This window comes from Arachis stenosperma, chromosome 6, assembly GCF_014773155.1.
Source record: "Arachis stenosperma cultivar V10309 chromosome 6, arast.V10309.gnm1.PFL2, whole genome shotgun sequence".
NCBI lineage: Eukaryota > Viridiplantae > Streptophyta > Magnoliopsida > Fabales > Fabaceae > Arachis > Arachis stenosperma.
The window spans coordinates 127,916,568-127,986,805 of record NC_080382.1 but is presented as its reverse complement, the minus strand read 5'-3'; the positions used below and the strand labels follow the sequence as shown (position 1 = coordinate 127,986,805).

At 38.0% G+C, this 70,238-nt stretch overlaps 9 protein-coding genes and 1 non-coding gene across 10 annotated transcripts; 6 read left to right on the top strand and 4 right to left on the bottom strand.

Moving 5' to 3' along the window:
• The first annotated feature begins 23 nt into the window (after window positions 1–23).
• LOC130933096 (putative receptor protein kinase ZmPK1) lies at window positions 24–3,793 on the top strand. Its single transcript, XM_057862607.1, has 2 exons — window positions 24–571; window positions 1,370–3,793. The coding sequence occupies exons 1-2, from the start codon at window positions 244–246 to the stop codon at window positions 3,418–3,420; spliced, it is 2,379 nt and encodes a 792-aa protein (XP_057718590.1). The 5' UTR covers window positions 24–243; the 3' UTR covers window positions 3,421–3,793.
• Window positions 3,794–5,581: 1,788 nt separating this feature from the next.
• LOC130934589 (uncharacterized) lies at window positions 5,582–9,649 on the top strand. Its single transcript, XM_057864147.1, has 11 exons — window positions 5,582–5,806; window positions 6,012–6,150; window positions 6,283–6,419; window positions 7,081–7,282; window positions 7,383–7,621; window positions 7,782–7,893; window positions 7,989–8,148; window positions 8,255–8,400; window positions 8,606–8,778; window positions 8,912–9,253; window positions 9,515–9,649. Exons 1-11 carry the CDS (start codon window positions 5,582–5,584, stop codon window positions 9,647–9,649), a joined length of 2,010 nt encoding a protein of 669 aa, XP_057720130.1.
• A 1,901-nt stretch (window positions 9,650–11,550) lies between these two features.
• On the bottom strand, window positions 11,551–12,504 carry LOC130934588 (putative fasciclin-like arabinogalactan protein 20). Its single transcript, XM_057864146.1, has one exon. It carries the CDS (start codon window positions 12,502–12,504, stop codon window positions 11,551–11,553), a length of 954 nt encoding a protein of 317 aa, XP_057720129.1.
• A 3,694-nt stretch (window positions 12,505–16,198) lies between these two features.
• On the bottom strand, window positions 16,199–21,568 carry LOC130934586 (uncharacterized). The gene is made up of 2 exons (XM_057864145.1): window positions 19,020–21,568; window positions 16,199–18,914 (listed from the first exon to the last, which is right to left on the bottom strand). The coding sequence occupies exons 1-2, from the start codon at window positions 21,566–21,568 to the stop codon at window positions 16,199–16,201; spliced, it is 5,265 nt and encodes a 1,754-aa protein (XP_057720128.1).
• Window positions 21,569–38,441: 16,873 nt separating this feature from the next.
• Window positions 38,442–40,945, bottom strand: LOC130934585 (uncharacterized). Its single transcript, XM_057864144.1, has 2 exons — window positions 40,333–40,945; window positions 38,442–40,252 (listed from the first exon to the last, which is right to left on the bottom strand). Exons 1-2 carry the CDS (start codon window positions 40,943–40,945, stop codon window positions 38,442–38,444), a joined length of 2,424 nt encoding a protein of 807 aa, XP_057720127.1.
• Window positions 40,946–43,002: 2,057 nt separating this feature from the next.
• LOC130934584 (putative fasciclin-like arabinogalactan protein 20) lies at window positions 43,003–43,770 on the bottom strand. Its single transcript, XM_057864143.1, has one exon. The coding sequence runs from the start codon at window positions 43,768–43,770 to the stop codon at window positions 43,003–43,005; it is 768 nt and encodes a 255-aa protein (XP_057720126.1).
• Window positions 43,771–44,320: 550 nt separating this feature from the next.
• Window positions 44,321–45,557, top strand: LOC130935661 (ribonucleoside-diphosphate reductase small chain). The gene has a single exon (XM_057865510.1). The coding sequence runs from the start codon at window positions 44,471–44,473 to the stop codon at window positions 45,458–45,460; it is 990 nt and encodes a 329-aa protein (XP_057721493.1). The 5' UTR covers window positions 44,321–44,470; the 3' UTR covers window positions 45,461–45,557.
• A 215-nt stretch (window positions 45,558–45,772) lies between these two features.
• LOC130935662 (uncharacterized) lies at window positions 45,773–49,045 on the top strand. Its single transcript, XM_057865511.1, has 7 exons — window positions 45,773–46,088; window positions 46,203–46,246; window positions 46,649–46,706; window positions 47,303–47,396; window positions 47,966–48,050; window positions 48,130–48,195; window positions 48,716–49,045. The coding sequence occupies exons 1-7, from the start codon at window positions 45,998–46,000 to the stop codon at window positions 48,827–48,829; spliced, it is 552 nt and encodes a 183-aa protein (XP_057721494.1). The 5' UTR covers window positions 45,773–45,997; the 3' UTR covers window positions 48,830–49,045.
• An 8,932-nt stretch (window positions 49,046–57,977) lies between these two features.
• On the top strand, window positions 57,978–58,058 carry TRNAL-AAG (transfer RNA leucine (anticodon AAG)). Its single transcript has one exon. It is a non-coding gene; the product is annotated as a tRNA-Leu (tRNA).
• A 3,364-nt stretch (window positions 58,059–61,422) lies between these two features.
• On the top strand, window positions 61,423–64,566 carry LOC130936549 (fe(2+) transport protein 1-like). Its single transcript, XM_057866640.1, has 3 exons — window positions 61,423–62,095; window positions 62,437–62,586; window positions 63,976–64,566. The coding sequence occupies exons 1-3, from the start codon at window positions 61,430–61,432 to the stop codon at window positions 64,279–64,281; spliced, it is 1,122 nt and encodes a 373-aa protein (XP_057722623.1). The 5' UTR covers window positions 61,423–61,429; the 3' UTR covers window positions 64,282–64,566.
• The last annotated feature ends 5,672 nt before the right edge of the window (window positions 64,567–70,238 follow it).

Below are 70,238 nucleotides of genomic sequence, written 5' to 3'. Positions count from 1 at the left end.
TACATGGCAACTCAGTAGTTGACTTGTTGGAAGGGACAGTGCGAAACCAGCTTGGTTGTGAATGCGGCAACAGAAGACACTAAGCCACTACATAACCAGTAACCAACAAAGAACGAAACAATAATCGACTACGCAAACATACATTATTTTTTTTATTTTTTTTTTTCTTCCTTCTTGCATATTCAGAGACACTAAGCCACTACTACGACATAACGAAATCAATTATTTGCCAATATTTCTTCCATGGCTTTGTCAAAGCTACCGTTTCTTCTGATCTTGTTTTGTTCATTTGATCTCTCGTCTTCTGCATTTACATCACTTGCCAGGGGCTATTCTCTCTCTGCAGAGAAACCTGCACAAGACATCATTGTGTCGCAAAACGGCATCTTCTCCGCCGGGTTTTTCGAAGTCGGCGACAACGCTTACTGCTTCGCCGTGTGGTACACCGAAAAGACTAATTCCCAAAATATCCCTACCGTCGTTTGGACTGCGAATCGTGACCAACCGGTGAACGGAAAGTACTCCAAGCTTTCCCTCTCGCACGCCGGTAATCTTGAATTAGTGGATGCAGGTAAGCATCTTTATCAAACTCTCACTTAATTCATGCATTAAATAATCTTTCTTTGGTCAAACTTAAGTTTAAGTGATCTCTATTCTACTAATGAGTTTGGTAGCTTACATCTATCTTTTTGTTCTAGTTATGATTGTTTTATATTATGCTGTTGATCTAAAATAATATACATCAAGAATAAATTATGATATAGAATTTATATATATATATATATATTCAATCATGCTCCAAATATACAAAAATCGGCCACTACACATAGAAATAAATAAGAAATTAGTATCCTGGGAAATATTTTTATCATTATACTACTATAACTAAGTTTGATTATTCGTGTATTATAAATTGATTATTCTATTACAACATGTTTGATTATTCCAATAACCGATTATTTTGTTGAAAAATACGTGAAACAAATTAACAAATATATATTTATACATAAATTTATGGTAATTGATTTTTAGTGCATACATATTAGTTCGATATACAACGGTTCAGATTTTATGATATTTCTTTCATTAATGTTGTTGTATGATTAGAACTCATAAATATTTATCATATAATATTCATTTAATTATTTAAAATTATGAATGAGGTGGTCAAGAGATTTATTTAAACATAAACAAATTTACCTTAAACACGATACATGACAAACGCAATGGTCTCGATGTTAATCGACCCACCTAGTAAGTTACTAAGATATACATTATTTTGAAAAATGTAAACTTGTATGAGTTTATGATTCGAGTGTTCCATGACTTAATTAAATTTTCTAAATTCCCGAGTATAATAACCTTGCAGGTCGGATCCAAACTTGGTCTTCAAGAACAGAATCACATGAACATGTAGAATTGTACCTCAATGATGATGGAAATCTGGTTTTACATGAGTTGCAAGGAACTGTTCTATGGCAAAGTTTTGACTCTCCAACTGACACACTCCTTCCTGGCCAGCTTCTTACCAGACAAACACTACTAGTATCTGGAAGAAGCGAAAGCAACCGATCTTCCGGTTTCTATAACTTGTTATTTGACAGTGACAATGTTCTTAGTCTTCTTTACAACGGCCCTGATGTTTCAAGCTCTTATTGGCCAGTTCCTTGGCTTGTAAGTTGGCAAGCTGGTAGGTTTACTTATAATAGCAGCAGAGTTGCAGTGCTGAATTCTCTTGGAGAGTTCAGTTCGTCGGATAATTATACCATTAGAACATCTGACTATGGTTTGGCTCTACAAAGAAGACTAACATTAGATTCTGATGGAAATCTTCGTGTGTATAGTCGAGATCTGTCACAACGAAAATGGTATGTTTCTTGGCAAGCCATTGCTGATAGCTGCAACATTCATGGAATTTGTGGACCTAATTCTGTATGTAGTTTTGATCAAAAGAATGGAAGGAAATGTTCTTGTCTTCCATGGTATAGAGTGAAGAATCAAAATGATTGGTCTTATGGGTGTGAACCTGCGTTTACCCTTACTTGCAACAAAAGTGAGTCTACCTTCTTGGAGTTACAGAATGTTGAGCTTTATGGTTATGACAATAATTTTGTCAAAAATCATACCTACAGTTACTGTGAGACTTTATGCATAGAAGACTGCAATTGCAAAGGTTTCCAATACTCATTTGATGAGGGAAGTGGCCAATTCTTGTGCTATACCAAAATACAATTGCGCAATGGAGAACATTCACCGCAGTTAACAGGAGTAACCTACTTGAGAGTTCCAAGAGCTAAGAGTTTTTCCAGCAGTAGAGAATCTGTTAAGAAAGATGATCACATTTGTGATGTACAAATTTATAGAGAGTATATTAAAAAACATGTAAATCGCTTCTCATACTTATTCTTGTGGTTTGCTATTGCGCTTGGAGCTTTTGAAATGGTTTGCATTCTTGTAGTTTGGTGTTTCTTGATGAGGACCAACCCAAAATCTGGTATAGATCAGCATGGCTACCAGCTTGTGAAATTGGGATTTAGGAAATTTAGTTACTCAGAGCTGAAAGAAGCAACAAAAGGGTTCAGCCAAGAGATTGGAAGGGGCGCAGGAGGAATTGTATACAGAGGACTATTGTCGGATCAAAGGCTTGTCGCGATAAAAAAACTCAACGAAGCTAAAGAAGGAGAAGATGGATTCCTTGCTGAAGTAAGCACCATTGGGAGGCTCAACCACATGAACTTGATTGAAATGTGGGGATATTGTGCAGAGGGAAAACATAGGCTTCTGGTGTATGAGTACATGGAAAATGGTTCTTTGGCAGATTGCCTCTCATTGAATAATACACTTGACTGGAGCAAGATGTATAACATTGCGCTCGGAACAGCGAGAGGTCTAGCATATTTACATGAAGAATGCTTGGAATGGATTCTGCATTGTGATATAAAGCCGCAAAACATACTTCTTGATTCAAACTATGAACCAAAGGTATCAGATTTTGGCTTGTCTAAGCTGCTAAATAGAGATAACCTCAAGGATTCTAAATTCTCAATGATCAGAGGAACCAGAGGATATATGGCACCTGAGTGGATTTTTAACTTACCAATCACATCTAAAGTCGACGTGTATAGCTATGGAGTTGTTCTGTTGGAGATGATAACTGGAAGAACTGCAACAGCAGATATCCAAGCAGTTAATGGAGTAGACACATACAATGGGAGGCTCAAAACATCTGTGAGAGAGAAAAGGCGAGTGGCATCATGGGCGGAGAAAATCGTTGATCCACCCATTGGGACAGATTCTGATGTGAATAAGATGAAGGTCTTAGTTGCAGTGGCTTTGAAATGTGTAGAGGAAGACAAAGATGCACGACCAACTATGAGCCAAGTGGTTGAGATGCTTCAGTGCCATGACACAGATCCTTAGTGTTGAAGCTATACTCACCAAAACCTGCTAGTCTGGTTCTTTTGAGCTTGATTTTTCACTTTCTTTTTTGCATCAAGAGTATTGTATATAAAATTAGTAACTGAAAATAAATTTTCAAATTGTTTTTTTTTCCCTGAACTCTAGTGTCAGTGTTCCTTCCAGTTCCAAAATATATCCTCTTTGGAGTGGGAAAAGGCATGCACATTGTGAATTTTGCAACTTAGATTCTAGGTATCTAGCTCTTCACCTTCGTCAATCTATATAGAGTTATAGACTACTTCAATCCAGTGCTTGAGTTGCACTTGTTTCTTTCTTAGGCTACAGGGGAAGGGAGTTGCATTTGAAAAAGTTGAACAATGTAGCAAGATTTCAGATAAGCAGCTAAGGTTATGTTTTAGAAAACAATGCAAGATATTTAACCTTCAAAATAACAAAGAGCTAAAAGGTCATAAAGAGTATCTTAACTTACCCTTTTGCTTGTTAATTAACTTGCAATCGAACCATCAAGAAGGGAACACTGTTACTTTGGTGACGTTTTTCTTGGCATGGTCTAACCTTGCTGCATTATCATTGATCAACAATGGCCAGATCAATAGCATTTCCATATTCCAATGTCAAAGGCTCAAAGCAACATATGAAATACTAGGACTATATAATGAATTAGTGAATGACCTAACAAAAAATTCATTTCTTCTTTCATTTTAATCTTCTTAATCAAGATTTTATTTAAAAATCATTATAATATCAAAGCTCAAACTTATTACTGAGAATTAATGAATTTTTTACAATAACAAATCTCTAAATTTAATAAATGAATCTATTTTATTAATCTTTTAATTAAATACATACATATAAAAATATTAAAATTATTTGACACATGATGATAAATTAGATTAAGTTAAATGCATATTTCTCTTAAATATTATGTAGCTGTCAAATATAATTATCAAAATAAGTTCTTTACATAGCATTTCACTTTAGGAAAAAACCAAAAGTTGGATGGCAATAAATTACAAGTGTACTGTAATATATGCCTGAGTAATTCTGCTATTGGGAGTTTGGGACCACATATTCGAATATCTTGTTGAGTGACTTTGAAATTGTTTATTCGAGTTTGCCATTTCCCATAAAAAGCAGCACTATTTTCTGATTTCCATAATGAGAAATGATTTTCCTGGTCTTTTTTTTATATATTTTTTAATATTTATGTGATATAAAGCAGCCTCTTTGAAAATTATATTCTACAGAATCCTTAGTTCAAGGCTGAAAGGCTTCAACTTAATTTAGTATAACTAAAATTCGTGGACTTCAATTACCTCATGCAGGTCCCTATGTTACATTGTAATATCTACTCTTTGTATAGTAACTATTTTCTATAATTTTATTTTTGATTTTATTAGGTGTATTTTGCGGTGGTTATAAAACTTTGATAATTTAAAAAGTGTAGTTGAAATTAAAATTATATTTTTAATTATTTGACAATAGTTTTAATTTGATCATATTTATTATTTTTTATATTTTCATATTAACAAGTATTATCAAATAATAAAAAAGTATAATTTTTAGGTGGTATAGCCACCGGCATTATTTATTATGTCCTACTGTTTGAAAGGAAAACACTTCATCTCATTTTATGTAGAAAGACACTTCATATCATTTTAACCACATACATTGTTGATTTGCTTCTTTCTATGTACCAGAATATCAAGAAAAGAATTAAGGAGATATAAGTATATGATATAGGTTTGGGTACAATTAGCAATGAAGCAATCAAGTGCCATAGTGTTGTTCAATTAATTAATATAGTCCAATGTAGATGAAATATTTTTATAGCTAGCTGGAAGAAAAAGAACAAGAAAGTCTTCCAAGTTTGAATGTTGTTGGAGAAATTAATAATGAGGTATGTGAGGTACTACTGAGGTATTTAAAACAGCAGTTATGATGCTGTCAGTAATAGTTGGAAGGTAGTTGTCTTTAGCTTTTACTGTATTTTCTTCCATTTATATAGCCTTTGAGGAACGTTTGTACACATAAATGTATATGTAGTACTACTCCAACCCTCACTCATATTCATATTTTTCTTCCTTTTGCTGCTGCTTTTTCTCTTGTTTTATTTGGTTTTTCATCCCTCAACTTTTGCATTCAATGTGATTGTAGTACAATGGCAACTCTCAAGTTTCTTCCAGTGTGGGCTAGTGTTAGTGTTACATTCATGGTTGTGGTGGTAGCAGCAATGTTTACCTCAGCTGAATCAACAATCTATGTTTACTTCAGTCGTGTTCCTCTACCGCGGTCCAGGTCTTCTAATGCTGTTTTTCAGTTCCTAGTAGAAACTTTGGATGGTTACAATGCGTGTAAGAGATATAACTGTTCATTTCAATGTGAGGTATGCATTTATCTTCTTCAACTTCCTTACCTCTTTTCTTTTGGGTTGAATTGTAAAGTATATTTTACTAAGATAAACAGGATAAGTAAGTCTCTGAAGAATTTTGTAAAAGACTTAAAAGTCGTTAAGAAAAAAATACCAAACAAATTCTTGAGAAAGATTCTTGACATGAATTCATTGTTGGCGCGGTGTTTTGCTTGAACAGCTTGATGGCAAAGCGTACCCTTGCCATGGTCATGGCATTGTGTTGAAGAACCTGACACAAAACCAGGAGCATTACTTTCTTCTCAATGTCACTACAAACAAAGGAGAAAGAAACTCATCAGTTTACTCATGGTTCATAGGTAAGCGAAACATACATTGCTATCATCATTTGAAATTCTAAGTAAAAATGGCACTTTCCTAATCCTATTTTGAACTTAACTAAAATCAATTAATTGCGGGCTAGCTGATGGAATTTTCTTTTCACATAATAGATACAATACCTCCAACTGCAGCCATTACTAGTGAAGAGACATACACAAGTGGAAAAAGGGTAGCAATTGATATTACATTCAGTGAAGTATGCACTGGATTAGGTGGATTCAAATGTCAGAACTCAACAAACTGTGATGTAAGTTGGTTTCTAGTGACAAACAATGCATTGTCCTAAAAATAACATTATCTAATTTTTCTAAAGGGACATGTATTTTGAACAGGAGGCAGTAATAATTTGTTGTTTTAAATGGAAAAAAAAAAGTTAACTACAAATTTGATACTCAAAAGATTCAGCCGTGAAGAAAAAAGGTTTTTGAAAGATGTTACGACAAAACAGTTATTGAATGATTTGAAAATGCGAAATAACAAATAATTATTATACTTTTTTGTAAGCGACCAAAAAAATTGTGTTTAGCAAATGACTTATTCATTTGATATAAATTTTTGTTGCAATATTTGAATAAATATTTAGAAGGTGCACAAAAAATCGAAGCAAAAACTTTTTGAAAAAATTCACATAAAATTACCAAATTTTAAGAATGAAAATATCTTATTTTTCTAATAATAATTGCAAAAATTTATATCAAAATCTGATCTCTAAAGTCTTTTTTAGAATACATATATAATATTTAATATCTAGTTCTTTTTGTAGCATTTTTAAACCTTTTGGAGGCTTATTTGTCATTAGCATCTTTCATTCTTTTTGTCAGCGACATAAACTTTCGGGTACTATTTTAGTGGTTTACTCAAAAAATAAGTTGAAAAAGTTTATGACATTTCTATATTTATTGTGTAAGGTTCTGGTAGCTGGTCCTGCCCAGGTTGTTGCATCTTCGTTCCAAATTATCAAACCAGGTTTTAAGTATAGTCTTGACTTGATTCTCTCCTCGAAAATTGTGTACGGGCATGCCGTGATCTCGATGGTGGAGAATACTTGTGCTGACCAGGCTGGAAACAAGTTCATGAGAACTAATGGTTCTACTTTGATTATTCACTTTGGTAAGGTTCTATTTGCAATTCAAAACTTCAAATGTTAACCTTTTCTTTCCTAACAAGCAATGTTATGGTCTCACATTATACATTTAAACCTATGTCTTAGATAGAAGACCAGTAATGGTGGATTTTTGGACTTCTGTTCCATCATATGAGTTGAAAATTAACAGTATCCCAAGAACTGTCATTGCAACATGCAAACCAGAGGACATGATAATTTTCTTGGACTTCAGCATTCCTATAAGAAATTCAACAGAGCAAATTCTAAGTGCGCTACACGTTAACTCCAGTATCTTAACCCCTTTCCATGATAGAAGTAACGAGGCACGCCGATTTTCTTTCATGGTAAGCAAAGATATTGTTTATCTGATATACTTCAGTTTTCTTACCATATACATTGGTATAAGTCATTTGCTGAAGAAGTTAGAAAATCAACAGAATTCTCGCAATTATATTCCAATATATTGCTGATGAAAGAAGTAATGCAATTTTTTTTTTTTGGTAGCTCAATAACATCTCAAGAACTGAGATTATCACAATTGAATTACAAGCTACATCAATACTTGGAAGAACAGGCATCCCTGTCTCTCCTGTTGCTCCGATTACATTCCTTTTCGGTATGCTACAATATGTTCTTACAACACTAAAAGCAGATATCTCTTAGAAGCTTTTGGTGTAAGCAAACTCTTATTATTACTGTCTGTTTTGGTAGATTCCATGAGACCTAGTGTGATACTAAGGACCAGCTCCCTCAGTAGACCAAGGGATTCTGACATCAACATCATTGCCGAGTTCACAAAGCCGGTATTTGGCTTCGACGCCTCTATGATAGAAGTCTTGGGAGGAAGATTGACAAGGCAGGTTCAGAGAGAGTAACAATAAGCATATCAATCATAACAAGAAGCCTATGAAGTAATCATAAATCTTGCCATTAAGGAGTTTAAGTAATGCTCAAATTCTTCATTTTCTTTCTTGTAGGTTACAGGATCTATCCAGAGCTTTGTACTCATTGACAGTCCATGCAGAATCAGAGAATGAAGTGTCAGTTACCATTCCTGCAGGGAAGGTAACTGATATTTCAGGAAATGAAAATTTGGCATCCAACCAACTTGTATTCAAGCATTGTATGGATACCTCTTTTCCTTCGTTACATGTTTTTAACTAATAATGAAATCATTCATAGACAAACTTCCACTTGTTATTAAAACTCAAATTCCCATGTTTATCTTTCTAACCAACGAAACTTAGGTTGAACGTGTCCTATTTTATATGGATAACAAGGTTAGGAGTATTTTGCATCTATGGTTCTAATTCTCATCATATGCTCAGATTCTGCCCCTGCAATATGCATTGCATTGTACTCATTTGTGAGTGCTGGAACAATAGCAACATCACTGATAGCTGCAATGGTTTTGCTTTCCTCTGCTAATCTAGAAGCAATAAGCATACTTGCTTTGGGAGGTGCAAACTGTCCTACTTCCAATCCATCAATGAATCTAAATGTAAGTAAGAAATTGATAACAATATCAAATTATAATTTAAATACAAACATTTTTCATTTCTCACAAGTCACAACAACTTATATATATCATTTCTATCTCTTCAAAGTTACCTTAGAAAACATTTTCTTCCCAGGGAATGGTTGGACACCTTCAAGTCTTTGCGCTTACAAGTTGGTTTTCAGCTGATCAACCTGTCAAATACTTGGAGACAACAAGAGGTCTACGGTGGCTCATACCTCATCACAAGCTTCCTTGGACAGATTCCGACACTTCGTCTTCAATATCAGAAAAAGAGAACCTTTCAGGGAGAACTAATGGCCTGTCAGAACATAATTCTCACAACAGAGATCATCAACTTCCAACTAAAATTACCACCAGATCGGGTTGGCTTCATAATCACCAGCATAACATAAGTAGGGAAAATATAGTTTATGGTCTACCTCTCAGTTCCATTGAATATTTCAGTTATTTCTTGGTGAGTTTGACGTCGTGTTTTTGAAAGCTCTACATTCATAGACATTTGTATCAGCTAATCCTTTTTCCTTGTAGAGAGGAGAACCAATGTCTGCTAGCATGGTCGTCAAAGGAATGGAGAATTACAAAGGGTAGCTATACACACTCAGCCACTTAAACAGGAAACACTATTATTTTCTCTAATAAAACTGAGAAGGGGGGATTTAGAAAAATAAACATAGTTTCATATTTTTCATAATGACATAGTTTCTTCTATTGACAGGTGGCAGGACATGGAGATGAACTTATTCTGGCTTGGCATAGGAGGAGGGTGTTTAATTTTAGCTCATGTTTTCATAATTTTATTCCTCCGGCGGAGGACAGGGAAGCCACCTCGGGGCAGTTTTTCAGTTCCTAGATTTGAGCTATTTATTTTGATTCTCTTGCTACCTTGTCTTTCTCAGTCGTCTGCTTTCCTAATAAAAGGTAAGACTAGCTTCTGCAATGACTAATTTCATCCACCTGAAATCTAACAAATTGGATATTTAAGATGAATGCCAGTGCAAAGTTTGAAAAGCTTTCAAAACTACAATTTTATGCAGGTGGTTCAACAAGGGGAATTATAACAGGGGTGTTGTTGCTGGCAATCCCTGCAGCATTCATCTTATCAGTATCCCTATTTATTATTATTGTAATCAACTCAGGAAAATTTGCCCAGTACAAAGAATTCAACCAAGTACCTAATCAAGAAGTGTGGTACAAGAAGTTATGGTTCCTTTTTGTCGGGAAGCCAACCACGGGAAAGTGGTTTTACAGGGATGGATTACCATCTTCTTTCCTCTCAGGCTTTGGAATTCTCTTCGATAATTGCAAGGGTTCTCCAGTATTAGTCCTAGGCGATCAGCATGAACTAAATACCATGACCAAGTGGACCGAAAGCAGCCAAAGCGGTAATGAAAGAATTAAGGGGGTCAACTCAGAAGATAGCAATGAGGAAAACAAAAATTCCATTTTCAGAAGGGTATTAGGATGCATGCAACAATACTATATCATCCTTGACTTATTAAGAAGAGTTGGTATGGGAATGATATCTGTAGCTTATCCACCAGAAGAAACAAGTAAAAGCCTTTTTGCTCTGGTAATTACATTAGTACAGTTTATTTACTTATTTACCATAAAGCCATATATCAGCAGGAGTGTCCATGTTGTGGAAAGTGTTTCTCTCTTGTGTGAAGCAGGTGTGTTTGGTATATTTGTCATTCAAAGTGGTTCAAAATCAACTGAAGCCAGAACTTTGGAACTAATTATGATAGTTCTTCTGTTACTAACCTTCATTGCACAGCTTATCAATCAATGGTATGCTATGGTAAATACCTTATTAAGACTCTCAAAGCCTCAGACTAACTCTTTAAGGCATGGATTAAAGCTTGCAGCCAAGGGATTAATTCTGCCTTTCCTCCCGAAGAAGCATTGGCCGAGTGTTGTATCGACATTCTCCCAAACAGAAACAGAGCAGCTTTCAGTTAATCCTGCGAGCTCAGGGACAGAACTTGGAAGAAGAAAAAGAGCAGGCTATATGGATCCAGTCAGTGCCATGACTGCTACTGTAGTTCCTGTGCAAAGTCCTCATACACCTAGCCCCAATGTGATTGAAAGACAAGATCCCAGAAACTCAAAAGCAGCCACAAATGCTCACATAGAAGTGGAAGGTATATGGCTAACAGGACACAAAGCTGGAATCAATGATGAGCTGAAGATGTTAAGGGAGCTTGCAAAAGCTGGCTTCTCTAGGGACGACAGGGTGGATGAAGCAAGTACCAGTTACACTTTAGATGCGCAACCTCCATCGGATGAACACTATTTGGGTATTCCAAAGCCAAGATACTAATGCTTAAGGGTGTTGGAAGTGTATTTGCAGCTTACTGTACTTACTCAAAAATCATTGTATAGCTTCTAATGGTGTTAAACTCTTAGTGACAACTTACTGCTAATGCTTCTCAGATGACCGTGCCATGTGCATTTTCTAGAATTAATATGTAAAATGTTAGAACAGATTGAAACATTCTCAAACCATTTCAAAATGCATTTACAATTGCATTGCTTTTAAGCTATTCAACAAAAAGAGTTCATACACTATCTGTTTGTCTTTGAAAGAATTGTTAATGCTCTGTGCAATTTGCATACACAATTGAATATAGGTCTACACAAACATACAATTCCAATAGAAAACTACATAAGAGTCAAGTATTCACGGACCATTGAATATACCAAAATCTAACCCTAAAATTCAATATTCAGAAGAAATGGATACACCTTCAGTCAGCACGTAGCACTGTGGCACTGTTCCACTCTATTGCTATCAAGTAAGCCATGAATTCCATGAACGACGACGAGATCGCTGCGAAACATGTCCGGAACCGCCACCAGAACACCGTTGAGGAACCGCATCCTCGGAGAAACCGTCACATTGATCTCAAACCCGTCGGAGAACGTCGGCAGCAGAGACTCGTTAGGGAGACGAATCAGATCGCGCCATGTAATCAGCTTCGGCACGACGTGCTTGCGGAAAATCGTAGAGTAATCGCCGATATTCCTCACGCCGTTAACGGCGAACGCCTCATCTAACGGCGCGAAGATCGTGAACTTCCTCTCATCACCAAACTCCGTCGAAAGCTGAGCATCAAGAAACGTGGCCATAACGGAGCAGCCGTGAGATTTCAAGACTTCGGTGACGGCGGCAAACGTTTCGGCGTTAGTACGGGCGGGTTCGGATTCTAATTCTTGGAGCGAAGATGAGTTGAAGAAGTCGTCGATTGCGAGCAAGAGTAATGAACCGTCGTCGAAGATTGGTGTCTTGGAAACGACGACGTCGTTTAGGGAAAGTTTGTTGGAGGAGGAAGAGGTAATGCTGAGATAGGAATTTGGGAGCAGAGTGGGTAAGGGCGTGTTTGGTTGGAGAGATGAGAGGTTTTGGAGTGGGAGCCTCTCGGGGAGGATGTGGTATTTGAGGAGTGAGAGTGGGAGCGGGCCGGAGCGGATGAAGGCGGCGTTTGGGGGGACGAAGACGGTGGCGTTGTTGGCGGAAGGGAGGGGGATGGAAGGGGACGCGAGGCGGAGGGTGAGGGCCATGGAAAGGAAGCCGGCGTCGGTTAGAGTTTGCACCGCCAGGGTAAGGAGGGCCTCGGTGGAGGATGCGGCAGAGGGGAACAGGAGGCTGACGACGGTGACGAGGAAGAGAGGACTGCGTAGCGTGAAAAGATTAATCTTTTCCATCGGTTGGATTGAAGAAGGAGAATCGTGTGTTCTTGGATTTCTTGCTAAGAGACGAGTGGCTTTGGAGGGGTTGTATACTTGTATGAACTTTGAAGGAGGAAGAGATGATCGACGTGGAGTAGAAATTCGGGCGGGAAATAAAAATGAGGGAAGAACAAAAAGATTCTTCTATATCTATATAATAAAACAAAATGCATGAATATTGAGAAGTATACCCAAAAAAAAATTTTAGTTCACGTCATTTTTTAGTGAATTTTGTTTTAGTTTTAGCAATTTAAAGAATAAGAAAATAAAAAAAAATTTTCAAAGTTGAATTTTTTTTTTATTACACATTGATAATGTTTGAGAGATAAAATATTATATTTTTAGAGGCGGGGTGATATTTAAAAAAAAAAGTAATACTACATGTACAGAATGCTTCTGATACGGGTTGAGAGGAGGATCGGGAACCTGCGGGTCGGATCGGATGTCGGACGGCCCTGATGGAGCGGAGGGGAGGTACCTGCAAAGACACTCCGACGCTCAAGTCAGAATAGATCTAAGAGGTATAAGGTGTGTGGGATGATTCCATACCTGGAGGGATCTGGGTCCTCTATTTATAGGTGATGGTGATAATCTTATCTTATCTTATTTGCTTAAGATAAGGGAGATGTTTGAATTCGAAAGTTAGTTAGAAGATCTAGAGGGCCGATTTGGGGCCTTCTAGAAAGACGAGATGGGTTGACCCGGTAAGCCGGGTTCGGGTCTTGGTCGTGGGTCCGGGGTCCGTGGGCCGGATCCGTAACAGTTGCCCCCGTAGCGAGAGAGCGAGTAAGGTCGGTTTGTCGCTAAGAGTTCGAAGCGTTTTTCTGCGTCTTTGGTACTGGTCGAGTATTCGTTTGGCGACAAGGTCGGCTTCTTGATTTCGTTTGGTGAGAGATTCGTCTTGACCGTACTTTGGTCTCGACGTGACCTTTCCGTGTCTGCTGCGCCTGTTGCGTCTTTTGAGGCGTAATTGATTAGTTTGCTTTTCCGAGGGGGCATTTATTGTGGTGGGGGTTTTCTCTTTTTTGCCCCCGAGAGTTTTCATTGCGTGGAGGGTTAGGTGCGTCCTTTCGTCTTTTCGAAACCGTTTCGTTTTTTGTTTTTATTTCCCTCGTCCGTTTTTCTCTTTTGAGAGAGAACTTCTTCATTTCCTGAGAGAAAACTGCTTTTTGCTTTCCTGGTGCTGCTTCTGCTTCTCCTCATTTCCCTGCATTTCTTTCGAGTTTTCTTCTACTATTACCAGGTTGGTATCTTCTTTTTGCTACTTCGTTTGTTTGTGCCTTTTTCTGTTTTTGCCATGTTTTGTTCTGCCTACTTCCCTTTGTTTTTGTTTGCTGTGTTTGGTGTGTTGAGTTTGGGGAAGGGGCTGAGCACCGCCATTTTCTGTTTTACTTGTAGTGGTGTCTTAGGTTTTTTTTTTCGCAATTGTGTCGAGTTGGTGGGCTGATGGTGGTGCTCTTCCCTGTTTTAGGTATGCAGCGTCGGAGAAATGAGGGTGTGGGTGCCCCCATTCCCCCTTCCAGGGGCGTTCCCAATCGCTATGGTTGGGTGACCAGCGATGTGTGGGGCGTTCCATCGCGGTTGACGGAGGGTGATCTCCAACGGCTCCGCGATCAGGGAGCGATCTGCGGTGGCGGTGAAGAGGAGGGGCGATATATACTCGAGCTCCCTGATGCGGATGAGCGCGTCTGCTATCTAAACCTCCGTTCTCCCACCGTGCCGGACTGGATGTGGGTCTACGAATCCATGTTTACTCGGCTCGGGGTGCGGTTCCCCTTCTCTCCGTTTGTTCAAGGTCTACTTAGTCGGTGTTCCGTGGCGCCGTCTCAACTTCATCCGAACAGTTGGGCAGCTGTTCGGTGTTTTGAGTTGGTGTGCCAGTATCTTGATCTCCCGGTTTCGGTTCCTGTTTTCCTTTTCCTTTTCTTGTGCACGCTTCCGACTAAAGAGGGGAAGCATAAGAAAGGGTATATGTCTTTCCGGGCTCAGCCTCACCGTCGGATTTTCGGGTTGTTTGAGGACTCCTTTCATGGGTTTAAGTGGGAGTATTTTAAGGTGCGTCCCGTTGAGGGGCACCGTCCGTTTTGGCTTACCTTGGAAGGCGAGCGCCGGTTTCCGACTTACTGGAATTTTGGTGCCGGGCCGTCGGTTCTGACTAAAGTTCTTTATGACGATTTGTCTCGGGAGGATAAGGATGTCGCCAGCGTTTTATGGCATTTGTTTGGCGAGAGTCCGTTGAATCCTCGGGACGTTATGGGGGATCCCGAGGCTTGTCGGACATATATTGGTGTGTATATATATATATTTTGACTTTTCTTTGTTTTTCCTTGCAGTTGAGATGGCGGGCGGGCTAACTACCTTGGCGAGGTTGAAGGCTGCTTTGGTTCGGGAGGAAGGGTCTTCGTCTCCTTCGACCCCTGTCTCCAACCCGGCCGTGGATTCGCAGGCTATTCCTCAGGAGGTAGTTCCTTCGGGGGGACCTGCTGGTGTTGAGGCTCCTCCTGGCTCGCCTGAGGTAGTCGTGGTGTCGGCTGCTGAGGCTTCTCGGAAGAGGAGTAGAACCGAGGAGCCGGGTAGTGAGACTTTTGAGGAGGAGGGCTTGGTTCCTAGCGTGATGGACCGTCGTTTTGACGCTACGAGCTTTATTGATCAGCATTTAATGCCCGGGACAGAGTCGTTTTTTGATGGTTGTGACATTGCTGGCCAGGCTCAGTCGGTTTACCGTGCCCTTCTCCGGTCTGCTGTGGTTGTTAGGAAGGCGGAGCCTGTGATGGCCCAAGTGGGTTTGTTGGAGAAGAAGCTTCGGCAGGCCCAGGCCGATGTGACCAAGTTAAAGGAGGAGCTTGGGACAGCCAAGGTTGCAAAGGAGAAGGCGGAGAAGTCGTCGGAGGATGCCGGGGCGGAGATTCTCCGACTTGCCGGCCTTGAGACTTCGCTTCTTTCTCAATTGGCTGAGGAGCGGAAGAAATCTTCAGATGCGAGTTCTCAAGCTGCCCTGCTCCTCGTTGAGTCGGAAACCTTGAAGGCTGAGGTTGAGGCTTTGAAGAAGGAGAAATCGGCTTTGTTGGCTGATGCCGGGGATGCCATTGCTGCTACCGAGGAGACGATGAAAGCGCAGTTTCTTGTGTTGGCCCCTGGTGTGGATGTGTCTGTGACGGGAGCTTTCAAGACCGTTCGTGATGGTCGGATTGTAGATATTTGAGTAGTTTCTTTTTCGTACTTTATTTTTGAACATGTTAAGTTTCTGAATGTTTTTATTTGGCCAAGGGCCGTGACTTTTTGGGGATCGTTCAATAGTATTTTCGGCCGTCCGGGCCTTTTGTATGATCCGCTTGTGGTGTTTATTTGGCCGTTCGGGCTTTTCTTGCATTTTTGTTTGTTTTTGTTGTAACCGTTTGTTTGGTCGGTTTTTTGGGTACCCGTGTGTTCGGCCTGGAGGGTGATCAGTCCTCCAGCGATGGCCGTGTCTTCGTTTGGTGTTTTAAGAAACAGTAGTGACTTGTAATGGGGATGAAGGGAAAATAACTTGTAAAGAATTTTATTTGAATAGTTGGGCCTCGTTAAAACCCTTCGTGAGGGAAAGAGTACCCGAGGTTCTAAAAGACAATGAACAATAAAAAATAAAGGGAAATAAAGGGTGATTTAAAGGAAAAAATAAAGAGTGACTTATTTAAGTATAGTATCTTCGTAGGTTGGCCGCGTTCCAAGTTCTTGGTATTTCGCTGCCGTCTAGTCGTTCGAGTTTATACGCTCCTTTTCCTATTACGGCCTTGACCCTGTATGGTCCTTCCCAGTTGGGTGCGAGCTTTCCTTCTCCTGGGGTCGGGAGGCCGATGTTGTTTCGTCGTAGGACGAGGTCGTTGTCCGCGAATTCTCGTCGGATGACGCCGTGATTATACCTTAGGCTGATCCTTTGTTTGAGTGCTAATTCTTTGACGTGGGCTATGCTTCTTGCCTCGTCTATGAGGTCTCGTTCTGCTTCTTCGTCGTTACCTCCAACCGTTTTTCTGGGGCTGGGGTCTCCGATTTCTACTGGGATGACAGCTTCTACGCCGTATGTGAGTCGGAAGGGCGTTTCTCCCGTGCTTGTTTGGGGTGTTGTTCGGTATGACCATAGGACTGATCCCAACTCGTCTGCCCACAATCCCTTGGCTTCGTCAAGTCGTTTCTTAAGTCCTTTGACGATAATTTTGTTGGCGGATTCCACCTGTCCGTTTGTTTGGGGATGTTCTACCGAGCTGAAGCGATGGGATACGTGCAATCCTTCTAAGAGTTCTCTGAATTTTTTGTCTGTGAATTGGGTTCCGTTGTCGGAGATGATGACTTCGGGAATTCCGAACCGAGTAATGATCTGTCGCCAGACGAATTTCCGGCATTGGGTTGCCGTGATGGAGGCCAGGGGTTCGGCTTCAATCCATTTGGTGTAGTAGTCTATGGCGACGATGAGATATCTAAGTTGGCCGGGTGCCGTGGGGAAGGGCCCGACGAGGTCGATTCCCCAACTGCCGAATGGCCGTTCAGCCGATATAACGCTGAGTTGGTGTGGGGCGGCTTGGTGGATATTGGCATGCTTTTGGCATTTGTCGCAGCTTTTTGTGAGTTGTATGGAATCTCGAATGATTGTGGGCCAGAAGTAGCCGGCCCTGATGATTTTTTGGGCTAGCGTTTTTCCTCCGATGTGGTGACCGCAGCAGCCTTCGTGGATTTCGCGGAGTATATATTCCGTGTCCTCGGATTCTACACATTTGAGTAGGGGTTGCGAGAATCCGCGTTTGTATAGCTGTCCTGCTATGATGGTGTAGTTAGCGGCTTCTCTTTTTATCTTCCTCTCTTCTTTCGGGTCTGGTGGTAGGATTCCGTCGCGGAGATATTGCAAGATCGGGTATGTCCAAGATTCCCGATTTGAGGATGTTAGGTGTGCGTTGATTTCCGTTGATACGGAAGGCGACTTAACGACCTCCTGGATTAGCGATCTGTTGCCGTGTCCTGACTTCGTGCTGGCTAGTTTGGAAAGTAGATCCGCCCTGGCGTTTCGTTCCCTGGGGACGTGATGTATGGAGACGTTTTCGAATCCTTCTTTTGTTTCACTTACTTTTTTAAGGTATTGTTGGAGCAGGGGGTCCCGGGTTTGGTAGCTCCCGTTGATTTGGGAGCATACCACCTGGGAATCGGTGTTAACCTCGAGTATCTTGGCGCCGACTTCCCGAGCTAGGTTTAGGCCTGCCAAAAGGGCTTCGTATTCTGCTTGGTTGTTTGATACTGGAAAGTCGTATCTTATTGATTGTTCAATTGTGATCCCATTTTGGTTTTCGAGTATGATTCCGGCGCCTCCGTGAGTGGAGTTTGATGAGCCATCGACGTGCAGTTTCCATGGTTCGGGTGTCAGCTTCGTCGGAGTCATTTCGGCGATGAAGTCGGCCAAGGCTTGTGCTTTGATGGCGTTTCGGGGCTCGAACCTGATCTGGAATTGGGATAGCTCGATGGACCATGCTAGCATTCTTCCTGCTAGGTCGGGTTTTTGTAATACTTGTTTGACCGTTTGGTCGGTTCGGACCGTTATGGGGTGGGCCTGGAAGTATTGTCGTAGTCGTCGGGATGCCGAGAGGAGTGCGAAAGCCAGTTTTTCTAGTCGTGAATAACGGGCTTCCGTGTCTTGTAGCACCTTGCTTATGAAGTATATGGGTTTTTGTTCCTTTTTCTCGTTTTCTCGGACGAGTGCTGCTGCGATTGTTTCTTCCGTTATGGAGAGGTACAAGTATAGTGTTTCCCCTGTTTGAGGTTTTGCAAGGATTGGAGGTTCTGTTAGGACCTTTTTGAAGTGTTGGAAAGCTTCTTCGCATTCTTTCTCCCATTTGAACGGAATCCCTTTTTTCATAAGTTTGAAAAAAGGAATTGCCTTTTGTGCCGAGGCTCCGAGGAACCGGGATAGTGCGGTTAGTCGGCCGGTGAGCTTTTGGATATCTTTGAGGTTCTTGGGACTTGTCATCTCCAGGACGGCACGGCATTTTTCCGGGTTTGCCTCAACTCCGCGTTGTGTGATCATGAATCCGAGGAATTTTCCTGCTTCCATTCCGAAAGCGCACTTTGTTGGGTTGAGTCGCATTTGGTGCTTTCGCAAGGTGTTCATTATGACCTTTAGATCGTCGGTTAGTTGCTCCCCGGATTCCGTTTTGGCGAGCATATCATCGATGTAGACTTCTATTTTGTTCCCGGTTAGGTTGCGAAATATCTTGTTTACGAGTCGCTGATAGGTGGCTCCGGCGTTTTTCAGGCCGAAGGGCATTACTTTATAGCAGTAGGTTCCGTCTGGGGTGATGAATGCTATTTTTTCTTCGTCTGGTCGGTGCATCGGGATCTGGTTGTAGCCGGAGTATGCGTCCATGAAGCTGAGGTACCGGTGTCCGGATGCTGCATCTACTAGTCCGTCGATGTTTGGTAGGGGGAAGGCGTCTTTTGGACATGCTTTGTTGAGATCTGTGTAATCAACGCACATTCGCCACTTCCCGTTAGTCTTTTTAACTAGTACGACGTTGGCTAGCCAGGTCGTGTAAGGGAGTTCTCGGATGAAGTTGGCTTCGAGCAGGGCCTTTACTTGTTTTTGGACCTCGGCGGCTCGGTCTGGTGACATTTTCCGTCTTCTTTGCGCCACGGGTTTGGCTAGGGGGTCTACTGCCAGATGGTGAGACATTAGATCGGGACTTATTCCCGGCATGTCGGCTGGTGTGAATGCGAATAGGTCTCTGTTTTGTTTCAAAAGTTGAGAGAGTTCTTCTTTAAGGTCGTGTGGGAGGTTTCTGTTGATGAACGTGTATTCATCTTTGGTTGGCCCTATTTGTAGTTTTTCCATGTCCCCTTCTGGTTCCGGTCTAGGTTGGCCGTCAAGCCGTGCGTCTAGGTCGGCAAGGAATATTCCGGCCGCGTCCCGGGATTTTTTCCTTAGAGCTAAGCTATTGTTGTCGCATTCGGCTGCAACTTCTCGGTCTCCGTGAATGGTTCCGATGGTGCCGTCATCGGCTTTGAATTTCATGAGGAGGTATTTGGTGAAGATGACTGCCGAGAAGTCGTTAATTGTTTTTCTCCCGAGAATGACGTTATAGGCTGTGGAGTCTTTTAGGACGACGAATTCGGATAGGATCGTCTTTCTCTGATTGCTTGTTCCTATGGTGATGGGGAGGGTGACCGAGCCGTCTGGTTTGAGGAAGTTATCTCCGAGGCCCGTGACGCCGTGGCGATGCGTTTGGAGGTTGTCGTTGCGGAGCCCGAGTTTGTCGAAGGCTCCTCGGAAGAGGATATTGGAGTCGGCACCCGTGTCCACGAGTATTCTTCTTACTAGTCCTGTTCCGATTCGGGCTGATATGACGAAGGGGGCATCTCCTGCCGAGGTGCCGTGCTGGCAGTCCTCGGGTAAGAAGGTTATCGTGCTGTTGGCAATGGTTACTGGGTCGTGGTTTTTGACGGCCATTATCTTGAGGTCTTTTTTCATTGTTAGTTTTGATTTATTTGGTACGTCTTTGCCCGTGATGACGTTCACTATGATGGTCGGATCTTCTTCGGTGTTTTCCCTGGGTGGTTTTTGGGTTCTTGGGTTGCGTCCTTCTCTTTCTGGTGATTTGTCTCTGTCGGCGCGCCTTGGTTCTCTGATGATTTTGACGAACTCGGGGAGTTTGCCGTCTCGTATAGCTTGCTCAAGAGCGTCTTTGAGATCGTAACAATCTTGTGTTTTGTGGCCGTATCCGCGGTGATAGTCGCAGTAGAGGGTTTTGTTTCCTCCTGTCCTTTCCTTGAGTGGTCGGGCTCTGGGGATGATGCCTCGGTCTGCTATTTGGTGGTATACCTCAGTAATTGATGTTGTTAGGGGAGTGTAGTTGGAAAATTTTCCTATTCTTGGTGGTCTGTGGGTTGGTTTAAGGTGGTCTCGTTGGTTCTCTTTGGGTGGTGCGTTATGACGGGGAGTCGGGTTGCCGTGTTGGGTGGCGGCGTGCTGCCGTTTGTTGGCGGCGACGACCTGGCTGACTTCCTCGTCGTTGATGTAATCTTTGGCGACGTTCTGGATTTCGTGCATGGTCCACACTGGTTTGGTGGTGAGATGTTTGCGAAAGTCTTCATTCATGAGTCCGTTAGTTAGGCAGAGGCTGGCAACGGAGTCCGTGAGTCCGTCGACCGTTAGGCATTCGTCGTTGAAGCGGTCGAGGTATTTTCTTGTGGATTCTTCTTGCCTTTGTATGACCCCTAACAGGCTGATAGGGTGTTTGGCTTTGGTGATTCGGGTTGTGAACTGGGCCATGAATTTTCTTGTGATGTCGTGGAAGCTAGTTATGGATCCGTTTGGGAGGGCGTTGAACCATTTGATCGCTGGCCCGGCCAGGGTTACTGGGAAGGCTCTGCATCGGACTGCGTCGGATGCTCCTTCTAAGTTCATTCTGGCCTCGAAGGCCGTTAGGTGCTCTTGAGGGTCTTTGGTTCCGTCGTACTTCATGTCGGTGGGTTTGTCGAAACCTTTGGGGAGTTTTGCTCTTAAGATTCCTTCCGTGAAGGGCGTAGCTCCCATTATAGTATGGTCGCTTCTCGTGCGTTTGGTGCTTTGGTATCTCCGGTCTTCGTCTGAATCATGCTGACGGTTTACATCCTGAGAATCGCTGCGATGGTGTTTCTTGTCGTATCGTCGTTCGGGCGACTTTTCGCGTCGGCGGTTGCGTGAGGTGCTGCGACCATCTCTCCTATTGTGCTGCCGGATTGGCAACCTTCCGTGGTGGGATCTTGACCTGGAAGTTGCCTGGCTTCCATGCTCGTTATTGTGTTTTTCCCGGTCGCTTAGCTTGCCTTCAAGTTCTTGGACTCGGAGACAGAGATCCTGGATGATTTGTGCCGCTTTGTCCCTGGCTTTCTCGGGATGTTGTGGGTCCGTCGTGACGTCCTCGTTTGCGTGGTGGACGGTGCTTGCTATTTTTGCTTGGTTTGTGGCTTCATGGTGTTCTGAGATCGGACGTCGCGGTTGGGAGTCGTCCTGGCTTGATGGGTTATCCTCCAGGATGCCCTCCATCCGGTCTGATTGTTGCAGGGTCCCCACAGACGGCGCCAATGTACAGAATGCTTCTGATACGGGTTGAGAGGAGGATCGGGAACCTGCGGGTCGGATCGGATGTCGGACGGCCCTGATGGAGCGGAGGGGAGGTACCTGCAAAGACACTCCGACGCTCAAGTCAGAATAGATCTAAGAGGTATAAGGTGTGTGGGATGATTCCATACCTGGAGGGATCTGGGTCCTCTATTTATAGGTGATGGTGATAATCTTATCTTATCTTATTTGCTTAAGATAAGGGAGATGTTTGAATTCGAAAGTTAGTTAGAAGATCTAGAGGGCCGATTTGGGGCCTTCTAGAAAGACGAGATGGGTTGACCCGGTAAGCCGGGTTCGGGTCTTGGTCGTGGGTCCGGGGTCCGTGGGCCGGATCCGTAACACTACACATTTAGGTTTTTTAATGAATTAAGTCTAACTAAATTAAATAATAAGATTTAAAATAATGTTAGTCATAATTAATTGTTGTTATGTTAGATCAACTTGGTTAGACTTGATTAACAAAAAAATTTTCAATGTATATTATTATTTTAAAAATGGATTTTTCCTTTGGAAGTGCTCACTCTTGTACATAGTCAAACTATGTAGAAAAAACATAAAGAAAGAGCAAGAATGAGAAATGTTAGGTAAATCATTAATTTTTTTATATATAAAATATAATTTGTTGAATGTGCAATGAGAGTAACTAAGAGTGTGAGCAGTTCAGAGAGAGCAAGATGAGAATGAAAAAGATGTGACTTAATTGAAATGGAAAAACTCAAAAAGACATCCAGGCATTGTATGCCCTATATACAATTATAGATACAAGTTATTAATTCTAACAATATTTAACTAATTCTGTCATGCTTACATGTTAATTGTGCACACTAACTCATCATATCACATACTACTCTAACCATCTTGTAATAAATATTCCTTCTATTAGTTATAAATAATTGCACAACTAGCTAATGTTAGTTCATTTAACCCTAAGCTTATACATCAGGTAACACCTTTTCTCAAGTTAGGAGTACAAATGTTTAGTAGTCCTAGCTTGCCCAAAAGTTTGGAGAATGTCCTTGGAGCAAAGAGTTTTATCAGCATGTGTGCTACTTGCTCATATGTTGAAATGGAAAGCAAATGTATGAGACGCTCAAGCACCTTATCCCTCACCACATGGTAATCAAGTTCGATATGTTTCGTTCGCTCATGAAAAACTTAATTATGAGCTATGTGAATGGCTACCTAGCTGTCACAATACAGACTTATGGTTTCCAAGTCCCATTCCTAAATCTCTCAAGATCTTTTTCATCTAAATTGCTTCTCGAGTGACTGATGCTAAAGCTCGATATTCAGCCTCAGCAGAAGATGATACCACAGTCGTCTACTTGTTGCTATGCCATGAAACAATTGAACACCCAATGTAGAAGCAATAGGCTGATATGGATCTACATGAGTCTGGGCATGCTGCCCAATTAAAGTCGCTGAACCCTAAGACAAGCAAATCAGAGTAAACCCTTTTGCAACCAATCGCGCCTTATATCGCTCAATGACACCATAAGGGTTATGTTTGAGCTTAAAAATTCACTTACACCCGATTGCTTTCTTGCCAGGAGGAAGAGGTGTAATATCCCAAGTCTGTAAGTGCTGCAGTGCATCAAGTTCTTCTTTGATTGCTGATGATTTGATTTTTGACGGTTTAGAATTTTACAAATGAAATCTCGTTGCAAGTATAGTTTCTAAATCAACACTAATCCTTTCATACAAAAATTTGTTTGTCATAAGTACAAACCCCTAAAATCTATAAACCGAAGTATTGGAACCTCGGGTCGTTCTCCCTAGGAATTGTAATGAAGTGTCTTGTTATTGCTTATGAGTTATTTTTGGGGTTTTAATAAGAAACATGGAAGATAAATGGCAAAAAGGAAACTAATGGCTAAAAAGGTCTTGGCAAGGGTTGGTGGTCAAGAATCTCTATCCTAATTACTAACCACAATATGAGAATTGGCAAGGATTAATCTCATTAAGTCATCCTCTAACTAGTAAAGAAAAGTCAAATGAGCTATATCAATCCTAGTCCATAAGTCCTAACTCTCCACTAATTCAATTAGTGAGAACTAGAGTCAATGGCTTCCAATCATCAATTACTTTGACATTAGTAACTCAAGAGTTCCTAAGTTACCTTTCCAAGCTAAGAACATAAAACTCTACTCTAAAATCCAACCAAGCATTTTCTCAAACACTTGGAAGGCATAAAAGGAAAGCATAGTAAATCAACAACAAGAACAACATCTAACAACTATTATTGCAAAGAATTAATAACAACAATCAAAAGAAACACAATTATTATGAGTTGCCTCTAATTGAATTGAAAGAAAATGGAAGGAACAAAAGTAGATCTACAACAAAATACAAGAACAACATAAAAGAGATTACAACAAAAGAATGGAAGAAGCATGAATGTAACTACAAGGAATTGAAAAGATAGAAGTAGAAGAGGAGTGAATGAAAACCTAGATCTAAGAACTAAACCTAATCCTAATCCTAATCCGAGAGAGAAGTGAGAGCTTCTCTCTCTAAAACTAACTCTAAACTAATCCTAGTGAGTGTGAATGAGTGAAAGTGAGTGAATCCCCTTTGCTCTTCAATCCTTGGCTTTAAATAGCATTTCTGGCGCCAAAGTTGGTTGAGATTGGGCCCCACAACCCTTCTGAATTCGCTGGCCACGTTTTCATTAAAAATCATAAACCAGCATCGACGCGTACGCACACAGCACGCGTACGCGTCCATGGGGTGATTCGCAATGCGCGCGCGCGTCCATGGGCGAGTTCAACTTCTTTGACTTTTCATGATTTCTCCACTTTGCATGCTTTTCTCTTCACTCCTTTGATCCATTATTAGCCTTTTCAATCTGAAATCACTAACAAATACATCAAGGCATCTAGTGGAATCAAAAGGAGATTAAAATCATCAAGTTAAAGGCCTAAAAAGCATGTTTTCACATCTAAGCACAAATAAGGAGACAATCACAAAATCATGCTAATTCATTGAATAAATGTGGGTAAAAGGTATTAAAATCTCCTAAAATCAATACAAGATAAACCCTACAAATGGGGTTTATCAACCTCCCCACACTTAAACCAAGCATGTCCTCATGCTTAAACCAAGAATGAAGTAAGGGTATGGAATTTATTCAATGGAAACTAACTAAATGCAATCTACCTATATGCAACTATCTACATGAATGCAATTGCTTGGTCAAAATAAATCAATTCCTCAAGAATACATATATAAGCACAAGGGACAATGGTATTAACAACCATGCCAAACCACAATTGAATTGAGCTATTAAATATTTTTACAAACTTGCATGAAAAGTGACACTTATAGGTGGAAACATGTAATTGAGCAATCGAACCCTCACCGGTAGTGTTTGCACTCTATTCGCTCAAGTGTTTAGGGTTGATTCACTCAATTCTCATCTATTTCATACTTTCTAAGATTTGTTTTTCTTCTAACAATCAATATACATTTCATGCATGCATACACATATCATGAGGTCTTTTCATTGGTTGTAATGGGGCTAGGATTAAGGTAGGATGCATATTTGGTCAAGTGAGCTTAAAATTTGAATCTTTGATAAGCTTAAACTTTCCACCTAGCCTATGACACCCTATACAATTAAGCTCTAACCTAACTACCTATTTTTCACTTTTTCACATATTCATGTATCCCTTTTCATTTCACAACACTTATGCATCTATTTTTATTGAGCTACACTTTGCTTTGGGGCATTTTGTCCCCTTTTTATTTCTTTCTTTTTCTTTGTTTCTTTCTTTTTCTATTTTTTTCTTTTCTTTTCCATATTGCTTTTCTTTTTCTTTTCTTTTTTTCTCATTTTTTATTTCTATATACAAGAGCATCAATGCATAGGATTTTACATTTGATCAATACATGAGTATGTACCCAATTCTCAATATTTTCAATAACAATAAAAAACTACTCTTTTATTCACCCAATGTCCCAAAATTCTCACACTTGAATGATACACACACTTTAGCCTAAGATAATTAAAGATCCAAATAAGGACATTTATTATTTTTCGCTTTAAGGATTGTAATGTGCTAAAATGAGAACAAGTGGGTTAAGTGTAGGCTCAAAGTTGGCTAACAAAGGAATATAAAAGGTAGGGCCATTTGGGTAGGTGAGCTAATGAAACGATGGCCTCAATCATATAAATGCATGAATACACAAAATAATGGACATAAAGAATCAAACAAATCAAAGATCACAGTCATAGAAAGAGAATAATACACACAAGAAGGAAAAATAAGTGGTTATAAGATGTAACCACACCATTAGGCTCAAATCTCACTTGCTTGTGTTCTTAGCTCAAAAACATGATCCACAAGATATATAATTCAAGCAAGTTCTATGAAAAGTTTTTCACTCAAATCAATTGAGATGCCCTATAGATAATTTTCTCGAAAAACTTCATTATTTTGACTAAACTTATTGTGTATATGTATGCAAAAATAAGAAAATGAAACAAAAATCCTAAGAGACCTAAAAAAATATGAAATAGAAAAGTGTTGGGATTAGAAATTTGTCACCCAATATCGCCGACCGGTCGAACGACCTCCCCACATTTAAAAGTTTGCACCGTCCTTGGTGTACTCAAAGATGAGCAAGGGGTACGGCGAATCTCCGAATTGCTACCTTCAGCTGGTAGGTCAACCGGTGCTGCGTGTTCTTTCTCTTGCTTCCATTATTGCTTGTGGTGCATCCAACATGAAAAACAAAAGTATACACCATAAGATGAGAAAATACAAAGGAAAGGAAGCATACATTGTTGGAATGAAGTAATAATCATTAGAATTGAATGAGTGAATTAGTGTGACATTAAGAAATATTAGGTGTGTGAATTCTAAATTAGGCGCATTTTAGAACACACATTAGCATAAAAGGACGATGTCACAAAAGAAGCATGCACTTCACTTATCCTAGTGTGCTTGAGATGCTCTAAGTGAACTTGTAAGGTAAAACAAGCATTAAAGAAGCATGAAAGCATTCAAGCTAAAGCATATGGATGCATATGATTATGAAATACAATGCATTAATGTAAATGCACAACATCCATCAAGAAATTGCCTAATCACAGAATAAGGCTCAAATCACATAGTGGCCAAATCATGTAATTCAAGAAGAGTTACAAGCTCGAAGGCAATTCTCATCACTTGGTATTCTTAAAAGGTAAGCATGAAGAACTCAAAACTAAGTAGCAAAATATAACCTCAACAATAGAATCCAACAAAGATTATAAACATAGTGATGTTAAGAAAACATCCCTTTTTAATACTCAGCAGCAATTAATGGTAAACAAGAATAATAATCCAACACTTACAATGAAAAAGAGAAAACTAAATAAAAATTAAGCTAACTAACTAATCAACTAACTAACTAACTAATTAGTTAACTAACTAACTAAAATAGATGGTCATCAATGGTGTTTGGAGGTGTTGGATGAGGGGTAGGGGAAGGGAGGAAGAAAGAAGAAGAAAAGAAATGGAAAGAGGAGAAGAAAAGAAGTGTTTGAAATAAGGGCGTCTGCGCGTACGCACGCATGGCGCGCGCGCGCGGATGGTGGTGCAATGGATACGACGCGTACGTGCACTGTGTGCGTCCGCGTCGATGGATTATTCCGAGAGTGGCGCGTACGCGGCATGTGCGCGTACGCGCGCGTGGGTTTATGCCAAAGGCACAACGTTGGCGCAGCATGGGCCTAACTCTCTGGAAAATGTACCAGGAGTGCAGATGGGCAATATCGGTGCGCGCGCGTACGGTGCGCTTGCGCGTCGATCCGCAAGTTGCCAAAAGGACGCGTACGCGCCATGTGTGCGTACGCACGAATTGGTTTGTGCCTTGGGCCCAATTTTTGCATAGTGTAGGCCTAACTCTCGGGGTTTTGGTTGGAAGGTGGAACTTCTGCATCCATGCGTGCGTGCCATATACGCGTGCGCGTGGATGGTCGAGAATGCTGGAAGTGCGCGTACGCGCCATGTACGCGTATGCGTGGATGATGCTCTGTTTTTCAAAATTTTTCTACGTTTTTGCACCAATCCAAGCATTCCAAACCTCCAAACAGCTACCAAAACACCTTAAAACCTTATTTAACACTCTAGACTACCAAATAAGCTCAACCAACTAATCTAAACATGAAATTAAACTAATTCTACCAATATTTATAAAAGAAAAAATGAAATGATATTACCATGGTGGGGTGTCTTCCACCTAGCACTTTTGTTTATTGTCCTTAAGTTGGACTTATGGGGAGCTCCTCTCAAGGTGACTTGTGCTTGTATTCATCTTGGAACTTCCACCAATGCTTGGTTCTCCATTGTGCCCCAAGATTCCATATTTGTTGCACCAAGTGTTGATGGAGTTCTTCACAAGCTTGGGGCTCCCAAAATTGATTCTCCTTATGCGATCCGGGATCCCACACTTTATTTTGACACCCATCTTGAAGTTGATCATTATTAGTCCATCCAGGTGGCATGATTTTAGAATTCTCATGTAAGCGATCAAACATCCCCCTAGACCCAAGTGATCTAGCTCTATACCAACCCTTGCTTTTAAGCTTTGAACATGTCACCACAACCATCTCCCTCTTGCTCTTAAGACCACATATATTTCTAAGTTGACCATCCGTCTTAAGCAAACCATATTCAAGGGGAATAACAAAGCTTAAGTATAAGGAATTTACCCACATGAATGAAAGAATGGATGGTGGTGGCTTGGGGAGAGATATCTCCAATGTCCTTGCAAGCTCTACTCCATTGTTTGCTTCTTTGTCAATCTCCACCTCTTCATAAACTTCTTCATTTTCAATCCTTTGTTCATCAACTTCATCCAACTCTTCTCCATCACTCAAGTCATAAATGGGAGGTTGAGAGAAATCTACCTCCACATCACTTTCAAATTCATTGGGAGAAGATTCTTCAAATTCAAAGGATTCTTCACCAAGAAGATTGGATGCATGATCTTTATCGCCAAGGGAACTTAATTCTTGCTTCATTCTCTCCAAGTCTTCATTCAAAATTTGTTTTGGAGGTTGTGCACTCTCCTCCTCAACATCAAATTCAATCTTCTCGGAGGTATGTTCTATGGTTCTAGTTTCCCATGGAGGTTCCGTATCTCCTAGGTCTTCAACCACTTCTTCCTTTTCTTCAATAGTCATAGGCTTCTCCAATTGTTCTAAAACAAAGTAGCATTCCTCCTTCTCCACCGGAGTTTCCAATCTCTCCTTCATGCTATGCTTTTCAATTAATTCTCCACATGTGACCATGGGAGTTCTTTGAGTACTCAAGCATTGGGAGACTAATAGGCTTACTACCTTGGTTAAGGTAGCTACAAATTCTAGTGTCTCCCTTTGTATTTCTCCTTGCCCTTGAAGTATAAGGCTAAGGATTTCATCCGTAGAGGATTGGAGTGGATAAGAGGGTTCATTGTCTTGGAGAAAGGGTTCATTATAGGAAGGTGGTTCTTCTTGGTAAGGATATGGTGGTGATGTGTATTGAGGTGGTTCTTGGGAGTATTGATATTGGAATGGTGGTTCCATGTATGGTTCATGTGGTTCAAAAGGTGGTTGGTAGGATGGATATGGATCAAGGTCATATTGAGGTGTTTGGTGGAAAGAGGCTTGTGAGTATGGTTGAGGTTCATGTTGAGGGTATGGCTCATAGGCATATGGTGGTGGTTCTTGAAAGTCACAAGTGGATTCACCATAGCCATTAGATTGGTATGCATCATAGAATGGCTCTTCTTCATAGTGCATTGGTGGAGGTTGTTGCCATGAAGATTGATCATATGCATATGGCTCCTCCCACCCTTGAGTGTCCCATCCTTGATACACATTCTCATTGAAGTTCTCATCACCTACAACATAGTTGTAATCACACTCATAGTCAAAATGAGAATTCATAATGGAAAGAGAAAACAAAAATCAAAAGATAATGAAAAACAAGAGAAATAAAATTCTACAACTAGCAAATAAAGCAAAAAGCAAGATATTCACACTATTCACATATATACAATAACCAATAACATAACACCATTGCAATTCCCTGGCAACGGCGCCATTTTGATGATTTGATTTTTGACGGTTTAGAATTTTACAAATGAAATCTCGTTGCAAGTATAGTTTCTAAACCAACACTAATCCTTTCATACAAAAATTTGTTTGTCACAAGTACAAACCCCTAAAATCTATAAACTGAAGTATTGGAACCTCGGGTCGTTCTCCCTATGAATTGTAATAAAGTGTCTTGTTATTGGTTATGAGTTATTTTTGGGGTTTTAATAAGAAATATGGAAGATAAATGGCAAAAAGTAAACTAATGGCTAAAAAGGTCTTGGCAAGGGTTGGTGGTCAAGAATCTCTATCCTAATTACTAACCACAATATGAGAATTGGCAAGGATTAATCTCATTAAGTCATCCTCTAACTAGTAAAGAAAAGTCAAATGAGCTATATCAATCCTAGTCCATAAGTCCTAACTCTCCACTAATTCAATTAGTGAGAATTAGAGTCAATGGCTTCCAATCATCAATTACTTGGACATTAGTAACTCAAGAGTTCCTAAGTTACCTTTCCAAGACAAGAACATAAAACTCTACTCTAAAATCCAACCAAGCATTTTCTTAAACACTTGGAAGGTATAAAAGAAAAGCATAGTAAATCAACAACAAGAACAACATCTAACAACTATTATTACAAAGAATTAATAACAACAGTCAAAAGAAACACAATTATTATGAGTTACCTCTAATTGAATTGAAAGAAAATGGAAGGAAGAAAAGTAGATCTACAACAAAATACAAGAACAACATAAAAGAGATTACAACAAAAGAATGGAAGAAGCATGAATGTAACTACAAGGAATTGAGAAGATAGAAGTAGAAGAGGAGTGAATGAAAACCTAGATCTAAGAACTAAACCTAATCCTAATCCTAATCTGAGAGAGAAGTGAGAGCTTCTCTCTCTAAAACTAACTCTAAACTAATCCTAGTGAGTGTGAATGAGTGAAAGTGAGTGAATCCCCTTTGCTCTTCAATCCTTGGCTTTAAATAGCATTTCTGGCACCAAAGTTGGTTGAGATTGGGCCCCACAATTCTTCTGAATTTGCTGGCCATGTTTTCATTAAAAATCATAAACCAGCACCGATGCGTACGTACACAGCACGCGTACGCGTCCATGGGGTGATTCGCAATGCGCGCGTAAGCGCCAGATGCGCGCGCGCGTCCATGGGCGAGTTCAACTTCTTTAACTCTTCATGATTTCTCCACTTTGCATGCTTTCCTCTTCACTCCTTTGATCCATTCTTAGCCTTTTCAATCTGAAATCACTAACAAATACATCAAGGCATCTAGTGGAATCAAAGGGAGATTAAAATCATCAAGTTAAAGGCCTAAAAAGCATGTTTTCACATCTAAGCACAAATAAGGAGACAATCACAAAATCATGCTAATTCATTGAATAAATGTGGATAAAAGGTATTAAAATCTCCTAAAATCAATACAAGATAAACCCTATAAATGGGGTTTATCAATTGCACTCCTTCAACAAGAATGAACTATGACTTCCTCATAGGTATTTTGTTCTTTGTCAATGGAGATGGGTAGGAAAAAAGCTTTATGAGATGTTGGAAGTGCATTATATGATAAAAATTGTGAAATGAGATATTTGCTTGGTAGGGATGTAGAGACATTCATACAATGATAATCTTTTAAATGACTTGGTAATTTTCGTTCCCTAGTTGATCTTTTTAATGGGATTAATGACCATGCAAGATCAGTGCCATGAAGAGTATGTATTGATGCATGAAGAGTGGACTCTTTAGTTGAGTCATGGAATGCAAGATTCTCTGACTCCATGTTTGAGTCATTTGGCGTGTAAGATGCACGTGTGTGGTGTATTGTGTGAGGCCATATCAAGGTGGGATGTGGAAAGTGAAGTTGGAGCATGAAAAGTGGTAGTGAATGTATCATATATGAAGGGATCATGTGTCTGTGCACGTGATGACATGGTTTCAGTGTTAAATGGGGAAACATTTTCTTTGAAAGTAAAACAATTCTCAAAGAACTTTACATCTCTTGACACAAATATTTCATTGGATTGAGTATCCAAGAGCACAAAACCTTTGGTACCTTTCCTTAATCCTAAGTGTGTGGATTTTCTTGTCCATGGATCTCTTTTTTTCTTCCAATAGATATGGTGCTAGCAAGTTCAACACCCGAAAACTATTAAATGTGAAATGGAAGGCAAAGACTGATGCAACACTTGATAAGGTGATTATTTTTTAAAAAACTAGATGGCAATTGATTTATTAAATGTACTTCATATGTAGTGACATAGTGCCAGTAGCATTTGGGAACATTTGATTCAAATAAAAGTGCTCTAGCTACTATAAGAATGTATTAGTATTTTCTCTCAACAACACCATGTTATTTAGGGGTTTTCACACATGTTCTTTGATGAATTATGCCATTTGATGTGTAATAAGTGGGCATGAGAAACTCTAGCCTATTATCACTTCTTATCTTTTTTACATTGTAATGAAATTGAGTTTTATCAAATGTAACAAAAGTCTTTAACAAATTTGAAGCCTCTGATTTTGTTTTCATGAAATTAAGCCAAGTGTGTCTTGATTTATCTTCCATAATAATTAAAAAATATTTATTACCTCCTCTAGAATGAATAGACAATGGACCCCATATGTCAACATGAATGAGCTCTAAGCAATGAGATGCAGTTTTGTTGTTGGTTGCAAATAGCAACTTTCTTTGTTTTGCTAATTGACAAGTATTGCATGGTAAAGATTCAGTGTTGTTACAAGTAATAAAATTGTAAGTAGATTGTATGAGTTTTAAACTATTCAATGAGGGATGTCCTAGTCTATAATGCCAAATATTCCTATCTTTACTGTTTTGGATAGTCATGATGCATGCTTCTGATTTAGTATGTAGTGGATGTTCTTTATTTAGTGTATAAAGGCCTCCAACAACCTCACTTGTGCCACTCATCTTTGAGGAGCTACAATCCTGTATCTCACAAAGTGTTTCAGAAAATTTCATGGTACAATATACTATGGCAATAAGTTTGAACACTAAAATTAGTTTAAAGTTGAAAGAAAGGATGAACAATGCATTTTTCAAATACAATTTGTCAGGAAATACTATAGTACAAATTATGCAACTTGTAGTGTAACAGCCATTTGGCAATTTTACAATTATTGGTGCTATTTTATGATAAGTTTTAAGATCATCTAAGGTGTATGATAAATGGTTTGTAACACCAGTATCAATCACCCATGATTTGCACTTTATATTTGAAATATTTAAGGCTTGAACACTTGTTTTGAAGTGTAAAACATGCACCAAATTACCTTGATGAGGTGGTGACTGCTATGAAGTCACTATTTGGTTGGCACTATGAATATTTCTCACCTCATGCTTGTTAAAAAGTGCTAACAAAACCTCTCTTTGTTCTGCAATAAATCTAGAGTTAGAATTTTTAGACTCTCCCAACTGAATGCTGAGTTTCTCATTTGCATCCTCAACGCCTATTGCAGCCATAGCTTTACAGCAGCTTCTCTACCATTTCTTTGTCTCAAATGTGGTGAAAGGCCATGCTTTTTATAGCATGTCTCAATGATGTGTCACAACTTTCCTGTTGTCTGCCTCTACCACATCTCCCCTAGCTTGTTGTCTACCTCCTTTGTCCCTTTCTTTCCCTCTACCTTGACTAAAGTCTATAGTTTTCAAAGAAGTTGAAGAGTATGTTATAAGTCTGTTGTCTGAGATAAGTTCCAAGCTGTGATTTTATCTCTCATGTTGTGTGAGCAACGAGAAAACTGCATTGATGTCTAGGAGAGGGTCCAAAAGCATCATTTGAGATCGCACGACTGAGTATTGGTCATTTAAACCTCTAAGGAGTCTTATGACTTGGTCCTCAACTCTATGCTGTCGGATCGTGCCTAAGCTGCACAAACATTATTTTCCACAATCACAAGCAAAATCATTCTGAAATTCTCAATATCTTCCCAAAGTGATTTCAACTTTGTGAAATAGGTCGTGACATCCACGTCCTATTGCATGATTCCATAAAGTTCCTTATGTAATTCAGCCACTCTAAATTTGTCACCATGATAGAACTAGTATTAATCACCTAAGATTTTCACTTTCACACAGATAGCGTCAGAAGCACCATTAAAAAACATCATCGCTTGAAATTTAGTAATGTGGATGTGTGGATCTCTGAGTCCTTCGTATGGTTTGAGAATGATAGATGACGTAATGTTCTTTGGCATATGAAACTGCATAATGTCCATTGAAAAATGATTAGATATTATCTTCTTTTCTTTTGGAGGAGTTGTGGCTTCTGGGCAAACTTCCAACACAGGTTCATCATTTCGGTTTGTATTATTGGGATCCCCTTTGTCTTTCTTTTCATTTCGGTGCTAGTTTAATAGGTCGGTGATTTTTTGGAGCTCCGCCTGGAGTTCCGCATTTTGTGCCAGCAACTTGGATTGCGTCATTTATGGGACTGCGTTATTAACCATTATTAAAGTCCCCGCGAATATAGTTTTTAATAAATGATTATTATGGTGGGTTAGTACTTGGTCCCACGGTGAGCGGTAAATGTTCTGTTCGTGATGGTCATGCCAAGATATAGCGATTCCTTGGAGCAGCGAGTTGCCTTCGTTCAACGAGCTATAGGTTGGCTTGTGTTGAACACCTCAAGTGGGAATACCTGCAAAAGATACTCCAATATTTAAGTCAGAATGAAATCTTAATAATAAAGAGAACTAGTGAAATAAGTGATTTTTAGGATAACAAAGATGGAGTGATGTTGATAAACCTTTTTATCCGTTGGTAAATTAATAGCTGAGATTGAATGTTAATATATATGGGAATACACAACCGCTTGAAGTGATTTAGTGAGTGTGCTTTTTAGTGTTTTCGTAACCGAATTTTTTGCATTATTGGCCAAAGTATGATGGACGTATCAGTAAGTATTGTGCATGTTCGTTTTTATTTCTGCCCTTAGCGTGTGTTTGTTTAAGGGGAAAATGAGAGAAAAGAAATGAGAGGAAAAGAAATTGGAAGGAAAATAACTATTTTTTTTGTTTAGTTGAATGAAAAAGTCATAAAGAAATAATGAATAATGTAAAAAAATAACATAAACTTAGATTAGCCGGAAATTATTATTCTTATGGAAAAGGTGTTGGTGTATTGGGAGAATATTGGGGGATGGGAGGATTTACCGGGTGGTGGAAATGGTGGTCAACACGCAGGGGCGTGGTGACCCAGCCACGATTCAACGTGTCTCACCACGCAGGGGCGAGATGACGGGGCCGGAATGCATCGTGGCACACCACGCGGGGGCGAGCTGACGTGGCCGACATGCAGTGACTGGCACCACGCAGGGGCATGGTGGAGCTGGCGTGGCAGAGTCCCGATGCACCACGGGGGGGCGTGCTGAAGCTGCTGGCATGCAGGGGACATGTCTCACCCCGGTAAACAGCATGCAGGGCTTGAAGCTCTATATAAACGAAGCTAGCGTTACAAATATATAGATAGAGAGTGTTAGTGTTAGTGAGAGTGGGAAGGAGAGCTTACTGTTGCTCCATATAAACAGGTGAGAAGTGTTCTTCCAAGGAGGGCTGTTTTGTTGCTCACCGTTCACCGCCGGTGGAAAAAAAAGGAAGGAAAAAAATATTATTTTATTTTTATTTTAAAGAATGGTTCGTGATTATAAAGCTCCAGAGGAACATATTATAAATTATTTGGATCATCCAATCTATGTAAGTTGCTAAATTATAAGCTCGGAAGGGTTGTGTATTTTTATTTCTATTTTTTATGTTATTTAGTTTGTTTTTGTTAATTTTAAATTATTCTGCTGTTATAAAAATATTAAAAAATTTAATTTGCTGTTATTTAATTTAATTTTAAATATAAACTTTTTTTGTGTATAATTAATTAATTGTTATACAATAGTTTTTTATAATACGACAAAGTAAAAATTTTTTAAAAAAATATATTTTTTTACGATAAAAATATAAAAATAATACTATAGTAAAATAAATAAATAATATAAATGTTGACCAAATTCAAAAGTTTAATACATTGTTAAAGTAATAAATAAATAAATATCAGAAAAAAAAATATATAGCTTGTTTGTTATTATTGAAATAAATAAATATGTAAATATTATTATTAATATTTGTTTATTATTAATACGTGCATATTTATAGGTAATATAACAAATATAATTTTATTGATGCAGCCCAACAGAAATTTGTTGGTGCGTAAATTGGATCCGCCACAGAGTTGGAACCCGAGGGTTGAAAACTACTTACGTGCCACCGGATTCCACCACGTATCTAGGATTGGGATGATAAGAGGATCTCACCCGTTGTTAGCTGCTCTGGTTGAAAGGTGGAGGCCGGAGACTCACACTTTTGTGTTGCCGGTGGGTGAGGTTACGGTGACATTGGAGGATGTCGCACATATATTTGGCTTACCAATTGATGGAGAGCCTGTGAGTGGATGGACTGACAGTAGTAGTGATTTCGTTCAGAGTCACAGCATGGCAATATTCGGTCGTCAACCGGTGCTCAGTCGTAATTCAAAATCCTATATAAAGCTCGGTTGGGTTCGAAGTGTCAGAGATGAGGAGCCGTTGGACACTGAAGAGTCTATAAGGAGATACGTGAGATGTCAGATTTTCTGTCTGTTAGAGTCGACCCTATTCACAGATAAGTCGACCGCATATGCCCATGCGAAGTATCTACCATTGCTTCGCGATTTCGAGCGGATCCATACTTATAGTTGGGGTTCAGCATGTCTCGCTCATCTTTACCGAGCACTATGCCGTGCATCACGATATGATACGAAGGAGATGGATGGTCCTCTTAACCTGTTGTTTGTTTGGGCATGGGAGCGAATGCCATGTATTTCGCCCGTACCGAGGCATATCCTTCCACCTGCTGAGATACCAGTTGCCATGAGGTAAATATTTATGGTTCTTGTCGGAGAATATATTCATTATGCATGTTTCAGTTACGGTTACTGACATAAATTTTTTCATTGTATCATGTTTCAGGTGGAGTCATGCGGAGCGGAGTACAGCGTGGTTGGAGAAGACTGTTGTGACATTTAGGCATGATATAGACTACATGCAGGAGGTAAATATTTATGGTTTTAATGAATCCTAGATCCAAAGATTAATGTTAGGGTTCTGACATTCGAATTATCTGTGGCAGTTTGAGTGGCGGCCGTACCAAGGAATGATCATTCCCGTCGAGTTACATAGACATCTTGATGTGTGTGATATCGTTGCTCCGTTGTTGTCGTTTGAGTGTATCGAGTGGCACCCTGCGGATCGAGTGATGCGTCAGTTTGGGTTCGCACAGCCCCCACCGCGAGTACCTAGGGACATTCCACTAGAGCAGCATTGCATGGCTCTTCGCGGAGTGCAGCTTTATGACTGGACAGTTTTGCTTGGGGATTGGATAGCGGAGTGGGGCAATAGGCGAAACACTCGAATGCGGGATCTACACCCCCTTCCGACATGGGACTTCATACCGACCCCGGAGTATCGGGATTGGTACGTGCGCTCATTCGGACATATGCTGAGATTGTCGGCGTATGTTCCTCATGCACCTGCACCTCAGCCACCTAAGCCACCTGCACCTCAGCCACCTGAGCCACCTGAGCCACCTCAGCCATCTCAGCATGCAGTGTTTGAGCCGGTTCCTTATTATGTACCACAGCCACCTCAGCCACAGGACCAGAGTGCGTCCAGCCACCACTCTCATCACTCTCAGCACAGCCACCATTCGCAGCACTCTCAGCCGGTACTGACGATTCCAGTCGGTCATGATTGGTTCGACTTTTCCATCGGCGGTCACGGAGATCAACAACTACAGAATTGGGGCAATGCTAGTTTGGGTGGTTGGTCAGATTTTAGTGCTCTGCATTCACCGTCGGAAGCAGCTGATCCACGTGGGGCATCAGTTGGTATGAGACATGGTTTGCAGCATCCTGCTTCCGACCACACGTCGGAAGGTGCATCGTGTGATAGTGGATTCCTTCGGCGGACATACACACTTGTTGACGAGTACAACCCCGGCGCATCCGCTCCAGCAGAGGCAGGTGGATCGGCACATCCAGCAGAGGCGGGTGGGTCAGCAGATCCAGCTGAGGCGGGTGGGTCGGCACCTCGGGTAGAGACAGGTATGGGTGACTCAGTTGCAGGTCACCCATATGACCTTCGGACGGGCGACATCCACCTGATAGGTATACTCCGTCAAAGCCAGGTCTGAGCATGATGGATAAGGCATTGAACTGGATGGGTCGTAAGAAGTGAGCATCGGGTTGGGTTTTTAAGATTTGATAGTATGTTTCAATGTATTTTAATGTTCTGTATGTTGGTCGATGTTATTTGTAGTTAGAATATGTATGTTTGCTTCAGTAAGGCAGTAAATGTTAATATTATCATGTTCTGAACCATTTCATAGTATGTTTCAATGTATTTTAATGTTCTGTATGTTGGTCGATGTTATCTGTAGTTAAAATATGTATGTTTGTTTCAGTAAGGCAGTAAATGTTAACATTATCATGTTCTGAACCATTTGATACTATGTTTCAATGTATTTTAATGTTCTGTGTGTTTATCATGTTCTGAACCATCAACGGATAATCTCAAATTTAAAAATACAAACACGACTTAGACAAGAAAGAAAATTTATTATAAAAATGCAAATTCAAAAATACAAATACAATGAAAATAAAAGTCATTCCCCCCCACCACTCGATCCGGCACGCTGAGGACATCGACTCCGACTATGTCCCTGAGCACCACAGAGACGGCAGATTCGAGGACCACGCATGTCGCGTGAGTCCATTTCGTTCAAGTATCTGGTCAATTTTGGTCGACCTTTTGTCGTTCGTCTCAAGGCGGGATTAGCGACCAATGTGGGTCCCTCATACGCAGGCCATGTCTCGGCATCACCTAACGGTGAGAACTCAAATTTATATACCTTACGAACCTCTGTCATCTTGTACACGTCATGCACATACACGTGCCAATCGATTCGCTGGTTAGCACAGCAAGCAATAACATGACGACATGGTATTCGTTCTACCTGAAAGTGCCCACAGTCACACGTACGTCGTGCAAGATCAATGACTAACACCTTTCCGCTAGTCATTTTGCGCACCTCAAATACTTCATTCCGTCTGTCAAAACGGTGCACAACTATATTCCCAGCCTGTTGCATACTTGCCTCTATCCGCCGCTGTGCGAATACGGAATAAGTATATCCCGCACGTTTGCGTTCGTAAGACTCAGCACTCTTCCGCACAAAAAGTTCATTTAACCGATAATATGTTGCTCGAACTAGTGCCAACACAGGTAGATTACGGGCACCCTTCAACACTGAGTTAATGCACTCGACAAGGTTCGTCGTCATATGGCCCCAACGATGTCCCTCGTCGAATGCCAATACCCAATGTCTAAGCCCAATGGCATCGCACCACCTGGCATATGCCTCACCTCGCTCTTCCAACCTCTTATAGTTGATGTTATACTCCTCCACCGTTCTTGAATACCCAATATTGACCACAAGCTTCTGCAAGTGAGGGACTTTGAATGCGCGTAGGAAGTTGCTGCCGATGTGCCTTATACAAAACATCCACCATGCTCTTGGAGGTTGCCAGTCACTTCCGGAACGATTTACCGCTGCCCGAATTGACTCATGCCGGTCCGAGATCATACCCACACCATCTTTTCTGACAACATGCATTCGCAGATTCCTTAGAAAGAAGTGCCACGCATCAGCTGTCTCCCCTTCCACTAAAGCAAAAGCAATAGGCACAATGTTCTGGTTCCCATCCTGTGCAACAGCGACCAGAAGTGTACCTTTGTACTTTCCATATAGGTGTGTTCCGTCAACCTGTACTAGGGGTTTGCAATGCCTGAATGCCCTAACGCATTGATTGAAACTCCAAAATACGCGATGAAGTATTTTTACCCCTTGAGCCTCTTCATTCCCATTGTAGAGTGGGCGTGTTTCTATCTGGACAACTGACCCTGGAATCTTCTGAACCATAACCGAGAGCCACCACGGCAAGGCTTGGTAACTCTCCTCCCAATCACCGAAAACTTTCGCTATGGACTTCTGTTTTGCCAACCAAGCCTTTCGGTAACTGATGGTATAGTTGAACCTTGACTGGACTTCGGCTATTATAGTTTTCACCTTTATGGACGGGTCAGTCTCGACCAATGGCCTTATAGCCTCAGCAACTGTGTCCGAGTCCAACTTGGAATGATCCTGTGAAATCACTCCAGTTGTGCACGTGTGCCTACCGTTGTATCTGCGTATCTCCCAACAACCTTTTTTCCGTATCAAGCTGGCTCGGATAAGCCAGTCGCACCCACGCCCGTACATCTTGCATTTTGCATAGAACGTTTGTGGCTCAGACTCATACACTTCGTAGTCAACTCCTCTAGCGATAGTGTAACTTCTAATTGCTGCCACGACCGACTTTCTAGAACTGTATTCCACTCCAATCCGGAACTCTCCGTCCTCGGGATCAGCAACGCCTACAGAAAGTGCCCATCATCGTTTACTAATCAATCCAAAGTATATATTAAAGATAACATATTATTCGGTCATCACGTACCTATGTTTGAATATTCCAGAAACTCCGGTGCATGCATGGCGTCGAGATCCAACTCACGCATAAAAGGTGGCACGTTCATCGGTTGACTGATCGATGGGTGAACCACTACATTATCAGCTGCTTTCTCAACTCCCACATCACCATCCTCGTCTTCGTCGCCGGCTTCATAAGTAGCTTCGAAGTCCTCTTCGCTGTCACTATTCATTCCCTCGTACACTGCTGCTCTATCATCCTCCACCTCTAATTCATTTTGAATCCCTTCTGCTTCTACGGTTTCAAACTCAACATACAGCTCAATATGTGGCTGTCGCATCTGCGTCTGCCGGTGAATTTGAAACATATTATGCATAGTCACTTCGTCAGTAATTGGCATGGTATCAAACTGTATTAGACCACCAAAAACTACAACCGGATTCCGGTACAGAATTTTGCTCACTCTCATTAACGTTCCGTTCTCCATGCTTTGACAGAGACCATTCTGAAGTTCCATAAACGTCATGGTGCATGGAACCACAAACGAAAACGGATTCTGGCACACAAACCTCACTCCCTCATGAGTATTACGTATTATCTCACCGTCGCGATACACTACCAAGTTTGTAGTACCCTCCATTACACCAAAAACACACTCAAAGAACACTCACACACTTCCTCAGAATGAAAATGAAGCTGTGCACTGCCTTATATAGAGGGTAGCATTCACTACGCCCCCACGTTTTGATTACCTCAGGCGAATCACGTACTGCCACGTGTCATCACGCCCCCACGTGCCACGTCATCACGCCCCCACGTGATGCTCCCCAACACGCCCCCACGTGGTGCTTGCGTGGCCAAATCCTGGTCCGCCACATCATCATCACGCCCCCACGTGATGCCAGCGTGGCTAGTTCTTGCTCCGCCACATCATCATCACGCCCCCACGTCATGAGTTAGCACGCCTCCACGTTTTGCCACTGTGTCTCACTCATCCTGCGCCACGTCATCTCACCTGACACTCCACGCAGCCACCACGCCCCTGCGTGTTAAACATAAAACCACCATCGGGTAAAACACACTATTCCTCCATTACTAAGCAAAACACCAATCTAATTCCCATATAGAAATTATTGAGCCTAGATTAGCATCTAGACAATATTTAAAACAATTAAAACTAGAAAACAACAAGTCACAAAAAAAAAACTAGAAAACAACAGCAAAAGAAAACTAACGACAACCCAAATACAAGAAAGAACAAGAACAGAAAAAAATCACTTCACTCGTCTGTAGCTCCAACAGGTGATGCTGGAGCTCGAATCTTCGAATACGCGAAGAGAGGCAGCTCAAATGAGGGTTGAACAGTGGCGGAAGCACAGTGATACCACAGCAAAAGCTCAACAAAAGCAGAGGCGTAAGCACGGCGCAAAAATAGCAAGCTAGAGCAGAAATAAGGGCTAGAGGACTGAAGCTCGAACAAGCAATGGAGAGGGAGCACAATGACGGAAGCACCACGATACAGAGGCGGCGGAAGCATAGAACAGATGCAAAATCTCAAAACAGACGGGAAATCATGGCGAACAGACGCGCTGCGACGACGATGGCACAATGCAGTCGGCGGCGGTGTAGATCACGACGGCGGCGGTGGCTGGACGTTGAGGAACGACAACGAGATGGAGTCTCCTTCTCTGCTGGAAGCCTGTGTTCTGGGACTGGAGAGGCTAGGGAGAGAGAGTTGAGGGAAAATCTAAATTAGGGTTTGGTGTTTTCTTTTAAAAATTTGCAAAACAACGTCGTTGAAGTAGTTTTTAAAAAACCGGCCAAACCTCAATTTGGTCAGACCGACCGATTTTTGGCCAATTTAATAGTTTGATGTCAGTTTTCAGAGGAGGCGGTTTTCCTTGTTGCCTGAGCCGTTGCAGCCACTAGTTCTTGGTCAACTAGTCCAACCAACCGATTCGAATCGGCTTTCAAAACTATGCATAGAAGTTAGAACACGCATTTTCTAAGTGGTTCAGAAACTGCTTAAGTCAAAGCTTTGGAACTATATATGTTGGTTCTAGTTATTCAGTTACTAACCTTATCAATCAATGGTATGCTATGGTAAATGCCCTATTAAGAGTAATTCTTTAAGGCATCGATTAAAGCTTGTTGCTTTCAAGGGACTAATCCTACTATTACTTCAGAGGAAGCATTGGTTCAGTGTGGTCTCGTGATCTGGAGAGATTAGGATCAGAACTTGGAATAACAAACAGACCATGCTATACAGATCCCTAAAAAATGCATCCAAATTGTTGTGCTTAATAAAAAATCATTTGTATACTGCTAAAGATTAGTGACTGATCCATGTGCATATTTCAGATATGCAAGTTTGAAATGCTAAAGATAACAGATTGCAATATCTCAAAATATTCAAATTGAAAACAGATCCATATTGCTTTTAAAGCTATTCACAGAAAACTGCACATTGTAAATTTGCACACACAATTGTATATACGTATAGACATATACAAATCCAGTAAAAACCTATAACGGATTCAGGTATTCTCGATCAATTGCATATACAGATCCTAACCTTAAAAATTAGGATCAAGAATTGTGTAAAAAGAAAAGAAACGTTGTTCCGGCTTTCCGCTACTTCTTGAAAATGCGTCATTCAGATACAGCTTCAGATAGCGCTTAGCACCTGCGACATCGTTACACTATGGTGTTATCAAGCAATCTACGGATTCCATGAACGACGACGAAATCGCTACGATGCATGTCCGGAACGACGACCAAAACGCCATTGACATACCGCACCATCCATGAAACCGTCACTCTGATTGAATAATCGTTGGAGAATAACGTCGGCAGTAGAGTGTTGTCCGGGAGACTAATCAGGTCGCGCCACGTAAGCAGCCTCGGCACGACGTGCTTGCGGAAGATCGCGGAGTAATAGCTGATGTTCCTCTTGACGGCTTCAGGAAACGCCACGTCTAACGGCGCAAAGATCGTGAAATTGGTGCCGTTACGGTACTCTTTAGACAGCTGAGCATCAAGAAACGTGGCCATACAGGAGCAGCCATAATCTTTTAAGACGCGAGCTACGGCGGCAAACGGATCAGCGTTATTGCGGACGGGTTCGAGGAGGGATATTTCTGGAACTGGGGATATGTTGAAGAAGCTATTGTCGATGGCAAAGTAGGGTAAGGATGTGGTGGGGAAGAGGGAGGTTTCGGACACATAGTAGTTTCTTTCGATAAATCCATTTACATCGAGAGGGGGGGTTCTGTTGAGGGTGGGAAAGATGAAGTTTGGTGGGAGAGACGAGATGTTTTCGATTGGGAGCCTTTGGAGGAGGATGAGGCATCGGAGGACGTTGATGTCGGTGGCGGTGGTTGCGGCAGTGGGGAGGAGGAGGAGGGTGAAATAGGTGATGAGGTAAAGAAGGTTGCATGCGGTGGAATGTTGTTTCTCTTCCATGTTTTCGAATTTAAGATGGTTAATGAGTTTGGAGATTGAGAAAGAAATTGGAAATTGGAAGGTTTGTTTTTTACTGCTTCTTTGATTTTCTTGCAAAGAGAATTGAGGTGAGGCTTTGGTGCGAATGTGCGATGGTAGATGAGTGAAGTGGAATGGAAATTTTAGCGGGATAATAGAAAATAGAAAATAGGTGGGAGAGGGAATGAAGCGTACGCCGCACTCTTTTCTTGAATTTTTGTCATTTATTTTCATTTTTATTTTTATTGTGTTTAATTTCAAACCCTCTGAATGGCGCCAACTCAAATTTCCGACCAAAATTCCAATTCAAAATTCACGCTGCCCAAAGACAACATTACCCCTTTATTCATCATACACACAAACGGCGTAACTCTCTACACACACTACCCCCAACGGTAATTTTGCAACGGGACGGAAAACTCAACACATGATTTCCCCTAATTGCCCCACGAATTCGTCTTCTCCCGCAAGCTTCCCAAGCACACCACTCCAAAAATTTTAAAATCCCCGCTCCTATTTTCATCCAATTCAAAATCTTGCTTCCAAAAAATGGAAAAAATATCCCAAACCCTTCATCGCCCACTATTTATTTAAACCCCCTCATCCACCATATTCCGTCACCATTCACCAACACACCATAAATAGAACTATATTCTCTTCATCCCTATCTCCATTTCCAATCATGCCTGCAATTCCAGAAGAGCCACTCCTTGCTCCAAACCCTGACAGATTCTGCATGTTCCCAATCCAATACCCTGAGATATGGGAAATGTACAAGAAAGCGGAGGCATCGTTCTGGACAGCGGAGGAAGTTGACCTTTCCGGCGACCTCCGCCACTGGGAATCTCTCACCGACGGCGAGCGCCACTTTATCACTCACGTCCTTGCCTTCTTCGCCGCATCCGACGGCATCGTCCTGGAGAATCTCGCCGGAAGGTTCATGAAGGAGGTTCAGGTCGCCGAGGCACGCGCCTTCTACGGCTTCCAGATCGCAATCGAGAACATCCACTCAGAGATGTACAGCCTCCTTCTCGAAACTTACATCAAAGACTCATCAGAGAAGAATCGTCTCTTCCACGCAATTGAGACCGTTCCTTGCGTAAAGAAGAAAGCCGAGTGGGCCCTACGATGGATCGATGGCTCAGAATCGTTCGCGGAACGCATCGTCGCGTTCGCCTGCGTCGAAGGGATCTTCTTCTCCGGGAGCTTCTGCTCGATATTTTGGCTGAAAAAGCGCGGGTTAATGCCAGGTTTAACCTTCTCGAACGAGTTGATCTCGCGAGATGAAGGCCTCCACTGCGATTTCGCGTGCTTGCTGTACTCTCTTCTGAGGAAGAAGCTCCCTGAGGAGCGTGTGAAGGGGATCGTGAAGGACGCCGTGGATATAGAGAGGGAGTTTGTGTGCGACGCGCTTCCTTGCGCGTTGGTAGGAATGAACGGAGACCTGATGAGTCAGTATATTGAGTTCGTTGCAGATCGGTTGCTGGTGGCGCTTGGGTGCAAGAAGGTGTACAATGTTCAGAACCCTTTTGATTGGATGGAGCTTATTTCGCTTCAGGGGAAGACCAACTTCTTTGAAAAGCGTGTTGGGGAGTACCAGAAGGCTTCGGTTATGTCAAGCTTGAACGGTCACGGTGGTGTCCACGTGTTCAAGATGGATGAGGACTTTTAAATAACACCTGGATCACTTTATATATGCTCTAATTTTCCTTTACTCTGTTATTTAATATGTCTGATATATTGTATTCCCGTTCCCGGTTTTAGATTAGGTTTATGTGCTTTAACTCCTTTAGCCATAGGTTCCTTTTTTTTTTTAAATTGTTTTGTCTGTAATATTATGGCTGGCGAAATGATAAAGTATAAATTTAGTTTACCGCATTTTATTCGTATTCTAATAATATAATTATTTTTTAGCTTAATTTCTCGAAAAATATTATCACTGTTGATTATTGGAAAGACTATGATTCTTTTTTCTCCTTAATGGGATTTCGTTCAGTTTTTGAAATGAAGTCTCTTTTATTTGAATGTTGATGTTCGAGGCAAATTAATGAAATGCGACTGTTATTATTTAGAGACAGTACGATATAATGAAATACAAGGGAATAAATAAATAAATAAATAAATAGTGCTAATGTTTTCGGGTGTAAACATTGTGGCCCCCATTCCTATTTCTTAGCAAGAGAGGTGTCTGTGGTTGTGAGCGTCTTCAATGGCCGCTGAGCTACAGAGCACTGAGATGATGTCCAGAGAACAGCTCTTGCAAGTTTTTGATCGATTCAATTTCCTTACTTCTCAACCTGGTATTTACTTCTGTTCTTATCTTTCAGGTTTTGTTGTTTCAAGTTCATTAATTGGATTCCGTAGCGCCTTGAATTTTGATTTCTTTGCAATTTGGTCTTGTTTGTGCTTTGCAGACGTGAAGAAAAGAATTGCAGATGCCGTACATAATGATAAGCAGGTGAATTTCTTCGGCTTCATTTTGGGAGAAATGATAGACAAATTTATGGTCTTTTGCTTGGTTTAAATTGGGCAATCTGATTCTTTTGCTATATTTGGAGTTATATTGATAATGGGTTCTGAAGAAGAAAATTTATGGACAGAATTGAACTTCCCTTTTTATCTTTTAAGCATCTTAACAAGGCTTATTGGTTGATTTTCTTGTAGCTGAAATTGTAAAGAGTACAACTAAACAAAATAACTATATAATCTGTCTGTGCTTGTGCTGATTTTCTATTTTGAGGACTCATGTTTGTATGATTGTGTCAAATAAACCACAAGTACTAGTATGTTTGTTTGTTTTTAGCTGGCATTTTGTGAATTGTGGGATTCTTAAATTTCTTTTACTATGATTGATTATCAGGAAGCTGTTGCTATGACTACCGCAATACAGGAAGAGATATTTTTGGAGATGGGTATTGGTAGGTTTTTTGATGTATTCTGAATTTCTGATAGAGTATGTTTGTTACTGAATATTGGTGCCTTATTTTTCATGTTAATCAGTGACATCATTATATAATAATTTAAGTAAATTCAGCTTAGTGCAAACTGCAGCAACACCAGCTATCCTACATATCTTTGCCGCTAATACTAGATGCTTGTCTGCCTAACAAATCATCCCGTATTCATCTGTTTCTTTTTTTTGTTATTATTTATTAAAATTATTTGCAAAAAAGCCACCCTACATGTCTTTTCCTCTGATATGTAAGAATGTGGAGAAACCTAGATATTTCTTTTATTTTCTTAGCCAAACTTGATGGTAATTTATGCTGAAATTGTGTTGTCAAAAAGAAATGTTCATACATGGGACTCAATCAAGCAACAGCAATTTGTGTATTTTACAAGTATTAATCAGAATTGTTGTATTTGCTAAGAAACCACAGATATAATCTAGAAATATTAGTGTTGAGTATTGATAACACTCACTAGGAACCAGCCATGGAAGAATGATATTAGTGTTGAGTATTTAAGGCCCATTTCGAATCTAGTACCTAACATGATATTATTTTTATGACAGATCCAAGCTTTGGTATTGCATGCCTTGGACAAATTACTACTGTGTATGAGAATGATCGGGATTTGGTAATTCAATTTTATAAGTTCCTTGCAAAGTAAGTACCCTTTCTCCTTCTACATGTAGAGCTGTTTCTTTGATTATTAGAACAAATTATGTACAAACTACAGAGTTCTATGTTACCATGGACATTTGCGTAAACTTCACCTAATTTTTTCTTGAGAATCCTTTGATGTTTATAACATCCATTTTCCCCCCATATTATAAAAGATGATGTTTATGGTATATTTTTCTGTGGGAGTCAGGACTGCATATGTGGACACCTGCTTAAATAATGTGTGTGGTTCATAGATAGAGCATGGCCATTCCATGTCTCTTTCTTGTCTAGCTCTGAGTTGTAATAACTTCGGAAAAATTGGAAAACATTTATGCTACATTACCAGCGATTTATTAAGTGGGGAGTTTTTGACAGTGTGAAAACTGGATTCAGTTAGTCATGATTATCATCTGCTTGCTTTAGTAGTTTCAGTGTTTCTGTTCTCCTTTACAAGAGAGATTATCTGGTAGGCTTCACATATGTCACTCTTATGGCTGCCATAGATAGATCAGTAAGTAGTTAATTTTTGCAAAATGGCCTTTCACTTCGATATGAAAATGATATGGTAGAGAAGAGATGGCCTGTGATGAAGCAGAGCTTGGAGAAGAAGAATTTGCAGAAAAACTGAAAAATCAACAAAAGCTTCAGGAACTGGTAAAATATATTTAATTCCCACAATTTTAGAATCTGTTTACTGTGTACACTTCTAAAATACCAAAACAAATTCATACAGCAACTGGAGATGCTGAAGTACATGCGGAAATTTCACTTGGACGATCAATCGGCTATCCTTGAGAAGGTAAAACACTGATTCCAAAGTAGAGAATTTATGTTGAATCATGCTGGTGAATGGTGATAAGTGATTAGAAAAGTATATAAGTGGTTATCATTCGATACATCAACTCTGAATCTTATTACGGTAATTTTTATGATGTAAATTGTTTGCAGCACCTATATACCAGTTATATTGCATCATCTTGTCACACATAATGGTTTATTATGCTGACTTCTTGGGATGATCTAGAATAATACTTGAATGTCAAACCTGATTTGTAATATATATGCTCATATTTAATTTTATTGTATATGCGTTATCGGGTCACTTCTTCCAAATTACATGATTCATTTTATTGTGGTTCTTGGTGAACTGTCAGAGTATGATGTCTGTGTTGATATAAATATTATTTATGTAACATTAGACTATTTCAAGTTGGCTTGGCTTATTCACAAGATATCCCTCTGTAAAAAGGTTAAGTATGTTACTTAAAAGTAGCAGAAAATAAAACTCATATATGCATGTTCTTTTTCTGTTCTGCCAGTTACACCAGCAGATGGAAAATGGCGATTATGAGAGCGAGACGTCAATTTTGTCACCTGAGGTGATTGAAGAGTTTGTTCAGAGGAAGGTCTCCCCTGTGTTCAAGCCAAGGTAGATCCAGAAGACTTGCTGAGACATGTTTGATTCAAGTGTGGCTTTCACATGACACATGCCTTTTTGGTTTTGGTATTGTCCACAATGACACAATCCACAAGATGTATTATTTAGTCAATTTAGCTAACACTCGGATAAATTTTTGTACAATTTGAAGCACTTACTGCATTTCTTCTCTATCTACTATCTAGTATTTTATTGGGAACTTGGTTATTAACTTATTATTGTTTTTTTTTTTTACGCTAACTTTTTTCCCTACCTCGTAGTGAATCCCTAATAAAAAATTTTTAAATTAGTATTGTATGTGTTAGAAAATGGAAAGCAAACTAAAGAAAAGTAATGTGACTTATCAAGTATGTTTTGATGATACAATATATAAGGGTTTATGTAGATGTTTGTTAGAAGAATTAAAATAATAAAAGTATAATAACCTATAATAAATATATAAATATGCTAAATAAATATGATTGATGCTAAATAATTAAATTAGCTCTAATTATACTCTAACATCTCTCCTCAAATTCAAGTGGAGTTAAGGATACCATCTTGAGTTTGGACACTAGAGTTCGAAAATGAGTAGGATGGTGAACCTTTTTGAAGATATCAGCAGTCTAATTTAGAGTCGCAACAACTACGAGATGAACAACATCAATAAAGAGACGTTGGACAAAATGACAATTAATCTCAATGTGTTTGGTGTGTTCATGAAAAACATCATTATTGGCAATTTGAATAGCACGGCGATTGTCACAATAAACATCAATTAGGGATGATTGAATGGCACCCAAGTCTTCAAGAAGCTAACGAATTGAGACAACCTCAACAGTGGTGTCAGTGAGATCACGGTATTCAGCTTCGGTACTTGATCGAGCAGTAAACGTTTGCTTCTTGGCTTGCTAGGAAATAAGAGAGTCACCAAGAAATAAATAATAACCAATGGTAGAATGATGATCAGTGGGATGACCAGCCCAATCAGCATCTGAATACGCTTGAAGGGTTAAAGATGAATAGGAAGAAAAACGAAGACTATGAAACAAAGTACATTTGATGTAGCAAAGAATGCGAAGAACTACAGCATAGTGAGTAGTATGAGGAGCTGACAAGAACTAGCTAAGAACATGAACTGGATAGGCGATGTCTGGTCATGTGACAGTCAAGTAGATGAGACCTCCAACTAATTATCGATAAATAGTAGGATTATCTAAAATAGTGCCATCCATAGGACTAAACCGAACATTAGGCTCAAGAGTAGTAGACTCTGTGCGACTATTTTTTGTTCTGACTTGAGAAAAAGGATTAGAAGTATACTTAGCTTGAAAGAGATAGATGCTGTTATCTGACGATATGACTTTAAGGCCAGAAAATAATTGAGAGAACCAAGATCTTTCATCTCAAACGTGTAGTGAAAGGATGCTTTAAGAACAGAGATACCATCAATATCATCTCCAGTAATGATCATGTCATCAACATACAAAAGTAGAAGAACAACTCCACATTCACTTTTACGAATAAAGAGAGAATTCTTATGAGGGCTGCAAGTAAAACGGAGATTGCATATAGTGGTGCTAAACTTTTCAAACCATTCACGAGGAGCTTACTTAAGACCATAAAGTGCCTTACGAAGGAGACAGACTTTGTTATAAGAACAAGGATATCCCGGACGTGGTTTCATATACACCTTCCTTTTCAAATCCCCATTAAGAAATGCATTCTTCACATCCATCTGACTAAGAGACCATTTTATGACAGCAGCAATGGCAATGAGAGCGTGAACATATGTGAGACGAGCAACAGGAGCAAAGGTATCTTCATAATCAATACCATACTCTTGCATACATCCTTGAGCAACCAATCGTGCCTCATAATGGTTAATAGAATCATCAGAGCGAGTCTTGATCTTGTATACCCATCTACTACCCACATATTCATTATCAGAATGAGGGTCAACTAAGTTCCAAGTGTGTATTTTTTCAAGTGCCTGGATTTCTTCTTGCATTGTTTACTACTAATTTGGATTTGTGGAGACTTCTCGGAATGACTTAGGTTCATGGTGATGAAGAATAATAGAAAAACAATGATAATCAAGAATATGAGAAGGTAAATTTCTTATTCTAGAAGAATGATTGGAGGGAGGAGGCATAACAGCAGGAGCAGGATCATCGTCTAGTCTAGAATCATCAGGAGATGGAGAAGGCAGAAGAGTAGGAGAATCGAGAGGTTGACTTGAGATAGAAGCTGTAGAATCATCACTAGGAAAAAGATCAACATTGGAGTTAGTAAAAAATGATGACTGAGTAGAAGGAATAGACTCAAATGAGGAGAACCTAGAAAACATGTGATGCTCCCAGAATACAACATGACGAGATATACGAATACGTCTAGAGAGAAGATCCCAACAACGATAATTCTTGTGTTCAGTGCCATAACAAAGAAAACAACACATGCGAGCTCGAGGTTCAAATTTATTATGTTCATGAGGTTAAAGAAGAATAAAACAGACATAACAAAAAACTCAAAGAGAGTTGTAATATAGAGAAGTATGATAAAGATGCTCAAAGAAAGTAATGTTATCAAAGATAGAAGAAAGAAGTCTATTGATAACATGGACAACAGTAGAATAGCTTCACCCTAAGTACGCTCAGGATACGAAGAAGAAACAAGCATTGCACGATCAGAGTTAAGAATGTGACAGTGTTTGCGTTTAGCCCGTCCATTTTGTTGAGACGTACTAGGGCAAGAAAACTCAAATAAAGTACCTATTTAGCAAGAAAATTCAAAAGTTTAGAGTCAAGGTATTCCATAGCATTATCGCGTTGAAAAACTTTAATGACCTTGGAAAACTGAGTTTTAATCATAGTGACAAAGTCAATATAAATCTGAGGCAGCTCATGACGATTAGTCATCAAGTAAACACAAGTAAAACTTGAATAATCATTAATAAAAAATACAAAGTATCGAGCTCATCCTATAGAAGCGGTGGGAGCGGGTCCCTAAACATCAGAGTGGATAAGATCAAAAGGAGAGCAAGTAAGAGATGAATTATTATGAAAAGATAAAGCTAGTTGTTTTGCAGTTTGACAAGAAATGAAATAAAAATACTCATTATTAACTTGACTTAAAATACTCTTAGACACAAGAGGACGTAATTTTTCTAAGGAGCTGTGGGCAAGATGGTGATGACACAAATGAATGTTAGATGGAGAAAAAATAACACAAAGATTTGACGTCAAACAACCTTCCGACCTTACGTCCAGTCCCGAAGATTTGTCTCGTCTGATGATCCTGCACATGACAACCAGAAATAGAAAAATTGACATCAAAATCGAAACCAGCAAATTGACCAACAGAAATAAGATTAAAGTTTAATTTTTGAGTAATATAAGTATCAGAGAGATTAAGATTTGATTGTAAAATAAAATCCTTATATGTCGCATGCAAGAAGGAATCATTAGTAGTATTGACAGAAGGTACATTTATAGTGACAGACAAAGATGAAAAAAATGACGCAAAGGAGACATGTGATGAAAGCAATCGGAATCAAAATACCATTTATAATTACCTAGAGGAGTGAAAAGAGCAGCAGGAGTTTTACTAGTGTAAGATCCCAAAAAATTATAAAAGAATTTAATTGAATAATTAATCTTTAAATTGAAATGGTTAAAATGCGTCCGAACGGGGTCAAAAATCAAGACTTAGAAATTTAAAAATTTAACAATAATAATTGGATTCAGCGAATTTTTTTGAGTGGAAAAATATAATTTTTTTGCGAAAATACACGTAAAAATGCATACTGGTATTTTAGCCAGCTATACCAGCTTAAATTTACTTGGTACTGTGAGTGAGAAAATTAATTTATGAGTAAAAATGTTAAGAAGTTAGAATTTATAATTTAGAAAGTGAAAATAATTAGAATACGAATTAAAGCTCTAATCTTAAAGGTTTTAGCTTAAAGTTGAGCCAACGGGATAAACTGAGTGAATCGAGCCCAAGTGGACCTAAGTCCACACTATATAAGAACTCGTTTTAGCACAAAACAACTCATTTTTTTCCTTTTTGAGAGAGAGGTTCGGTCGTGAAGAGAGTGGAGAAATGAAACTCTAGCCACTATCAACTTCAAACCTCCATAACTTTTGCTTCGGTGCTCCAATTGACGAGTCATTTGTGGCCACATGTCGCGCTTTTCACCCTCTTTGATTCTATCTAGGTATTATAATGAGTATCTCGTTGTCCTCTGTCCAGTTTCATTTTTTTCTCTAAATTTGTGTTTTAGTTTGGGTTTTAAGAAAATCTTGTGATTTTAGATGTTTGGGGGTGATCTTATAGGAGCTATTGATGAGTTTCATCAACTAATTTTAGTGGATAAAGGTAAGAGACATTTTCTCCTTTGTTTATGAAGTTTTAAGAAACCCTAGAGTTTGAATATTGTGCATACTACGTGAAATGAGTGTAGATTGAGTACCTGAGGCATTGAACTGAGCATTGGTGGCGTTTGAGCTTGGCGAAGGTCAAGTTGGGACTTGGTCTTGGTGAATTTGAAGTTGAGAGTTTGGTCTTGGCATCACTAAAGGTACGGTTTAAGTTTTATTTAAGTACCGTGTAGTGTGATGAGAATTTCTAGGCTAGATGCCCCCTGGAATTACATTTGGATTGTATATTTAGTTGGTATTGATATGAATAGTTGATATGTTATAAAAATTAATGATTGGGTTGAGAATTGTGTGAATTTGCATATTTGGTATGTTGAGAAATTTAATGAATTGGATAATGATTATTTAATTGTGTCATATGTATTGAATTTGTGAATTTGGTTGGAGGCCCTGAATTTGGGCCGGAGGCAAAAAAAAAAAGGTAAGAAAGGTAAGTGGTGTTTGTATTGTGTGATGATTGATTGAGTTCGAATGGGAAATGTGGTTTTGGATATGTGGAACTTGAGTTAGAATGTATAGATGAAGTAGGTTTGGATTTGATTGAATGTGAATATGTGGATGAGTTGGTTTGTGTTTATTTTGTTGATTGAAAACAGTTGAAGCTTGTGAATCTTTGGAAAAATTGGTAAATTCTATTTTTTGGTAAAAACAGATTTTTGACAAACTTTGGCAGGCCGTAATTTGGCCCTCAGAGTTGGAAACCTTTCAAAATTCTATTTTTATAAAAATTCATTTATCGATATTTCCAACGGTTCAAAAATGGTTGAAAATGATTTTTGTACCAAAAGATATGAAGGTTTGAAAATTGGATTCAAAAAATGATTCTTTTACACTTAAGAGCTTTTTGCCTTTCTGCAACACTCGCGTACGTGGAAGGAGGCATGCGTACGCGGAAGTGTCGAAATTACAGACTCGCGTACGCAGACGTGGTATGCGATGCGAGAAAATGCTGCTGTTTTCACCACTCGCATACGCGAACAAGGCTCACGTACGCGACACCCTAATTTTCATCCCATACGTACGCGAGCCACTTGCATGCGTACGCACAACCCCTAGATTTTGGAAAAGTGTGTTTTTATGTCTTTTAACAATTTTTTTGGCCTTCTAAACCTTTATAAACTTTGATACGATTCTAGAGCTGGTGGAATTGAGGATGGAAGAGTTAGGGAAAGGCAAATGAATTAAGTTAGTAAAATTGAGAGAAATGGACAAGGTGTTAAGTGAGAATGATGATGATTATGAGATTGATAGTGAAAATGATGATGATTATGAGATTGATAATGAGAATGATAATGATTATGAGATTGATAATGAGAACGATGATGATTATGAGATTGACGATGAGAATGATAATGATTATGAGATTGTTATTTGAGCTTGATTCTAAATTTAATACACCTGCTTGGGTAGATACAGTGAAATTGATCCACTTGCTTTAAATTTGGTTGGAGTCTACTGGAGTAGATGCAGTAGTTAGCCCCAACTTGTTCCTAGTCGAGAATGATTTGAGGTTTGAGAAATTATCTAAGTTTCAAATTTTTTTGGGTAGATGCAGTGGGTTGGCTCCACTTGCTCCAGGTTGAGATATGAGATTCCGTTGACCTTGCGTCGTAAGTGAGGCGGGACACTTATACCTTTCTAGATGAGCTATATATATACATATATATATATATATATATATATATATATACATATATATATATATATGTATATATATATATATGTATATATATATATGTATATATATATATATGTATATATATATATATGTATATATATATATGTATGTATACATCGTTGTTCCATCTTGGTGTTTTTATATACGAAATGGAGAGAAGATTGAGGCCATTATTAAAAGAAAAAGTTCCAAGTGAAAGCACCAAGTAAGAAAGAACAACGATGATATATAAAAACACAAATAACTCCGATTGTACTCAAAATTGGAGGCATAATGGAATAAATCTGAAAACATTAACATGACTCAATGGATGATACTGTATGAAAAATTTATAGTACATATAATTAGATTCAAACTCAAAAACTCAACTTCTCGGAATTATGGAGTTATCACTCTATTATTAAGAGCTCACATCCATCATTCATTTGCATATTTGCTAGAGTAAGAGACAAATTATGGTGCCGCGATTTCTTCATGGACGATATTCCTTCATAAACCACTACATGGTGTAGCGGTTTATATACTTGTAGCAACTCAACGTAAACCGCGACAGGGTCTAGCGGTTTACGTCCAAAGCTAATCTGCATTAGGGTGTCGCGATTTACATATAAAATGAAAAGTTGCAATTGCGTCTGGTGTTTGAAAAAGTTGTAATCTGGTAAGCTTTTTTTCCAAATATTTTAATTACATAAATTGCCCCTTATATCCTATCTTTATCTTTATCTTATTCTCCTTTACTGCTTTATCTTTATATCGCTTTCTGAGTGCACTTTATCTTCTGTTTATCGATACGTGAGTGTTTCATTCTGCGATTTTATTTTACTCCTTTTCAGACTTCTCGTTTAATACTTCTTTTCAACATATATATGATTATGTATTATAATCCACCTTGAGAGTCTACCACCTTATTATCATTGACTTATGGCTCGAGTATAAGGATTTGAATATTAGGGTGTTACAACTAGAAAAGGAAAGAAGTTGCTTAAGAAAGAGACAGGAGACGGGTTGAGAGAAGCAGAATTAATAGATTTAGTAGCAGCAGCAACAGAAGCAAGCATATTCTTGGAGAAGTTGGGACGAGAATGATACTTAGTCTAATCAGGATGTGGGTAGGTGTGTAGGACAGGTAGTAATCAAATGTCCTAAGAGCTTGCAATAACGGCAAAATAATATTGGGCAATTGAAGTCAACATATCCTTTCTGCTTGTATTTTCAATAGAGGGGTTAGTCTGGGAGTAGGTGACCAGAACGATGACAGTTTTGACAAAATTTACCCTTCTTGTTTGTAGGCTGAAAAATATTCGATTTTTTTCATAATAGAGACAAAGACAAAAGATAGAAGAAAATACAAAATCGGGACAAAAATCAAGAAAGTGCAGGACAGAATTGAAAAGAGTTCACCAAAAAATCTTAAGGAGGGTCCCACGGTCTGCCACATCAGCAGACACGTCAGAAGCCACGTCAGCTAATGAAGGACACGTTGCAGCGTCTAGATGGAGGAGAAAAACACGTCAGCGTTTACTTAGCGGGCTGACACGCAGGCACCAAACGGGACGGATCGGGTCGGGCCAGACACGGGTTGGTTGTGAATCAGTGGGAGGCTCGGGTTGTGACAAGTGGAGAGTTTCTGGTTCATTGATTTGGCAGCGAATCCAACGATGCTGGATGCATCTGGAAAGGAGAAGAAAAGTGGTTGCAGTAGGGACTTGTGGTGACACGTCAGGAGGTTTTTGACGACGGGAAGAGAGAACAAGGGGCTCTAAACTAATTTTTCATGGAAATAAAAAATTGGCTCTTTTATCATGTTAGAAAATAAAAAGCAAACTGAAGAAAAGTAATGTGACTTATCAAGTATGTTTTGATGATACAATATAGAAGGGTTTATATAGATGCTTGTTAGAAGAATCAAAGTAATAAAAGTGTAATAACCTATAATAAATATACAGATATATTAAATTAATATGATTGATGCTAAATGGTCTAATTAATCTTAATTATATTCTAACAGTATGAGATAGCAGGTAAGGGTGGAAATAGACTAAATACTCTCTTAGGTGCTTATAAGGCCTGTATCCAACCTCATCTATTATAAAATAAGTTCAGATTCAGACTATTATATAAGTTTTATTTTGTTAATAAGTCAGGTCTAAGCTTACTAATTAGTCTTATTGGCTTATCAAGTCTATTTGGGCTTATTAGAACATAAAAGTAGAAGCTCAGGTACAATTAACTTTATGTGAAGTTGATAATTAAGAGTTGTTAAATGATTTGGCAAATTTAACTAAATTGTCATTTAACGACTCTCAATTATCAACTTTATATAAAATTAACTGTATTTGAATTTTTTACTAAACATAAATAAATATATAAATAATTTTTTTATCATTAATAAAGGTATTAGATATTTTAAATTTATTATATTTTATTATATATATTTTTATATATTTTAAATACTTTAAAAAAGTTTATAAACACTAAATTTAGTATATTACATATAAGTAACTTTTATTTTTTAAAAAAATTGTCAACTTATTTATTAGACTTTAGATTAGGCCGGACCTAATAACAAATTAGGCTTAATACTTAAAAAAAAAAATTATAATAGTCGAATTCAGGCTGATTAACTGTATAATAAATCTAGTCTATTTCTACCGCTAATAGTAGATTTGCAATTGGCTTGACGATTTTGGGAGTAAACCGCAAATTATTTTGAATACGAATATGGTTTATCTTTTCTAAAAGTTCAATTCTAAAAATTTTATCCCTCTTAAAACAATTGAAATGCATTGGTTAATAGTAAACTCATTTAATAACCATTAAATCTAATATGTTGTGCGGAATTCTAATAAAATTAGTTAAAGTTAACTGTATTCTAGTATTAAATAATTATGGAGCTCATTCTAAGTTCTTTGATGATACACTTGCTAATAAACACTGGCAGGAAGCATTTTTGTTTGTGTTATTTTTGCAATAAACTCATTTAAATCATTAGAAATGAACAAGATAAGATTAATATAAAATATGGGTTCAAAATCAGCACCAAAGTTGAGATGGCCGAGTTGGTCTAAGGCGCCAGATTAAGGTTCTGGTCCGAAAGGGCGTGGGTTCAAATCCCACTCTCAACAGTTAATTTTTCTCTTTTTTCCGCTTGTTCTTTTCCATCTCTGAAACACTGGATCATGTCAACAGGGCTTTTGAGTCTTTGACGAACCAAAAAGATAAGTAAATGGGTTCAAAAGATCACTGTATCTTTGAGGCCCAACTTCAAATTTATATTATAACTATAGTTATGTTCCTTTTTTATGACAAAAGTATGGAGTTTATATTTTATATTTTATATTCTGTTTTTGCACTTAATTCATATTTTCCGATTGATCTATTTCTGTTTTGCCACTTATTATGTATACTATAATTAACATATATTTCAATATTTGTATTATAATCACAATATATATCTAATACATATTTTTTGAAATTACCCATATTATATTGTTACTTAATAATTTTTAACGGAAATATACAATAATATTCATATGCTTTCAAAATTATAGAATTGACCTAAATGAAAAATAATACCTACACAAATTAGTTAATTATATACGTATATTGAACAAATATAACTTTTATATTCTAAAGTATAAGTCATATATTTTATTTTATATTTATATTTTTAAAGATAATTCACTTATTTAAACTAAAAAAGCTAATTATCTCTCTATCCTGATTATATTATATATCATTTAAACAAATCACAACAAATTCAAGCATTTTACTAATTAAAAAACAATAGTTATTATTTTTAAAAAGAAATCAAAACCTTCCACCGTGAATAACGATAGAGGATGAGACATCAACCCTATTGATTATGCTATATATTTGTGAAATTATCTAAAATTCTCATAATTTTGTTTAAAAAAAAATAAATATGTAGATATTTTAATAAAAAATCTAAAAATTAAATAAATAATTCAAGTGTTAAAAATGTCTAGAATAATATCTAAAAAAAATTCTAAGATATATTCAAGTGAAAATTTAGGCTCTAAAATTATCTAAAAATTATGATGTACAAACTTGTGAGGCTTATTTGTAGTGTTTTATTGTAATTAACTAAAAAACACACATCAAGTTTCAAAGTCTTTGTACTCTCTCTTTAGTTTATAAAAAATATAACTACAAATTTTCTCAAACCATCCATTAAAACTAAAATAAGTTACATAAATAAATTAATTGGACTTTAAATTTATACAATTACAACTTTCTAAAATAGGTTACATCTTTATTCTATTTTAATTTTATATAAATCGCTACAGAGTGTAGCAGTTTATAGTTTGCATGTAATCTGCTACAAGATAGCGCAAATTATGTTGAAAATGTGCCATTAAAAAGCTGTTAGAGGGTGTCACGATTTTTAAAGAACCTGGACCATGCATAAACTGCTTCAAGAGTTAGCGATTTGTGAAGAAACAGTAGATAGCGTAATCCGCTAAAGACTATAATGAATTACTTGTTGTAGAGATATTCCACTGCGATGTATTGGTGTGGCAGACAGTGACTTTAACTCTATTCCCGTTAGCATTCTCCAAAGACACCTTGAAAGCCATGGTAGTTTCTGTCTTGTGGAGAATGCTAAATTGCTAATGGAAGTAGAGTTAAAGTTGTCGTCTACTATACCAATACATTGCAATAGAATGCCTCTACAACACGTAATCCGCTATAACCTCTAACGAATTACGCTACCTATTGTTTTTTTATAAACCGCTAGACTCTACAGCGGTTTATGCATGGTCCAAATTTTTTAGAAACTGCTACCCGTTGTCATAGAAAACTTTGATTCTTAAATATTTGAATAAAACACTAAGGCTTGGTGAATGATTTGGTGCTAGGAAGTATTCTTGATATTTGCCGCTCATTTTCACTAGAACAACTATTGAAAGGTGATCTATCCTAATATTCTATTTAATGATGCACACAAGTCATTTTGGTACCATGTTTGATGAATGATTTTAATTACGAAAAAATTCAGATGAAATTGACTTCACGTGAAGTTGATATTTGAGAGTCGTTAGATAAAAATTTAGTCAAATCAGTCAAATCATCTAACGGTTTTCAGATACCAACTTCATGTGAAGTCGACTGCACCTGAGTTTCCACCTTTTAATAGACCTTTGATCTTTACACAATTTTGACTTTGAGATATTATACTTGTATCTAAATGTTGTTCATATTATTTTTATTTCATGCTTATGATATTCTTGAGTTCTTTACTTATTAAAATAAGGATACTATTCCAGGATTTTTTGTAGTCCATATTTGAATTACTGCTTTTATTCTTTTGTATGTAGGAATTATACCATGAATTAAATACTTATGACTATTTTGAACAAGATTATCAACCAAAGATTAAGAAAATAGAGTCCTTAAATGTTCCTTTAAAAGGTTAGAAAATTTATTAAAAGCTTTTTCTTGTAATGTCTAATGGTATTTGTTATTCCAATGATGATTAATTTTGATCTTCAGTCCTATGTACATAGAATATGCAAGACCCTTACAAAGAAAAGTATGAAAAAATAATCAATGATTGACATTTCTACTTTTCTTATAATTTCAGATAAGGATATCGAAAGCATCAAAATTTAAAGTTCTTCTTGTGTGTTATTCACTTTTGAATGGCACATGTTCATTTCTCTATATAAAGATACCATTTCTACATTTTTATAATTTATATTCACTCTAGTGCACATATTGAAGCGCTAGAGGTGGAGTTGTGTGTTGATAGATGAAGCCTCACGCTTTGAAGGATATTGAAGGACAAAAGTTGCTTTAGTTGGAGAAATCTTGTAGTTGTTATATTATTGATATCTTATATTTTTTCATTACAACCTGGAGTTTCTATATTGTGGCAGAGTATTAACTAGAGAACATGCTTGAAATTTTTTGAAGAACTCAAGATATCAGCTGAAGCTATGTGATGTTGACACTAAGCATAGAACAAGAGGAATAAAAGAAATAAAGGTAACAATTCTCTTAAGTATATAATGTTAAATATTTTTATATTAAAAAGGTTAAATTTATAAAAAAATTTGCTTTTTTTTTTCGAGAAAATGCTTCATTAATTATTCCCAAACTTAAGGTAAGTTTATTACTAATATTATTTCAAGTAGATTGCCACATCACTACCTCATTGTCAAAAAAGTGAAGAAAGTCGCGTGTTTGCTATTCACCGATGCATGAGGGTCTTGTTTGAGATAACTCCCAACACATGCCGCACTCCATCAACCTCACTCCTAGTAATTTGGTCAAAATACCCCTCAAACATACAACAACAGATACACCAAGCTCTTGCAATGTTCTCTATCAAGGTCATTAGAGTAATTCCAACTTTTTAAATCTAGACTCTTAAATTAGTCAATCTAAAGTTTCGCCAAACCAAAGCACTATATTAACGGTCATAACAACTCATAATTTCTCTCTAACTCTCATTCTCTCACTTACAATCATGGCTATTACACCAATGAATTCAAACCTCTACAAGATTATTATTGTTATTTCCTTCCTTGCACTCACAACTTGTCCGGTTGCCTCGGCTGAAGAATGTGCCTCGAACCACCAAGGAGCATGTCACAACCGGAGCGAGGCGCTCAAGTATAAGATAATTGCAATATTTGCAATTCTGGTGACAAGCATGATCGGCGTAACGCTGCCGACGCTCTCACGCGTTGTGCCGGCGATTCACCCAGACCGTGACCTTTTTGTGTTAGTGAAGGCCTTTGCCTCCGGTGTCATCCTCGCCACGGGTTACATGCACGTATTGCCGGACTCATTCAATGACCTCATGTCGGACTGCTTGCCCAAAAATCCCTGGCACAAATTCCCATTTACTACATTCATCGCCATGTTTTCTGCTATTTTCACCCTCATGGTGGACTCTTTCTCCATCTGTTTCTTTAAAAAGAGAATCACTGCTTCTTCTTCTACTACTACTACTACTACTACTACTGATTCTTCCGAAAACATTGAAGTTGATGGTGGTTGCCGCAAAGTGAATAAAGAATTGGAATCGCTTAGTCACAGTCACACTCACGGTCATGAGATTGAACATGGAAATGGAAACACGAAAGTTGTGAGTGCGGAACAGTTGCTACGCTATCGTGTTATCGCTCAGGTTAGTTATCTTAGTTGGTAAACTACCAAAATAGTAGTAGAAAGCTTATACCATTAACAAAAAAAAAAAAAAAAAAAATCCCCGATAAATATGAATGATAAATAAGTTTTCGAAAAAATTATAAACGTAATAATAATAAAACAATATCATATTTTGTTTATTAGTGACAAATAATATGTTTTGTTATTTTATCGTGTTTTTATTATATGCATGTAGCACTACTAATCTTCGTTTTATTATTGTTGTTGGTGGTGAATTTTAAGCTTCTGGGTTATGTTTATTATTTATTGTTTGGTGTATGAATTGTGAGATGTAATTGTGTGTATATAAAACGTATGCAGGTGTTGGAGCTAGGGATTGTGGTGCACTCAGTGGTGATTGGTTTATCATTGGGAGCTTCAGATAATCCATGCACAATTAGGCCTCTCATTGCAGCACTTTGCTTCCATCAACTCTTTGAGGGAATGGGCCTAGGAGGCTGCATACTTCAGGTTTAATTTATTGATCACTGATATATATCTTTATTATATTTTCTTATGTTAAAAAACAAATAAATACACCAAAAAAAATACTAGTTAATTTTATTAAAACCAATTTTTCGTAACTACTAATAATGAACTAATGAAATAGTGGATAAATAAATATTAGAAAAGTTAGTTTCTAGTCTTTTTTTCTAGAATAATAGTAATAATAATTACTCATTTTTTTCTAAAATAATTTTTTATTTTTTCTAAAATAATTTTTTATTTTAAAGTTACGAAAAATTGAACCTATTTAACAAAATTATATTAATATTTTTTACTTATTCCATTTCTTTTAATATTTACCAGTATTTTTTTAATAACTTAGTTCAATCATGTCTTTTTTAAATGTATAATTAAAAGAAATATTAAACATTGTCACCAATGTTTGTTTAGTTTGTTAAAATAATATCTTTTTTTAGTCACCAAAAAATAATATCTTTTTTTGTCTCTATTTTCATTTATAGTATTTTTGAGTTTTACAATTTTAAAAGTGAAAAATTAAGAATAATGAAAACAAAATTTCTTAATTGTTACATATTTTGTTTTTCCCGCAGTTCTCTAAATTAAATATAAAACACTAAAAATAATTTAATTAGTATGTTAAAAGTGATAAAATATATTGATGCTTATATTTGAATGGTTTAATCCTAGTAATTTAACAGCCGGATAACACTGTTATTGATTTTTATATATAGTATCTAAAGAATAAAGAATAATAAAAGAAAAAAATATCTAGAAGTGTAATATTTACTAAGATAATAATTATGATAAGAGTGAACTACCATTTTAAATTCTGAAAATTTTCATTTTTTAACGAAATAACTTTTAAAAGAATAAAATAACATTTTGATCCTCCAAAAATAATGTTAATTTACAAAATATACTAATAAAAAAGCATACTCAAAAAAGACTCTAGAGGTCGAAATGTATGCTTAGAAAAAAGATATTCCATCTTTTAAATTTAATAATATTATTTTAAGTAAATTCTTTTTGAAATTTTTTTTTGGTAAAAACATAAATACAAAAAAATACTCTATATATTGAATGTTAGGTAAGTTTGTTGTACGTACCTTTCTACATGTTACAACAAAAAATATCAAATGTATGAGTTGTTTGTCCATTATGAAAAAATACTGTATTTTATCAAATTGAGACCATTTTTTCAAACTCAATTCTATTTTTTTCTTTTGAAAATTATTTTATCAAATATTAAATTATTTGAGATCAGAATTATGATTTACTCACGAAGTGATATTCAACTTTATGTGAAAAAAAATAACTAAGAATGATTTAATATATAAATAGATATCCATCTAACGAATATATATTTCTTTTTCATTATTTTTTTTGTAACAGGCAGAGTATGGGATGAAGATGAAGTGCATTATGGTATTTTTCTTTTCCGTGACAACTCCATTTGGAATCGCATTGGGGATAGCTTTGTCAAAGGTGTACACTGACACAAGTCCAACTTCACTCATAGTTGAAGGTGTTTTGAATGCTGTGTCTGCAGGGCTTCTCAATTACATGGCATTGGTAGAGTTATTGGCCACTGATTTTATGGGTTCAAAGCTTCAAAGTAGAGTGAAGCTTCAGATTTATTCATATTTTTTTGTTTTGGTCGGAGCAGGAGGCATGTCAGTCATGGCAATATGGGCATAGAAAAAAAAATGAAAAAAGAAAGAATAGAGTAGGGTTTTTAGAGAGGGATTATTTTTTACCTTTTTTTTTCTCACATGCCTTCACTAGTTAACACAGAAGAAGAAAAAACAAAAGAAGAAGAAAAAGAAAAGAAGAGTTCTCGAATTTCATGGGTTATTTATTCTCTCTCTTTTTCTCTCTCACTCTCCCCATTTATGTGTGTATATCATCTTGAATTATATATTATCTACAATCAAATAGTTTTTTGAGCTTGTCATTTAGTCTAAAAAGGCCTAATAGATGTTAGCCAACAGCATTTTTTGTATGCTTGAAGTTAGGACTTTACGTCAAGGTGTTTTGTTCACTTTTGGATTGTCACCCAATCAAAGTATCATTGGCTTTCTTCAAATTTGGTTTAAGAATAAAAATTATTTTAGTCAAATTTATAACAAGACTGTAACGACCTAACTTTTGACACGTCAGGACTAATGTCAAACATTTAGGTATTATTCGTATGGACCTAATTGGCTCTAAATTTAGAATGTCATTATCAAGTGTTATTATAAGCCTTTGTTGGATTAGCGTGATTAAAACTATTTTTCGTAAAATTTATTTAGTTTTACCACGAAGTTAATACATACAACAATATCACAGATAGATACAAAATAACAGAAGATACATGCCAAAGTTCAAAATACAGGGTACTATATCAAAGATATACATACATAGACAAAATAAGAAAGACAATCCCATCCCTCACACGGGTCTCCTTAATTGGAACCGGTTTACTGAAAGGTCCTATTTCTCTAAAATACTATAAAAGCGAAAAAAATAACACTACAGATCACCAAAAAGAGTAGAGGACTAGCTATGTCAAACTCTGGGATGGTCTCCAAACAACTCTCTGATAATTGGCCTAACCTCTTCAGGAATAGACTCCTCATTCAACTCTAAATCTACCTCCAACTGCTCAATCCAGGTGGGTGAATCATTAGAAGGGTCAGCTACTTCAAGGTCAAAAGGTGCGGTCTAAGTAGCTACAACATGGTGTCTCCAAGGGTCATCGGACATTGGCTCAACCTGGAGTGCAGGAATAGGAAAATGCTGAGCAAGATCTGGATCAGCCTTGTGTACGTACGAAAAACCCGGATATAGTACATTGTAGTGCAGCCCTACCAAATTGAGAGGATGGAAAAAAGAGAACTAGTCTCCAGCTAGATGTAGCTCGGATAAAGTAAACTCATATGGCATGTCAGGATTAAAGTGCGGGCTATGTACAGAAAATCGAAAACCACGGTCGCACAAAGCGTAGATGCAGCTCTTGGGTGTGCCCCATATGAAGACTCTGCCCTGCACGGGGTCCTCATAGCTCAATACAAACGGAATCTCAAAGAATATCACTACCGATCCCATTTGAAAAAAGGAAAAAGCAAGAAAAGAATGGTGAGAACCTAAAATTCCCAACAGGGTGAAAAGGGGTCCTAAGGTCTTTGTCTCTAAGTTTTCGTTAAATGTAAAATCACAACATAGAAATAACAGAGTACAAATATATAGTGGACAAACAGAATCAGTTATAGATAGTTAGGAAATTGCAGTAAATAATCACAAAAAATTCATATGCGCAAACAACATGATACATGCATGTTCTTAGTGCAGGCCATGAGCTCATGCGTCGGTTATCTATCCACAACCCGACGTTACCTGGGCGAACCCAGAATATGGTTTCTCTACTATGCCAGTCAGGTATATTAGTATCATCATGGATGAACTCATGTTAGTCAGGATAGCTCGGCATCACAGGTTTATTCGTGTCAGTTAGACTGAATCATAATCATAATAATTTTTGCTAGCATATCCAATGTGCGTCATAGTAAGAAACAAGCTATCAGTCAGGCGAGTGTTCCCACATTAGCAATCTTTGGTTAATATCTTGGGGCTTTTCTTATCCTCTGTATTAATCTCTTGGGAACTTTTGCCCTCAGTTCTTTGTACATTATAAAATATTCTTATATTTAGTCTATTTTCTACAAATTTGTCCTAATAGCGATTGACCTTCTATTTAATAATTAATATACTGGACTCGAAATTGTGCAAACTATATATTCACGCGTCCGTAATGGATTGAAGTTTATGACAATATCATTTATGCATAGCTTCAATAGCTGTCCTTACGATTTGCAAAATAGAGACTATTATGCACAATCCCTCAATTCAGCATCTATTGACTTTCTAAGGCACATATACGTCGTGTAAAGTTCGCGCACGAGACCTTTACTTACATGAGGTGATTCTACAAGTCCAAAGATTTAATTTAAATATAGTTTTGAGGCAATCCAATGAAAATTGAATTTTATAATGATTTTTAAAGTTTTGCCATTATTTTGAGAAAATTTAGAAAAAAGCAAACAGTAGTGATTTTAATAAATTCATGAAAAATACCTTCTGACCAAATTGTCCCTAAAAATTGGTGACATCAAATAAGACTCACCCAGATTTCAAACAAACAAAATTCTAGTTCAATACCATATTACACCAAAAAGTTATACATCTAGGAATATAGCTTGTTTTAGAGAAAGCTGTTTTAAAAGGTCAGTGAGCTAGTCACTTTTTCACCTGCATAATTAATTTGACAAACATAGAATTGGTCTGAAATTTAAATTGGATATTATAGGCATACAAAGATTTAAATTACCATTGGTCTCAACCTAATCACTTATCAAAGTTAAAAGTTAAGTAGGTTAAAAGTTGATGTTTTTACAGTAGGAGAATAGAATTTTTTGCAAAAATCAACAATTTTCAAAAATTCATTCCTCTCAACCTACTTATTGATAAGCCATAAAATTTTTATGCAGTATCCAAGACACAACAAAATTTTATAGAAAAATAATTTCATCTAAAATGGTGGTCTGGATTGCTCCCAGCATTTGATTCACCTTGCTGCCAGTTATGCAGAAATTCTGCATTAAACAATTTTAAGAACCTCATATGTCAAATTATATATCTAAGCTTAGAAATCTTCTAAATCCATAATTCTATATTCTTTTTTTATTAAACACAGTTGTTAGAATAACTAGTACAGCCCAAAGAACTCAGAATCAATAATTCACAATTTTACAAGTGCATATACATAATTGAACATTTATTTTTCTGCATCATATCAAAACAGAATTTTTATATGCACTTATCATCAATCAAACACATAATGAATCATCCATCCACACAAGCAAACACAGCAGCAAACGTAATATTCTATCTATCCTATCCCTTACTTGGTTGTGCCAAAAACTGAGGTGCTTTGCTTCCAAGCTCACCTTTTCGGCTACAACACCTAATGCATTATAATTCAATTTCGCTCATCATCATCATCATGGCCATGAAGCCGAATCCATGATCACAAGAAGGAGGAAGATGAAACACTCACCTTCTCTAGCTAGATGGTTCTGTGGTTCAGAGAAACTATAAGAAATGGCCTTATTTTTCACAAACTAGAAGAAAGAACAAAAGTTAGTTTGCATGGTGAAGTTAGGAATCGAATTGAAGAAAGAAGAAGGAACCGAAGCTAGCTTACCTAGTGAGAAATTTTAGGACAGCAAGAAATGATGGAGGAAGATGAGAACTACATTCTTCAAGCTCCTATGGAAGTTGAAGAATAGAAGAAGATTGCATGCTAACCGTTCTCTCCTCTCGGGTTGCTCTCGACCTTCTCTCTTTCTCTCTTCTTTTAATAATCAATTCTCTTTTCTAATTCTATCCTAAGTTAGTTCAAATTATATATAAGAAATTGAGTAAGTGAAGTAAGGGATAGGTATAAGTATGCATATGTTTTCGTGGCTCATGCATGAGGATAGGGTAACACATGTACTTAGCATTAATAACTAAGTATTTACTAGGCTAATTAACCATGTGATGTAACCATGGTTTGGGTGTGTTGTCCGTGGTGATTAAGAGAAGAAAAGCGTGGATTTTTGTTCTTAATTATGGTTGAATTATTATTGGTTTGAGTGAGCTAATAGTTTGGTTAACTTAAGGTTTCATGCAAGGGTGGTTAAAGCTTTAATTTGGCTTAACACATAGCATATATAGGTATTTTGGCCTAAGAATAAAAATTAATTGATGTGATCATGTACTAATTGATTGATGATACATTACATCTAGGGTTGTTTCTCTACTAATTCATCATTTAATGAATTAATGAGATGTGGCTAATTTGAAAAAATTAACTATAGCGATAATTATCTAATTACCAAAACTCGTCATCGAAAAAACTAAAAAGTTTTATTGCCACGAGTTACGATTCTAATATATTATCTACACCATATATATATATATATATAAACCTATGCGTATCGACGTTGTCAAGAATAAGAAGTCACAGATCTCGTGAGGTAGGATTTTTACAAAGACAAACTCTAAATATTTGAAGATATCACCTTTTCTTTTTTTTGATTAAACAGTTACTCAAAAGAGAAGTGTAACCTAAAAATTCTCTTGGTCAAGACCCAACCAAGTTGAAAAAATCAAAACTAAATAAAGTACATACACATCCATTAATAATAAGTGTTATAGTAACTTTGACTTAGTGTTTCCACCTAAATTTATGCCTCATAGTACATTCACTCTACCATAGAATGAATTTAGTTTATATTTTTCTCTATAGTAATTGAACATCATATATCATGGCATATTGAATATTCTGTGAGATATATTTTTAAATATATAAAAAGTCATGTCTAAAGAATTGCATCTGTCTATAAATTTGTAATTTGTTAAAGAGTTGTATCATTTTAAAAGAATATTTCTCTTCATGAATATATATATATATATATATAGTAATCCACATACTCAAGCGTATGTGTCTCTGAATACCATCTATAATTAGAATAACAAGAGTCTATCTAATTTTCAAATTTTTAATCTTTTCTATCTCAACATTTTCTCAATTTAGAAGAAAAAACATATACAATATCATCTTGTAAAGTATCATTGGTATAAGAATTTAGGGTGTGATTAAAAATAAAAATCAAGTAATCTTTATTACGTATATGCATTCATTAGAAAATTTGCTTGTGACTCATTTACACACCTCAATTTAGATTATTGGAGCAAATCAAGTCTAAAAAAATTGTATATCACATCCTATGAAGGTGCACTATTCTCTTTTTTAATCTTCCTATTGCAAATTTGTTCTGCCATTCTTATCTTCCAAGCCTCACTACAAGAAAGTTTAAAAATAGTGACTAATTTTAGCGACTAATAAAATCGGTCACTATTAGTGACCGATTTTGTGACAAATCAAACTTTTCTAGGATTTAAAAAATTTAGTTGCCAAATTGGTCGCTAAATTTCAATTAGCGACCGATTTAGTGACCACCCTCTCCTGATTGCTAAATTAGTTGCTAAAATAAAAATTAGTGACCAATTTAGCTACTGATGACAAAGCTAATCTAGACAGTTAGTAAAATCAGTCGATATTTTTTTAACTTAGCGACTGAATTAGCAACCAAAATAAAAAAAAAGCTTTTGGGTATGTTGGTGGCTAAGTCGATCACTATTTTTAATTTAACGACTGATTTTGTGACCAATAAAAAAGCAAGCTTAATAGTGGTTGGTCGCTAAATCGGTCACTAAATCGGTTGCTAAGTGTTAAGATAGCGACCGATTTAGCGACCAACTATAAAATGCTAATTTTAAAGCAGCCAGTCGCTAAATTGGTTGCTATTTTATAATTTAGTGACCGAATTAGCAACCGACTTAGAAATAGGTGGATAAAATAGTTGGTCGCTAATTCGGTCGCTAAGGTAGCGGTCATTAAATCGGTAGCTAAGGGTTAATATAACGACCGATTTTAGTGACCAACTATAATATTTTAGCATTAAAGCAGTTGGTTGCTAAATCAGTCGCAAAACCAACTAAAAACTAAAAGTTATAAATTTTTTTTGGTTTGCACCAGGGTATCCATCAGGCCGGAAGCCCAATGA

Bases quoted from the DNA above. Each gene is read 5' to 3' on its own strand.
- LOC130934585 (XM_057864144.1), bottom strand. From the start codon at position 40,945: ATGGAGGGTACTACAAACTTGGTAGTGTATCGCGACGGTGAGATAATA. The intron at 40,253-40,332 runs GTACGTGATGAC...CACTTTCTGTAG, and splicing joins TCTGGAATATTCAAACATAG to GCGTTGCTGATCCCGAGGAC.
- LOC130934584 (XM_057864143.1), bottom strand. From the start codon at position 43,770: ATGGAAGAGAAACAACATTCCACCGCATGCAACCTTCTTTACCTCATC.
- LOC130934589 (XM_057864147.1), top strand. From the start codon at position 5,582: ATGGCAACTCTCAAGTTTCTTCCAGTGTGGGCTAGTGTTAGTGTTACA. The intron at 6,151-6,282 runs GTAAGCGAAACA...TTCACATAATAG, and splicing joins AGTTTACTCATGGTTCATAG to ATACAATACCTCCAACTGCA. The intron at 7,894-7,988 runs GTATGCTACAAT...CTGTTTTGGTAG, and splicing joins TCCGATTACATTCCTTTTCG to ATTCCATGAGACCTAGTGTG.
- LOC130935662 (XM_057865511.1), top strand. From the start codon at position 45,998: ATGGCCGCTGAGCTACAGAGCACTGAGATGATGTCCAGAGAACAGCTC. The intron at 46,089-46,202 runs GTATTTACTTCT...TGTGCTTTGCAG, and splicing joins TTTCCTTACTTCTCAACCTG to ACGTGAAGAAAAGAATTGCA. The intron at 46,247-46,648 runs GTGAATTTCTTC...ATTGATTATCAG, and splicing joins CCGTACATAATGATAAGCAG to GAAGCTGTTGCTATGACTAC.
- LOC130934586 (XM_057864145.1), bottom strand. From the start codon at position 21,568: ATGGAGGGCATCCTGGAGGATAACCCATCAAGCCAGGACGACTCCCAA. The intron at 18,915-19,019 runs GTGCGTTGATTA...CCGGTACCTCAG, and splicing joins ACTAACGGGAAGTGGCGAAT to CTTCATGGACGCATACTCCG.
- LOC130935661 (XM_057865510.1), top strand. From the start codon at position 44,471: ATGCCTGCAATTCCAGAAGAGCCACTCCTTGCTCCAAACCCTGACAGA.
- LOC130933096 (XM_057862607.1), top strand. From the start codon at position 244: ATGGCTTTGTCAAAGCTACCGTTTCTTCTGATCTTGTTTTGTTCATTT. The intron at 572-1,369 runs GTAAGCATCTTT...ATAACCTTGCAG, and splicing joins TCTTGAATTAGTGGATGCAG to GTCGGATCCAAACTTGGTCT.
- LOC130936549 (XM_057866640.1), top strand. From the start codon at position 61,430: ATGGCTATTACACCAATGAATTCAAACCTCTACAAGATTATTATTGTT. The intron at 62,096-62,436 runs GTTAGTTATCTT...AAACGTATGCAG, and splicing joins GCTATCGTGTTATCGCTCAG to GTGTTGGAGCTAGGGATTGT. The intron at 62,587-63,975 runs GTTTAATTTATT...TTTTTGTAACAG, and splicing joins TAGGAGGCTGCATACTTCAG to GCAGAGTATGGGATGAAGAT.
- LOC130934588 (XM_057864146.1), bottom strand. From the start codon at position 12,504: ATGGAAAAGATTAATCTTTTCACGCTACGCAGTCCTCTCTTCCTCGTC.